General features: G+C 42.9%; 1 protein-coding gene across 1 annotated transcript; it reads left to right on the top strand.

The window, feature by feature from the left end:
• The first annotated feature begins 37,449 nt into the window (after positions 1-37,449).
• Positions 37,450-52,118, top strand: DDX18 (DEAD-box helicase 18). Its single transcript, XM_020883045.2, has 14 exons — positions 37,450-37,626; positions 39,303-39,860; positions 41,126-41,257; positions 42,663-42,798; positions 43,396-43,496; positions 43,617-43,816; positions 43,904-44,018; positions 45,853-45,992; positions 46,748-46,909; positions 47,251-47,403; positions 48,015-48,128; positions 49,443-49,499; positions 49,796-49,973; positions 50,433-52,118. The coding sequence occupies exons 1-14, from the start codon at positions 37,542-37,544 to the stop codon at positions 50,573-50,575; spliced, it is 2,274 nt and encodes a 757-aa protein (XP_020738704.2). The 5' UTR covers positions 37,450-37,541; the 3' UTR covers positions 50,576-52,118.
• The last annotated feature ends 14,921 nt before the right edge of the window (positions 52,119-67,039 follow it).

The raw sequence follows: 67,039 nt of genomic DNA on the forward strand, positions 1-67,039 counted from the left end.
CCCATTTATGATTAAAAAAAAAAAAAAAACTCTCCAGAAAGCAGGCATAGAAGGAACATACTTCAACATAATAAAAGCCATCTATGATAAATCCACACCAAACATTATCTTCGAAGGTGAAAAACTGAAAGCATTTCCCCTAAAGTCAGAAATAAGCCAGGAGTGCCCACTCTCACCACTATTGTTCAACATACTTTTGGAAGTTTTAGCCACAACAATCAGAGAAGAAAAAGAAATAAAAGGAAATAATAATTGGAAAAGAAGAAGTAAAATTCTCACTGTTTGCAGATGACGTGATCCTCTACATAGAAAACCCTAAAGACCCCACCAGAAACTTACTAGAGCTAATCAACGAATATAGTAAAGTTGCAGATATAAAATTAATACACAGAAATCCCTTGCATTCCTACATATTAACAATGAGAAAACAGAAAGAGAAATTAAGGAAACAATCCCATTCACCATTGTGACAAAAAGAATAAAATACTTAGGAATAAATTTACCTAAAGAAACAAAAGACTTGTATATAGAAAACTATAAAACACTAATGAAAGAAACCAAAGATGACACAAAGAGATGGAGAAATATACCATGTTTATGGATTGGAAGAATCAATATAGTGAAAATGAGTATATGACCCAAAGGAATCTAGATTCAATGCAATCCCTATCAAGCTGCCAACGGTATTTTTCACAGAACTAGAATAAATAATTTCACAATTTGTATGGAAATACAAAAAACCTTGAATAGCCAAAGCAATCTTGAGAAAAAAGAATGGAACTGGAGGAATGAAACTGCCTGACTTCAGACTATACTACAAAGCTACAGCTATCAAGACAGTATGGTACTGGCACAAAGACAGAAATACAGATCAATGGAACAAAACAGAAAGCCCAGAGATAAATCCATGCATCTATGGACACCTTATCTTTGATAAAGGAGGCAAGAACATACAATGGAGAAAAGACAATCTCTTTAACAAGTGGTGCTGGGAAAACTGGTCAACCAACTGTAAAGGAATGAAATTAGAACACTTTCTAATACCATACACAAAAATAAACTCAAAATGGATTAAAGATCTAAATGTAAGATCAGAAACTATAAAACTCCTGGAGGAAAACATAGACAAAACACTCTCTGACTTAAGTCACAGCAAGATCCTCTATTACCCACCTCCCAGAGTAATGGAAATAAAAGCAAAAATAAACAAATGGGACCTAATTAAATTTAAAAGCTTTTGCACAATGAAGGAAACTACAAGCAAGGTGAAAAGACAACTTTCAGAATGGGAGAAAATAATAGCAAATGAAGCAACTGACAAAGAATTAATCTCAAAAATATACAAGCAGCTCTTGTAGCTCAATACCCAAAATATAAACCCAATCAAAAAATGGGCCAAAGAACTAAATAGACATTTCTCCAAAGAATACATGCAGATGGCTAACAAACACATGAAAAGATGCTCAAAATCACTCATTATCAGAGAAATACAAATCAAAACCACAATGGGGTACCATCTCATGCCGGTCAGAATGGCTGCTATCAAAAAGTCTACAAACAATAAATGCTGGAGAGGGTGTGGAGAAAAGGGAACCCTCTTACACTGTTGGTGGGAATGCAAACTAGTACAGCCACTATGGAGAACAGTGTGGAGATTCCTTTAAAAACCGGAAATAGAACTGCCATATGACCCAGCAATCCCACTGCTGCACAAACACACCAAGGAAACCAGAATTGAAAGAGACGTATGTACCCCAATGTTCATCGCAGCACTGTTTACAATAGCCAGGACATGGAGGCAACCTAGATGCCCATTGGCAGATGAATGGATAAGAAAGCTGTGGTACATATACACAATGGAATATTACTCAGCTATTAAAAAGAACTCATTTGAATCAGTTCTAATGAGGTGGATGAAACTGGAGCCTATTATACACAGTGACGTAAGTCAGAAAGAAAAACACCTATACAGTATATTAACGCATATATATGGAATTTAGAAAGATGGTAATGATGACTCTATATGCGACACAGCAAAAAAAGGACACAGATATAAGGAACGGACTTTAGGACTCTGTGGGAAAAGGCAAGGGTGGGATGATTTGAGAGAATAGCTTTGAAACATGTATATTGCCATATATGAAATAGATGACCAGTCCAAGTTTAATGGTTGAAATAGGGTACTCAGAGTCAGTGCATTGGGACAACCCAGAGGGATAGGACTGGGAGGGAGGTGGGAGGGGGGTTTGGGATGAGGGACAGTGTATACCCATGGCTGATTCATGTCAGTGTATGGCAAAAACCACCACAATATTGTAAAGTAATTAGCCTCCAATTAAAATAAATTAATTAATTCTTTTAAATGCAGGCTTCCACCTTCTCTTTGGCTGAAATAATGAAATTATTTTTTCTTGATACACAATATAGCTTCTCCATGAAGCCTTCACAATGTACATTAATTTTTTTCAATTTTTTTCCAGTCATCTCAAGTCTTATTTACAAAATTAATTATCCCTTTAGTCACAAAAAATTACATGCTCAAAATACTAGATATTGATTTTCCTTTGAAAGATAGTTTGATGAGAAGATAATTGTAGTCTTTGAAGAGCCAAATTCTGGGGGGAAAGTATAAAGGATTAGATGGAGTTGATATAAAAAAATCAGATTGAATACGTAAAGAATGCAATGATGGATAGACAAATTACCATGTAAGATTCAGAGGGGGTTGTCTACATAATGAGGAGCTAAGTATAAACAGTAGGCCTTAGTGTATTCACCAGTCAGCTACAGCTGCTGTAACAAAATGCTACAGACTTGAGTGTCCTAAACAACAGAAATGTTTCCTTGAAGTTCAATAAGCAGGTAATCCAAGATCAAGGTGCCAAGATTGGCTTCTGGCGAGACCTCTCCTCTGGACTTGAAGACAGCTGCCTTCTTACTATGGTCTTTCCTCTGCACGTGTTGGAGAGAGAGAGAGAGATCTGGTGTCTCTTTCTCTTCTGAGAAGGATATCATTCCTATCAGATTAGCCTCTAGTACTTATACCTCATTTAACCTTAATTACCTCCTTAAAAGCCCTATCTCTAAATACAGTCACACTGTGTGTTAAAGCTTCAGCATACAAATTTTGAGAGGGCACAATGCAGTCCATAACAGAATGGGAAATTGGGAATCCTTGGGGAAAGTGGAGAAGATCTAGACAGTATTATACCTTTCCTACATGCCCCAAAATGGGTGCCCCAAAAGACCCAATAATGGTCTTTTGCCCATTATTCTTACAAATGGCAATGACAATAATAACCATCACTGACCAAAAACCAAGTACCTGATATTTCACTTTATCATGTTTGCTCCTTGAAACTACTCTATAAAATGGATTATATTTTCCTCATTCTTTGCAACTAAGGAAGCTGAGCACAATAGCTTACCCATCAGCTCATAGCTGGTGAATATCAGAAGAATTTGAACACAGGTCTGTGGGCTTTGAAGCTCCCATTTGCAATGCTAAACCAAGCCACCTATTTCTTTCATTCCTTCGTCCATTCAAAAATTATTAATTGAGTGACCATATCATCCAGTTTCTATGTTTGACCCTAGGGGTGCAAAGTCAAGCTGCCCCTTTTGAAAGAAAAAATTATTCTGACACTTGTTAAGACAGTAAGGAAGACTTTATTCAAGGAACCACTGTAATGTCGTGGGGTGCGAGGGGTCGGTTGCAATAGGAGAGAAGATCAGGATCAACCCTGAATATATCAAGGACATAGGGGTCTGCAGCAGAAGAGTAGGATAAAAAATTACTAAGAGGAAGCAATAGGGACATGAATCCTTGCTAGACCGACTCAACAGTAGTCTTGCCAAAGACAGAGCAGTGTGATAAGATGTTGAGTGTGGGGAATTTAATTAGATATGAAGGGTAGGGGATTTTTTGATAGACTGACCCAGCAGGAGTTTTGTTTTTTTTTGTTTGTTTGTTTGGTTTTTTTTTTGTTGTTTTTTTTCCATTTATTTTTATTAGTTGGAGGCTAATTACTTTACATCATTACAGTAGTTTTTGTTATACATTGAAATGAATTAGCCATGGATTTACATGTATTCCCCATCCCAGTCCCCCCTCCCACCTCCCTCTCCACCCCATCCCTCTGGGTCTTCCCAGTGCACCAGGCCCGAGCACTTGTCTCATGCACCCCAACCTGGGCTGGTGATCTGTTTCACCCTAGATAATATACATGTTTCAATGCTGTTCTCTTGAAACATCCCACCCTCGCCTTCTCCCAGAGTCCACAAGTCTGTTCTATACATCTGAGTCTCTTTTTCTGTTTTGCACATAGGGTTATCGTTTAAACTGGACTAAGTGGCCTAAGGACAGGGTCCAAATCAAAGTCCAGACCAGAAGAGGGCTCAGAGCAGCCTGACTAAAGTTGGGTCAAGGAGAGAGTCTTTGCTACCTTGCTTACAAGGAGCTTAGAGTTTAATGACAAGAAAGACGCCAGTGAGCAAATTGCAATGTGGCAAGATAAATCTGTGGATGCTATTCCGTGCGAATCACTAGACTTCCTCCAGTTCTCAGAAAGCACTCTGGTTCTGAAATTTGGCAGAGAAAAGCACAGGAGGTGCTATAGGTGCCCTTTTTGAAGCCAAGCTGGAGACGTCATGGTCAGGAGACTGGAGTCTCTTGAGAGTGATCTTGCCCACGGATCAGGTCCCACTTCTTTTTGACACTCGGTAGCTTCAGAAAACCAAGTTATCCCCAGAGGCCTCCCACACAGGTTTCCTCAGAGCAAATCAGTCATTTCTTCCTGACACAGTCTTTGTTTTTCTTCTCATCTGTTTCCTTGGGGCCACGAACCAAATTCACAATTTGTGTTCGGCCAGGCCCGACGCACAGGATGCTATGGGGCCATCCTTGCCTCTTGATTCCATTCCTGTTTTAAAATCTGGATTCCTTGGAAGGGCCAGAAGCAGCCTGCTCCTAAATTGACTGGCTTTAAGAACTCCAGCGGAATTAATGTCTCTGGTTTACCCCAGTTCCCATAGCAAACCTGGGTATACTGCCAGATTGATGGGAAATGGCCCGAATTGATTCTGAAATTGCTCCTAGAGACTGGAGGCACAGGAACATTTCCTGGGACTGGTTAATCACTGGCCAGTGTTGCCAAGAGGATCCTGAGTGAAGAAGCCTCGGGGGGTTCCTATCGCCCACGGCTCATGCCCTCTGCTTCCTCCACCACCGTTCTGTACACTTCTGTCTCTTCCAGTCTCCTCTGTGCCAGAGGCCTCCTGTCTGCCTCCAACCTGACAAGCAAAAATAGCACAGAAATTATTATATATTTTTTTAATATTTGAGACTGCTTTTTGCCCTACACTTTCCAAAACACAGCACTGTTGAAAATATTTCGATGTGCCATATAAAACAAGAAAATTGTAATAATTTGTCCCAAAGATTTTCGAAAAAGAATGTAAAACACTAGCATAATTACATAGTCTTTAGCTCAGGGTGTTATATTTCTATTATATTTTTAGTTGGACTTCCCTGATAGGTCAGCTGGTAAAGTATCCACCTGCAATGCAGGAGACCCTGATTCCATTCCTGGGTCAGGAAGATCTGCTGGAGAAGGGATAGGCTACCCTATCCCAGTATTCTTGGGCTTCCCTGGTGGGTCAGATGGTAAAGAATCCACCTGCCATGCAGGAAACCTGGATTCGATCCCTGGGTTGGGAAGATCCCCTGGAGAAAGGAATGGCTACCCACTCGAGTATTATGGCCTGGAAAATTCCATGGACTGTATAATCCATGGGGTCGCAAACAGTCAGACAGGACTAGGCAACTTTCACTTTCATATATTTAGATACAGACCTGCCTTTTCTTTTATTCCCATTGGATAAAACAGTTTGTTCTAAGTTTCCTAAGTTCTGCTTTTCTACTGGAATGTGATTGCTTTACAATGTTGTGTTAATTTCTGCTGGACAACATTGTGAGTCAGCTATATGTGTACATGATGCCCTCCATCTCGAGCTTCCTTCCCACCCACTCCCGTCCCATCCCTCTATGGCATCACAGAGCACTGAGCTGAGTTCGCTGTTCTTTGTAACAGCTGCCCACGAGCTCTCTATTTTGCACATGATAGTGTGTATCTGTCAATGCTACTCTCTCAGCTCCTCCCCCTCCATCCCCCTCTGTGTCCACACGAGTCCATTCTCTACATCTGTGCCTCTGTTCCTGCCCTGCAAACTGGTTCACCCTAGGATGTATATACTGACAGACTTGTATTTTCAAACTCCAAGGTGTTTCCAGAAGACAGTATATCTGGAGCAGCCCAGGAGTCTATGCCCTGGCTGATAAAGGATTTAGATGTCTGAGGATGTCAGGCAAAATTCCAGTGAGCAAGGAGCATGAGATGACCTAAAAGAAGGAGTCAGGATGAGAGACAGTAAGTTTGGGGGAAACTCTCTTTCCTGATAGACAACAGCAACAACTGAAATGCCCTGGGGTTCACCCTGGCAAACAGTACAAATGACCAAAATCCTCTTCTTTCCACAGATGCCAATCAGGGGATGAGTTCTCAAGGCAGGACAGGGAAGAAATCAGGTAGCTGCATAGTCAAATTGCTGAATTCTTTCAGCTGTGTAATATTGCCAGAACAAGTTGGAAGTGTTTTTAGATATTCTCAGTGATGTAAATAAACCATCAGAGTTCTGTTAGACTCTATTAGAAGAGATAGGAAAGGGGTCGTATATTCAGTGACCTCATACCTGGTCATGACCTAGAAAACATGACTAGGGCAGGTAATGCACAGAGTGAAGCTCCTCGGATGTAGCATCACTGGATGTAACATGAGCATAAGGGTAGGAGACCAACAGGACATGTCTGAGAGCTAGATTTGACCCTCAGTCAGCCTGTTTTAAGACTTCTGTGACCCAGAAGTTCTAGGATGGTAGACATACAGACTTCTATAGTGTGAGAGTGAATTTTGTGTCAACTTGATTGGGCCATGGGTGTCCAGATATTTGGTCCAACATTATTCTGGGTGTATCTGTTGCTGGAGTAGATTTGAATCAGTAGACTGAGTAAAGCAAATTGCCTTCTCAGTGTGGGTGGATCCCATCTAATCTGTTGAAGACTTGAATAGAACAGAAAGTTTGAATAACCAAGAATTTCTCTCTGCCTATCTTCAAACTGCTGTGTCAGTCTTCTCCTCCCTTCGGACTTAGACTGAAAGTGAAACTTACTCCACCTACTCTCCTGGGTTTCCAACTTGCTGACTGCAGATCTTAGGACTTGTAAGTGTTCATGATCATGTGTGCCAACCTATAGGATTATATAACTGTATGTATATTACATAATCAAACATGATCTCCCTATGTGTTCTGTTTCTCTGCAGAGCCATAACATTCTTAGTAACCTTGAGGTAGATAAATCAGCCCCTGTTCCAAAAGAGGAATCAAATGAGAGACAAAGAGATGGGCAGAGACAGAAAGACAGAAACAGATGTAAACAGGTAGAGAGCAGAGACACACAGCAGAAGCAATAGAAAGGAACAGAACAAACACACAAAACAGAAAAGCAGCAGATAGGCATGCACACAGACATATATACACAGAGGCAGAAGCACAAGGAGAGGGGAAAGATGAGAATAAATACAGCAGCTCAAGCTTTTCACTATGACTTGCTCACAGAGCCTTATTTCTCTATTTCAAGAGTACATCTGAGGGGAAAACATGCCCCTTATATCTTAACTGCTCCTCTGCCCAGTCAGAAGCAGCTGCCAAAGATGCCTGTGAGCCAACCACCTGAGCGGATTGCATAGTGTCCGGGAGGAAAGCAACAGCTCTGACACCTCACAGATACACACTAACCTGCAACCACATGCAAAGCCTGAGACCCAGTCTCACCTCTGCAGGTGACACCAGGTAAAGATCGTGCCCTGTAAATGGGCATCTCAACACAGCTCCCCATTAATCAGCTCAGACCTGACTCCCTCCTCCCCTGGGGCCAATTAAATCGGAATCTCTGGGGCTGGGTCACTGCTGCTTTTTCTAAACTCCTCGGGGGAGCCAGGAAGCAAAGAGGTCTGGGTTCTACTGCCTAGTGTCACACTCCTGGGTTGCAGAGTTCAAACCTGAGAGCAATGCAAGTCACCAGGTTCAATGACATTTCTCACCTGAGCACACGACCGTTACCACTGACATCCCACAAGGTCTGCTTTCTATGCTACTCTTTTATAATATTTATGTATTTGTTTGGCTTCCTCAAGTCTCAGTTGCGGCACATGGGATTTCTTTCAGTTGTGGCATTCGGGATCTTAGTTGCAGTATGTGGGATCTATAGTTGCGGCATGTGGGATCTAGCTCCCTGACCAGGGATCGAATCTGGGCTCTGAGCACTGGAAGCGCAGAGTGTTAGCCACTGGACCATCACGAAGTCCCTCTATGCCGCTTTCAAAGCTCAGAAGGGCAGGGACTGAAAAACCCAACCTCACATGCTCACTCCTTGGAGCCAGGTTCAGTGTTCTGCCGACGTTTCCTCCTTTAGTCTCACAGCATTCTGTCTCATGTGGATATTACCTCCGTTTCCCAGTTAAGGAAACAGGTCAGAGAGGTTAAACGGTTTGCTAAGAGCAAATACTAGAACGTGACAGAGGCGGGATTTGCAACCAGATCTTCCAGTCTGCAGCACAGAAATCACAGTGAGGAGAAGCTCTGGGTTTTCTTCCTTTCCTGTCTCATGCAATCTTCCACACAGATGGTTCTGGTAACAACCAGCATCGCCTTCTGTGCAGAAGCAGGAGGCACCCAGGGCTTCTGTCTGGGTGATTTTATTCTAGCCACGCCAAGTGCACCATACGCAGTCACTTACTTCAGCCTGGCCTGGGAAAAGACACAATTAGAGCAACAGCCCACAAGTGAGGGGGTGGAAGAGCTTAAGTTTCTTCATTGACTTTAATTAAGCTCACCAGAGAAGTAGATCACAGGGGACTCTGCAGAACTTTCTTTAGTTTTATTTATCTTATTCTTAATTCCAGTTTAACAAAAAAATATTTTTCTCAAACCTACTCCACCAGTTTAGGGCTTTCTTTATCTATTAAGAAACAGTGCCATCTACTGACACATTTTCACACTGTTCATATAAACCGTGAAAAAAAATAATTACTGTTGTTTTTACACCTTAGTTATGAACACTTTCCAAATGTCTGTTCTGCTCTTAAAACCATATATATCATTTTCTTTTATAGAGAAAGTGACAAAATGGTTTGGAATTACAGTAGGACTTTCACCAGCAGGTCTTGAAAAGTGAAACCTATAAATTAAGATTTGATGAAGTGGGGAAGCTAGATGGCCAGCTCCAGATGTGGAGCCAAGGTGCCCTGCACAAAAGTGACCACACTTGTTCGCCTGAAACTGCCTGGGAGCTACACAGCCAACCCTGGAGGGCATGAACCCAAATATCAAATCCCTAGGAGTCAATCTAAAAATGGCTGTCTGAGGAGGCCTTACAAATAGCTGTGAAAAGAAGAGATGCGAAAGGCAAAAGAGAAAAGGAAAGATATATCCATTTGAATGCAGAGTTCCAAAGAATAGCAAGGAGAGATAAGAAAGCCTTCCTCAGCAATCAATGCAAAGAAATAGACGCAAATAATAGAATGGGAAAGACTAGAGATCTTGTCAAGAAAATTAGACATACCAAGGGAATGTTTCATGCAAAGATGGGCTCAATAAAGGACAGAAATGGTATGGACCTAACAGAAGCAGAAGATATTAAGAAGAGGTGGCAAGAATACACGGAAGAACTGTACAAAAAATATCTTCATGGCCCAGATAGTCACGATGGTGTAATCACTCACACTCATCTAGAGCCAGACATCCTGGAATGCGAAGTCAAGTTGGCCTTAGGAAGCGTCACTATGAACAAAGCTAGTGGAGGTGATGGAATTCCAATTGAGCTATTTCAAATCCTAGAAGATGATGCTGTGAAAGTGCTGCACTCACTATGCCAGCAAATTTGGAAAACTCAGCAATAGCTACAAGACTGGAAAAGGTCAGTTTTCATTCCAATCCCAAAGAAAGTCAATGTCAAAGAATGCTCAAACTACTACACATTTGCACTCATCTCACATGCTAGCAAAGTAATGCTCAAAATTCTACAAGCCAGGCTTCAGCAATATGTGAACTGTGAACTTCCAGATGTTCAAGCTGGTTTTAGAAAAGGCAGAGGAACCAGAGATCAAATTGCCAACATCTGTTGGATCATCGAAAAAAAGCAAGAGAGTTCCAGAAAAACATCTATCTCTGCTTTATTGACTATGCCGAAGCCTTTGACTGAGGGGATCACAATAAACTGTGGAAAATTCTGAAAGAGATGGGAATACCAGACCACTTGCCCTGCCTCTTGAGAAACATGTATGCAGGTCAGGAAGCAACAGTTAGAACTGGACATGGAACAACAGGCTGGTTCCAAATAGGAAAAGGAGTACATCATCAAGGCTGTATACTGTCACCCTGCTTATTTAACTTATATGCAGAGTACATCATGAGAAACTCTGGGCTGGAAGAAGCACAAGCTGGAATCAAGATTGCCAGGAGAAATATCAACGTCAGATATGCAGATGACACCATCCTTATGGCAGAAAGTGAAGAAGAACTAAAGAGCCTCTTGATGAAAGTGCAAGAGGAGAGTGAAAAAGTTGGCTTAAAGCTCAACATTCAGAAAACCAAGATCATGGCATCCAGTCCCATCACTTCATGGGAAATAGATGGGGAAACAGTGGAAACAGTGGCTGACTTTATTTTGGGGGGCTCCAAAATCACTGCAGATGGTGATTGCAGCCATGAAATTAAAAGACACTTACTCCTTGGAAGGAAAGTTATGACCAACCTAAACAGCATATTAAAAAGCAGAGACATTACTTTGCCAACAAAGGTCTTTCTAGTCAAGGCTATGGTTTTTCCAGTGGTCATGTATGGATGTGAGAGTTGGACTATAAAGAAAGCTGAGCACTGAAGAATTGATGCTTTTGAACTTTCATGTTGGAGAAGACTCTTGAGAGTCCCTTGGACTGAAAGAAGATCCAACCAGTCCATCCTAAAGGAGATCAGTCCTGGGTGTTCATTGGAAGGACTGATGTTGAAGATGAAACTCCAATACTTTGACCACCTGATGTGAAGAGCTGACTCATTGGAAAAGACCCTGATGCTGGGAAAGATTGAGAGCAGGAGGGGAAGGGGATGACAGAGGATGAGATGGTTAGATGGCATCACTGACTCAATGGACATGAGTTTGGGTGGACTCTGGGAGTTGGTGATGGACAGGGAGGCCTGGCGTGCTGTGATTCCCGGGGTCACAAAGAGTTGGACACGACTGGGTGACTGAACTGAAATGAAGTGAATCTAAAAATAAGTGTGTTTGACTGCTAGACAGGAAATTAGAAACTTTATTAAGAGAAATCAAGGTGTAGCTAAATAAATGGATACCCTTACTATGGATTGGGATATGTAGTCACAACAGGAGTAAAATCTCCCCCCAAGAGAATAAAACTGGTTCAGGAGGGATGAGAAATCTCCCTGTCCTTATCTGTGTGTAAGGCACAAATATATAATATATCTGTGGCATTATCATTTCATGAAGGTAGGGGGTAACTAAGGAGGAAAAGTCTAAGGAAGATTCTTTAGGGAAATATTAGGGGAAAAGGTTGAGAAGCACCAAACTAGGAGGTTCAATAATATAAATATATCGTCTTCTAAACCAATTTATAGATTTAATTCACTTTCAATGAAAACTCCAACAGAGTGTGTATATGTGTGTGTGTGTGTGTAAACTGACAAGATGGTCGTATGCGTGCATTGAAGGGAAAGGAAGGATGAGCAGCGTCCTCTATACCGAGACTGACCAAAGTTGCAGGAACAGGCAGCTGGGACTGGCCCAGGGCGGGCGAAGAGCCCAGTAGAGACTGAAGGTCCCAGAAACAGACTCATGTACTTTTGGACACTTGGTTTACAGAAGAGTGGAGAAAGGACTATCTGGTCAGCAAATGGCACTTGGATTTCCATATGAGAGAAATGAAAACTGCTGCTTCATAACTTCTGGTGGATTATAGATATAAACACGAAAGCCAAAACAACAAAGCTTCTAGATCCGTGGTTCTTAGAGCGTAGGCCCCAGAGCAGCAGGGTCGGCACCACCGGAGCAGAGAGCAGCTGTGTGCCCAGACAGCCGGGCTCACATGAGCCCTCCACCTGACACCAGTGCACGGGAAAGTTTGCGAGCCACCGTTTCGGATGCTAATTTAGGGGAATGCTTGCATGATCAAGGTAAAAAAAAAATTTTAAAGGCTTCCCAAACAAAATATAACTATAAAGGAAAATATAGGTAAATAAAAGTGTAGCTCCTCTGTTCATCAAAAGATACTGTAAAGTTAAAAGGCAAACTATGCATGGAAGAAGAAATTTGCAACTTTAAATTGACAAAGTCTCATAGCCAGAGCTTGTAAAGAATTATCTATCAGTAAGAAAAAGACAGCCCAAAGGAAAAATGGGCAAGAGACCTCAACAGACACTCCTTAGAGGAGGACATCCAAATGGCCAGGTACACAGTGTATTTGGAAATTAGAGAAATAAAGGTTGAAATTACAGTGTGATGTATTTACAGATCTATCAGAATAGCTGAAATTAAAGAGACTGTCAACATCCAAGTGTTTGTTGGTGAGACTGTAGAACAGGAGTTGGCAAACTTTTCTTGTAAAGGGTCAATACTAAAATTTTTAGGTTGTGCAGTCAAGAGATAAAACCAAGGGTATATACACATATTTATGTATATGTGATGTTTATATACATACATGCTATGTTTTATAATTCTAGTTATATAGTTAAGAACTGTAAAATACACATATATTCATGTATATACATGTATATGTGTATGTATATATATATGTATACATATATATATATACATATATTCCATGTTTAACTCTGCTTCTTGGCACTAGATATTCAATGTACAAAATAAATGAATCAGTTACCTTTTAAAAAGTATGTTTCTCTTTAATTAACATATTAATTATATAAACAAAATAAATTGTATTTCCTCTAAAGCTGATGTCAGTCTCAATTTCCACATTTGCAAGAGAATGGATCATCAGCTTTCACTCCAAATACTTTGATAATGTATTTCGTAAAGACATTTTAAGACTTCAGGATGATACTTGAAGGCACTTTTGAGACCTGCCTTGCCAAATGTCACTTGTCTACTTGAGTTGTTCTTAGGGCTTCCCAGGTGGCACTAGTGGCAAAGAATCTGCCTGCCAATGCAGGAGACTTGGGCTCAATCCCTGGGTCAGGAAGACCCCCTGGAGGAGATTGTAAGCCACTCCAGTATTCTTGCAGGGATTTGGAGACAGTTGAACATCTGAACAATAGAAGACTGAACCCAGGAATCTATAAACACACAAAAATTCAACAAAAGAGCCACATTCAATACTGCCTTATTTATTCAGTGATGTGAGGGAAGGTAACTTTTCTGATACATTGAGTTTCTTTCTTTGCATTCAGTAATTTATCCATTCAACAAACATATCCTTAGAGCACACTGTGCCAAAACTTGTATTTTCACCATTTTAACACAAATATTTCTGAAATATTTTGTATCTTTCTCTGCCTTTTACACAAAGAAGACTGAGTATAATTTAATCTTTTCTTAATGACTCAGCCTCATTATGGAACCAAACTGTACTCTAAAATGTTGGCTATACATTTTAGCTGAGAAGCCTCACTATACAATTATATGTATAATTCATATATATATGAAATAGATAAAAAGAAAAGCTGATATGAGAAACAGGAGTGTGGCAGCTTCCTCCGCCCCACTTGGTATTCCAGGAACAACACAGAAAACCAACACTTTAGGAATCATCAATCGAAATCTCGGGTATACTCAGTCGTACCCAACTCTTTGTGACCCTATGGACTGCAGCCCACCAGGCTCCTCTCTCCATGGGACTTCCCAAACAAGAATACTGGAGTGGGCTGCCATTTCCTATTTCAAGAAACCTCCGGTACCACACAGTAACACTTTCAAAGGCTGGTGGAAGATAGAAGGCTACTCCTGTGCTCAATGACCCTAAATTACCATCCAGAATTGCTCTCCTGTTTTAAGTCTGAATGCGTTTTACAGTGTCCTTCTCAATGCTGGCAATGGCTGCTTATCAGCATGACTCCCTGCATCTGCTCTCTCTGCCCACCCACCCTCAGCACCGTGGTTTCTGCAGATGAGAAATCAGAGGAATCACAGCAGTCTTCTTAGGAGTGTGGGTGGATCAAGATTCCAGAGAGGCTCCTTCTTGAATAAATGACATGGGCTTTAGATTCTGGACCTTGAGTGATCTATTTTGAGTTACGCATCTGTTTTTCTAAACGTATCTTAGAAGATGAAGTGAAAGTGTTAGTTGCTCAGTTGTGTCTGACCCTTCACGACCCCATGGACTGCAGCCCACCCAGGCTTCTCTGTCCATGGGATTCTCCAGGCAAGAATGCTGGAGCCATTCCCTTCTCCAGGGGATCTTCCCCACCAGGGATCAACCCTGGGTCTCTCACATTGCAGGCAGATTCTTTACTGTCTGAATCACCAAGGAAGCTCAGAGTTTGGGAAATCACGTTTTAATGGCACAGAATGTAGTATGTGATTTCACATACGTATAAAATCTAAAATGTGGACAGTGTCTCAGAAGACTTCCCTACTCACCAAATCTGTGTTACTTGAAGCTCTCCTTCCAGTTCTTGCCAAGTGGTTATCTGTTTATCATTGAATATAGGGCCAGAGAACTTTCTGGATTAGTTCTTATTTATTCAAGCCTTACTAGAATCTTTTCATGTATTATTAAATATTTGTATTTAGCATATTTTAATTTTGAATTCGATGCAGGTTTCAGTAAAACTATAAAATTCTTCAAAATACTTGAGACTACTTATACCTCAGGTAAGTGATGCTAAACCTACAAAAATTAACTCAAAATATAAGCAGTATAAACAAATAATCTTTCATATCTTCCCAGTAAATAGAGCCTTACTTCCTCTATCTAATTTTAAACAGTATGAATTCCTTCTCCCCAAAAGAGATCACTTAAATAAAAAATACTAGCCTTTTTAAATGATGCATAAACTATTTATAGTTATCTGAGTGTGAGAAAATATTTCTCTAAAAATTTAAACAAATTGCTCAGATTAACTTTCTTGAAAGTTAAGGCTACAAATTTTATCCCCTTTGAGCAATTAACAGTTGCCTTGCAGGTACCACAATTAATTATTCATTTGAAAATAATTCAAGGTTCTTGACATATAACTAAGGGAAATTCAGGATAGATCTGATGCAAAGAATGGGATGTTAAGAAAACTCACCACACACTCAGAACAGACTTTGCAAATTCCCAGTTATTTTGTCTCAGTAGAACAGTAGAGGGGAAAAAGTTTTTTTCTTTTTGCTTTTAATTTAAGAAGAAGAGAACCTTTTTTCTTACCACAACAAATATCAAATTTACACAAAACCTTAGCTCATCAAATAGAAGCAAAGGCATAAAAGATTATTCAACATTACAGTAAAAAATTGTAAAACCCCATAGTACATCAAAGCCATTTCAGCAGCTGCTGCTAGATTTTAGGCAAAAGTATCCACGGGAGAAAGCCAAATGTTAAACAGGGACCAAGGCACCCCTCCAATTTGCACCGAGGACATTTTATCAGCTCTGCTCATTGAAAGAGACTATGGTCCTTGAAATCAGATAAAAACGCATTCAGGGCCCCCTGGTGGTGATTTACAGACCTTGGAAGTCAGATGAAAACGAGTATGAATCAAATAAATCAAAACAGCCAGGGCCCAAGACCAGGTTCTACAAACAAATATCTCCTCTACAGGATGCTTAACATTTTTGTGTGTATAGTTTGTCTATCTCAGCCAGAGTTGATTCAATCTCCCAACATGTAGCCTCCCACAGTAAAAGTGTTTTTTCATGCCTCTCAACTTGATACAACTTAAAAAAAAAAAAAAATGTTTAGTGCCTTGACACAAATAACTCTCTCCCTCTCCCTCTTTAGATAATTTTAACCAAAAGCATATTGTACAATACAGTGCTTAGTGTTGTACAATACAATCATAAATCTGCATGGAGTCTACTTATTTACTTATTCTCAGCCCTGGCAATCAAATTACTGTTGGCTTAAATCTTTTAAGGGTCAATATGTTGTCAGAAGTAGTGGATTTAACAGGATAGAAAGGAGTATATAATGATGTTCACCAGGACCTGCAACCCCCAAAAAAGGAAGCTAATCAATGACCTCTTAAATCTGGAATGGTCTACCTAGCCAGGTGAGATTGATCCAATAAACCACTCTTCTAGATCTGACAGAGAGGTGGATGGCCTAAGCAGAGCCTGAATTTACCAAAGGGCTTCCCATATGGCCTTCCAGGTGAGTAAAGAACCCACCTTCCAGTGAAGGAGACATGAGAGATGCAGCTTCGATCCCTGGGTTGGGAGGATCCCCTGGAGGAGGGCATGGCAACCCACTCCAGTAGTCTCGCCTGGAGAATCCCATGGACAGAAGAGCCTGGCAGACTACAGTCCATAGGGTCACAAAGAGTTTGACACGACTAAAGAAACTCAGCACGCACACATGAATTCATCAAAGAAACTGAACAACATGTTCAACACTCGGCCAAATATTATAATCAACTGAGAAGTGTTTTGTAATGAGGAAGTCAGCCTACTCCCAGAGATTCTGGTTTAATTGCTTTGAAGTGAGGCCTGAATTTCAGTACTTTATAGAAGCTCTCCAGATCATTCTTAAGGACAGTCAGGGCTGAGAAACCCTGCACTATACCCACAGGCTCCAAGCCAGGCAGTCAGTCAGGCTGCAGGCATGTCTGCTTGTGGCTGAGTCCAAACTACAAAGGGTCACTTGTCTCTTTCAAGTTGCCAACAAAATAAGGTGTTAGGTAAGAAGATAGGGATGAGCAAGGAGGGGTGACCTAGCTGAAAAGGATGCAAGCTGATCTCTAAACCCCAAACCAGACACACCCAGGGGAGCTGGCAGATATGCTACAAAGTAACTACAGAGACTTTTCCAACTCCTGAATATGTGCCCTAGGCACACAGTGGATACAAACTAACCACAGAGACTTACTCAAGTAACCTTAGGTATCTAGGAGCCCACTAAGGGCTCATAAATATATACATGATTATAACAGGCTGAATTATGGGAAGACATACACAAAGAGCCCGCTGTTATACAACTTGTAATTGTCAATTGGCTTTGAGTGATGCCCATTTGCGTCCCCCTTCATTGATTGGTGGTGGGTTCAAGCCCTATTTTACAGGGCACAAACAAAAGTAGGAGACAGGAAGTATAAAAAGGTGGAAGCCAAGAGAGGTAAGGATGATGACAGCTTTGGGATTGGGCTGCTTCCATGTCTTGGGAGTGTCTGTCTAATAAAAGATCTGTCTGCTTGAGCTGAATGGGAACAGTTACTTGTCTGTTGTCTTAAATCCTTTAACCTGTGATTCCATATTTTTATTAAAACAAGAACTGAAGCAGAGAAATAAACTCACCTGACAAAAGTGTAATCTCACCACAGTTTATATTGAAGTTACATTGTTGGAAAATTCTGTGCATGCTGCAGCTGCTGATGCTGTTAAATTGCTTCAGTCGCGTCCGACTCTGTGCGACCCCATGGACCGCAGCCCACCAGGCTCCTCTGTCCACTGGATTCTCTAGGCAAGAATATTGGAGTGGGTTGCCACTTCCTTCTCCACTGTGTGTGCTAAAAGTCATGCAAAAATACTTTGTGTTTCTATGTAAAATGGAGTTCAGTTCCAAGCTCAGATGATTAAACACATAAATATGTACAAAAGTCTTGTGTGAAATGAGACAATATCTTGTATAGAAGACTGTCCTGTGAGCTGTAGGATAACACTGTTCCTCTCCTGCTAAATGCTTCCAGTCATTTTGGGATGTAAGCAAAAATGCTCGCCCGGATTTCCAAAGATCCTCCTTGGTGACGGTACTGCCTCCATGAGAGGTGAATAACAGCAGCCTTTGACTTTAGTACTTAACACATGCGCTGTGCCCTGAGAGAACCCTGTTTTTCCTTTGTCATGACACAGCCCTGTGTAAATATTCAGTTATTGTTTGGCACCTTCATACTCAGGGCGCCAAGAGAACAGTGACTGTGTCTGTATTTTGTCACCATTGTGTTCCTAGTTCTTTGCGTGGTGCCCGCACAGCCTGGGAGCCCAGTCGGTTCTGCTGAATGAGTGACTGAACATGATTTCTCTGATGCTGAGTGCTGAAAGAGCAGACAGCTCCGTGCATAGATGTGCACTCTGGCCAGAAAATGCACCAACGGGAGCCCAGAACAGTTAACAGGACTGTCACCTTGATTAATAGAGTTCAAATGTATGTTTCCTGTTGTCTTAGATCAGGTTGCTATAACAAAATCCCATAGACCAGGTGGCATTTAAACAATGGAAGTTTATTTTTCACAGTTCTAGGGGATGAAAGTCCAAGTTCAGGTTGCCAGGATGGTGAGGACCCTCCTGTTGCTGCAGAATTGGTGTCTCATTGTATCCTTATGTGGAGACAAAAGGGGGAAATGAGCTCAGACAGTTCGCTTCAGTCACTCAGTCATGTCAGACTCTTTGCGACCCCAAGGACTGCGGCACGCCAGGCTTCCCTGTGCATCATCAACTCCCTGAGCTTGCTCAAACTCATATCTATCGAGTCAGTGATGCCATCCAACCATCTCATCCTCTGTTGTCCACTTCTCCTGCTTCCCAACATCAGGATCTTTTCCAATGAGTCAGTTCTTCGCATCAGGTGGTCAAATTACTGGAGTTTCAGTTTCAACATCAGTGCATGCAATGAATATTCAGGACTGATTTCATTTAGAATTGACTGGTTTGATCTCCTTGCAGTCCAAGGGACTCTCAAGAGTCTTCTCCAACATCACAGTTCAAAACCATCAATTCTTTGGCTCTCAGCTTTCCTTATAGTCCAACTCTCACATTCATACATGACTACTGGAAAACCATAGCTTTGACTAGATGAACCTTTGTTGGCAAATTAATGTCTCTGCTTTTTAATATACTGTCTAGGTTGATCATAGCTTTTCTTCCAAGGAGTAAGCATCTTTTAATTTCAGGGCTGCAAACACCATCTGTCATGATTTTGGAGCCCCCAAAATAGCCTCTCACTGTTTTATTGTTTTCCCATGTATTTGCCATGAAGGGATGGGACCACATACCATGATAGTTTTTAGAATGTTGAGTTTTAAACCAACTTTTTCACTCTCCTCTTTCACTTTTATCAAGAGGCTCTCTAGTTCTTCTTTGCTTTCTGCCATAAAGGTGGTATTATCTGCATATCTGAGGTTATTGATATTTCTCCCAGAAATCTTGATTACAGCTTGTGCTTCATCCATCCCAGCATTTTTCATGATGTATTCCACATATAAGTTAAACAAGCAGGTTGACAACATATAGCCTTGATGTATTCCTTTCCCAATTTGGAACCAGTCTGTTGTTCCATGTAGGGTTCTAACTGCTGCTTCTTGACCTGCATACAGATTTCTCAGGAGGCAGGTCAAGTGGTCTGGTATTCCCATCTCTAAGAATTTTCCAGGTTTTTTTTTTGTTTGTTTTTGTTTTTTTAAGAATTTTCCAGTTTGTTGTGATCCACACAGTCAAAGACTTTGGCATAGTCAATAAAGCAGATATTTTTCTGGAACTCTCTTGCTTTTTCAATGATCCAATAGATGTTGACAATTTGATCTCTGGTTCCTCTGCCTTTTCTAAAACCACCTTGAACATCTAGAAGTTCACGGTTCACATACAGTTGAGACCTGGCTTGGAGAATTTTGAGCATTACTTTGTAGCATGTGAGATGAGTGCAATTGTGCACTAGTCTGAACATTTTTTGGCTTTGCCCTTCTTTGGGATTGGAATGAAAACTGACCTTTTCCAATCCTGTGGCCACTGCTGAATACTCCAAATTTGCTGGCATATTGAGTGCCACACTTTTAACACCATCATCTTTTAGCATTTGTAATAACTCAACTGGAATTCCATCACCTCCACTAGCTTTGTTCATATTGATGCTTCCTAAGACCCCCTTGACTTTGCATTCGAGGATGTCTGGCTCTAGGTGAGTGATCACACCATTGTGGTTATCTGGGTCATGAAGATCTTTTTTGTATAGTTCTTCTGTGTATTCTTGCCACCTCTCCTAATATCTTCTGCTTCTCTTAGGTCCATTTCAGACCTTTATTGTGCCCATCTTTGCATGAAATATTCCCTTAGTATCTCTAATTTTCTTGAAGAAACCTCTAGTCTTTCCCATTCTTTTGTTTTCCTCCATTTCTTTGCATTGATTGCTGAGGAAGGCTTTCTTATCTCTCCTTGCTATTCTTTGGGACTCAGCATTCAAATGGGTATATCCTTCCTTTTCTCCTTTGCCTTTCACTTCTCTTCTTTTCTCAGCTTTTTGCAAGGTCATCTCAGACAGTCATTTTGCCTTTTTGCATTTCTTATTCATGGAAATGGTCTTGATCACTGCCTCCTGTATAGTGTCACGAACCTCTTTCCATAGTTCTTCAGACACTCTACCTATCAGATCTAATCCCTTGAATCTATTTGTCACTTTTACTGTATAATTGTAAGGGATTGATTTAGGTCATACAAGAATGGTCTAGTGGTTTTCCATACTTCCATACTTTCTTCAATTTAAATCTGAATTTTGCATTAAGAAGTTCATGATGTGAGCCACAGTCAGCTCTCAGTCTTGTTTTTGCTGACTGTATAGAGCTTCTCCATCTTTGGCTGCAATAATCAATCTAATTTCAGTATTGACCATCTGGTGATGTCCATGTGTAGAGTCTTCTCTTGTGTTGTTGGAAGAGGATGTTTGCTATGCCCAGTGAGTTCTCTTGGCAAAACTCTATTACCCTTTGCCCTGCTTCATTCTGTACTCCAAGGTCAAATTTGCCTGTTACTCCAGGTGTTTCTTGACTTTCTACTTTTTCATTCCAGTCCCCTATGATGAAAAGGACATCTTTTGGGGGTGTTAGTTCTAGAAGGTCTTGTAGGTCTTCGTAGAACCATTCAACTTCAGCTTTTTCAGCATTAATGGTTGGGGCATAACCTTGGGTTACTGTGATATTGAATGGTTTACCTTGGAAATAAACAGAGATCACTCTGTCATTTTTGAGATTGCACCCAAGTACTGCATTTTGGACTCTTTTGTTGACTAGGAGAGCTACTCCACTTCTTCTACATAGTTACAAGGGTAGATAGTTACAAGAGAACTAATCCCATTCATGAGGACCCCACCCTCATGACCTCATCTAATCTCAGCCACCTCGCAAAGGCTCCACCTCCTAATGCACTGAGGGCTGTAGAGTTTCCACATAAGAATTGGAGAGTGACACAGAGGATGGGAGGAAGGGATAGTTAGGGAGTTGGGGATTGACACAGTTAAAATAAACAGCCAACAAGGACCTACTGAATAGCACAGGGAACTCTGCTCAATGTTACACAGCAGCCTGGATGGGAAGGGAGTCTGGGGGAGAACAGATACATGTATACATATCACTGAGTCCCTTAGCTGTTCACCTAAAACTATCCCAGCATTGTTTGTTAATCAGCTACACCTCAATATAAAACAAAAAGTTTTTTAAAAAATAAAATAAAATAGCTATCCAGCAAAGATCTACAGAACCTAAGCACAGGGAATTCTGCTCAATATTACCTAACAACCTAAATGGGGAAAGAATCTGAAAAAGAATAGATACATGCACATGTATAACTGAATCACTTTGTTGCCCACCTGAAACTATCACAACATTGTTAATCAACTGTACTCCAATATAAAATAGAAAGTTTAAAAAAAGAATTAGGAGGTGGGATGCAAATATTTGGTCCATAACACTTGTTAAATTGGATTCCTTTTTCCTTAATAATTACCAAGTTAAGCTTGTGCTCTCATTTACAGTAATACCAAAGTCAGAGCCAAACCACATGGTTTGTCATAAGCCCTCAAATATAGGTGAAAGGACCAGAATACAAGGTTGTCATAAAAGCTAATCTGGAAGAGGTAGAAACAGAGAGCTTCTGGTTCTGTTTACTGTCTTCAGGTTATTCACTATTAATATGAGGGATCAGGGTAATTAAGCACCTGGAAATTATTCAGTTATTCAAGTTATCACAATTGCTTTATTTCACATGTGCATATCAAGGACAGAAAGAGTTACTCCAAAGTACAAAACCCACTGAGAACTAGCCAAACCCATTCACCATGGGCTAAAAGAGGGTTTGATCAGGCATAAGACACAGAACAGAAAAAAGGTAAATATTTTTGATATCAGATCTTAAGAGTTTCCTCATTATAAGTGACATATATCTGAGTCTCTCCTGTCAACATATTTCCTATTATTTAGAAGGAGATATCATCAGATCACATAAATCTGTCCCAGTTTATTTACATTTTTATTTTTTATTGATGTATTTCTTTTTAATTGGAGGATAATTACTTTATGATATTGCACTGGTCTCTGCCATACATCAGCATGAATCAGCCTTAGGTATACACATGTCCCCTTCCTTTTAAACCTCCTCCCCACCTCGCACCCTATCTCACACCTCTAGGTTTTCACAGAGCACTGGATTTGAGCTTCCTATGTTATACAGAAAATTGACCTTGTGTAACAAGTCCAAAGAGCAACAGACAAGACGGAAGCAATAGGATAAAGACTTCCAGAAAGAATGGTTCTGGGGGAAAAAATATAATCCCATGGTAACAAAATATTCATGATAATTACAACTTTTTAAAATTAAAACAAATAGAAAAAAAGATAGTAAATTATTTACATGAAAAACAAGACAAGTAAAATGTCTGAGAAAGGTAAAATAACATCTCTGTCAAGTCATATTTGTTTGTGAACAGTGAAGTAAGCATTACCTAATAATTAAGAACAATGGCATGACTATGTCAGAAAGGATTAAGAGGAGATCTTAATACAAGAGAAAACTCCTATCTTCATAAAAAGCCAGGAAAGCCTAAAATTTTTAGACTAACATATAGCAATATGTAAGTTTCTTAGAAACAGGATGCTGTTTACTAGAAAAGAGAGCTTAGCATGTTTAAAGAAGTTGCCACTGGGATTAAGATTGAAGTAGGGGACTTATTTTTCATTGCAAATGTCAAAATATTTTTTTTCTTTTTATTATGTACTACTATTTTCTTAATAACTTTTTGGTACTTAAGCTTCTGAGAAGGTCAGTAATCAAAGAGAATGAGCCACAGGAGCTTTTAAAGGAAATATTTATCTCATTCTGAATCTCGTCAAAAGTAGTATGATTTAGTATACTGTTTCAGTCACAAAAATCCAAAGTCTCAAGACCTTGAGTACAAGTGCAGAACTTGAGCAATTATTGCTATATTTTCTCAGACATTGCTTTAGGAGCAGACTGTGAACTGAAAACTTCAAACTCACAACCATTATGACTTAAGGCTAAACTGCACATTTCTGGGTGACATGTGGCCATGTGAACTGAAAGCAGTGAATGAAGTCTACAGGTTTAGCCCATATTTCTCTTTGCGGGTATGTGTGCATGAATCAATCTCTCATTGTGACTTCTTAAAAAAAAAAATATATATATATATATATATAGTTGAATAGGTATAAAGAACTGCAGTGCACTCTTGAAAAAAGAGAGATTGTGTTTCTTTTATCGAGAACCTTCATGTTGAAAGGAAAAAGAAGTTTGTTATAGAAAAACCCTGTTCCCTAGGGAAAATTATGATTTCAGAATGATGAGCCTGTCAGTCTGTAAGTCATGAGTTAGAAGCAACATCTGAAGCTGTGATTAATCAGCTCACTATTTAGTTGACCCTGTTGTAGCCTTCACAGCAAGTATAAAGATCTACAGTGCTAATGATGCTTCGAATAGGAACAATGGAAGTAGGTTCTTAACAACAAAATTCTTTGAAGGTTTCTAAGTAAATGTGGGGTCTGTGGAGAGGTGATCTAGTAAGCAGGACTTTGTGCATTATCATTCCAATCCTGTGCCTTTCAGAGGCTTCATTCTTCCCCTGCCCAAGGCATTTGAGCTGCACTGGAAGAGGCCATGCCAAGGACTAAAGTAGGGCTGAGAGCACATTCATTCATTCAAGTCTTTCCTACTGAGTCCTGATTACGTGCCAGGCACCACACTGTGTGCTGGAAGACAAATACAGGATGTGCCCTTGGCACCCATAACTCAGAGAACAATAAGCATATTTTTTTTCCATTTATTTTTATTAGTTGGAGGCTAATTACTTTACAACATTGCAGTGGTTTTTGTCATACATTGAAATGAATTAGCCATGGATTTACATGTATTCCCCATCCCGGTCCCCCCTCCCACCACCCTCTCTACCCAATCCCTCTGGGTCTTCCCAGTGCACCAGGCCCGAGCACTTGTCTCATGCATCCAACTTGGGCTGATGATCTGTTTCACCCTAGATAATATACATGTTTTGATGCTGTTCTCTTGAAACATCCCACCCTCACCTTCTCCCACAGAGTCCACAAGTCTGTTCTATACATCTGAGTCTCTTTTTCTGTTTTGCATATAGGGTTATAGTTACCATCTTTTTGATGAGCTCTCTGGCTACTTCCAGCCTGCATAAGGCTTCCTTTACAGACACTAAATAGCAAGCCAGAGGAACACGTTATTGTCATTGTTGTTATTGTTGTTCAGTCGATAAGTTGTCTGACTCTTTGAGACCCCATGGAAGGCAGCATACCAGGCTTCCCAGTCCCTCACGATATCCTGGAGCTTGCTCAAACTCATGTCCACTGAGTTGGTGATACCATGTAACCATTTCATCCTCTGTCACCCTCTTCTCCTCCTGCCCTCAATCTTTCCCAGCATCAGGGTCTTTTCCAATGAGTCAGCTCTTCACATCATGTGTCCAAAGCATTGGAGCTTCAGCTTTATCATCAGTCCTTCTAATGAATATTCAAGGTTGATTTCCTTTAGGATCGACTGGTTTGATCTCCCTGCAGTCCAAGGAACTCTCAAGAGTCTTCTCAGTGGTCAGCCTTCTTTATGGACCAACTCACTATATATTATTGACATTTATTAATAGGACCACATTTATTGATAGGACTGTTCCAAGCACTTGATGTGAAATTATTCATTTCATTCTCTCAACAGCCATGCTAGGTAGTTATTAGCATCATCTTCATTTTACAGATAAGAAAACAAAACACAAAATTGCAAGTATCTGACCCAGGTTTATATAGCCTGACCCTACGACTTTGAAAGTATCAGGGATACCAGTTGATTAGCTTTCTCACACAGACATAAGGCAAGCCAAGTAGAAGGGTGGAGGAGAATCAAGAGACATTCTTATTTCACAGCTGCAGTGAATTTCCCCAAGTAGAGGGGAGGGTCAGCACCAGTACAGCTGCCTAGATGGGCACTGAGCTAACACAATGTACTCATGTGAGCCTTCCTTTGTCCACACCTGTCCTGTTGCCTCAGGAAGTCACATGCTTGTGAATTCACAGCCAACTACTTGCAAAAATGAGCCCATGAGAGTGTAGCCCTAAGTGTAAGACGTGTGCATCTCAAGTTGAGCAGAGAAGATTTAAAGAAAGAGGGGCAGAGGGGAGGGGAGGTGGGGAAAAGCAAGAGAAAATGACTAACTGTGTATACTGTTCTAGCACCTTTAGCTCCACTGCACCTGGAGACGTCTACTGCATGGGACAATGGGGCATGCACGTGGCAGGAAGATACACGCAGCTGCCCCTTAGGAGTCAACTTGAACACACAGGTGCATCACAGAAGGACTAGCAACGCCTACAGGAAAGTCCTAGAAAGTTCTTTGTCCATGGAAACTTCTGGGGCTGTTTGCCTCCCCCTGTTCAAGCCATATAGCAGTGAGCTCAGTAAGGGACGGTGACTGGAAAAATAGGCAGAGTAACCTCCCCATTGCCAATATGTGATTCTTTGCCTAAAAAGAAAGTACTTTCAACCAAAGACAAGCAGAAAAAGAACCAGGCTTCTCTGGTAGCTCCGTGGGAAAGAAGCCGCCTGTCACTGCAGGAGACATGGGTTCCATCCTGGATTCAGGAAGACCCCGCGTGCCTTGGAGCACCTGAGCCCATGTGCCACAAGAGAAACCACCATAATGAGAATCCCGGGCACCAAAACCAGACACTAGCTCCCACTCACCGCAACTAGGGACGAGCCCGCACATGCAAAGACCCAAAACTAAATAAATAAATCAAACTAGTTTTTTTAAAGGAGAAGAACCAATGCACCATGAAAAATCTAGAAGGCAAACGACCCTGCATTTTTTCCTCCCCCTTCTCACTGTAACACACATGGAACAAGCGCAAGAAAGAAGAGCGAAGACGAAAAGTTGCAGGCAGCTACCTCACCTCTCCCCTTCCGATCTTTGGAGAGGAACACCTAGACTGCCCTAGAGGGAAAAGGGAGATGTGAACTGAATAAGAGGCTGACATGCTCAATAGGGAGATTTCTTTTTTAATAAGTAAAGATGAAAAGTTAGAGAATCAAGCTGAAATATGTCTAAGGAGCTTCACAATACAGCAGATACAAGGATCTGACCGGTAAAGTCAAGGTCTAAAATGTTTGCGGCTCAGCAAGCCTGAGATCCTCAGTCAAACCAGTTTCTGCTCATGCTCACTCAGTCGTGTCTGACTCTGTGACCCCACTGACTGTAGCCTGCCAGGCTCCTCTGCCCATGGAATTTTCCAGGCAAGAAGACTGGAGCGGGTTGCCTTTCCTTCTTCCAGGGATCTTCCTGATCCAGGGATCAAACCCATGTCTTCTGTGTCTCCTGTATTGACAGGCAGATTCTTTACCACTGAATCACCTGGGAGGCCCATTGAACCAGTAATAGGCTGAAAAAAACATTCAATTAATGTGAAAATAATTTCAAGATATATCTTAAACTACAAAGTCCAAAATATGAGACATTTTTGTATTATCCTACACTGAATAATTCAAGTTTGAGGCTAATTCAATGGCTAATTATAAATGACCTAACACCATCAATGAATACTTGATATGAAACACGAAGTTTATTTTAAAAATTAATAAATATCGAGTATAAAATATATCATGTGTACTGGACAGAGATAAACAATTAATGCCTACAAGACAGATGAGATTAGCACTAAATATCAAAAATTCTAAAGAAATAACTGATTTTCCTTTGGATTTGTGCCTGAATCCCTAGCCAGACTGTCCACTGAGCCATCATCAGTATTTGGTATTTCTCAGCTCATATGTTTCACAGAGTGGTTAAGAAATAACTTTTAAACGGTGAATAGACTGATAAATCATCCCAAGGAAATGTACCTTCTTGTTTCTTTTTTGCCTCAAAAAAATATTTTATCCTGAAGTACAGGCTAAAGTCGGGTTTTCCTGGGGGCTCGGGGGTAGAGTCCGCCTACAATGCAGGAGATGCAGGAGAAGCCGTGGCTTGATCCCTGAGTCGGGAAGATTCCAGGAGAAGGAAGTGGCAAGTCACTTCAGTACTCTTGCCTGGGAAACCCCGTGGACAGAGGAGCCTGGAGGAGCTACAGTGGTCGCTAAAGAGTCAGACATGACTTAGCGACTAAACAACATGCAGGCTAAGGTCAGGCCTCCCAGGACAGTGTGGGGATCCCACCAATGTTGGGCCTCATTCTCCCTTCTTGATGCTGGGGCCACGTGGCCCCTGTGTTTGGCAGAATTGTTTTCCTTGTCTGAAACCAGAGTATGTGATTCCCATGTCAGAGTGACCACAGAGTCCAAGTGTTGAAATGGAAGACCCCATACGAGGCATCAAAGATTCCATGTGCTGTGACTAAGACCCTACACAGCCAAATAAGTAAATAATTTAAAAAAAAAAAAAAGAATACACAGTCAAATTTCTCATCAATCAGCAAGCCTAGTGTTTATGTCAGAGGGGACCCAGCTGCACCTTCTTCCAAGAGAAAAGTCGTCACAGTTCCCCCTGAGCCTCTATATAGGAAGCTGGTATCTCAACATTGCTTCCAGCTCTGGCATTCCATGAATCTTTCCAGACACAATATCTCTGCCTCCCCCAGCCCAGATTGGGCCCCCAGACCCCTGTCTGGAAAAGAAGTCAGATGCTCTGGCAAAAAGGATGAGTGAACCTGTGCACAATTTCACATTAACCCAAGTGAGGAAACCTTTGGAAGTTTGCAGCAGACTGTTCTCTGTAATAGGCTGGAGAATCAAGCCAGCTATTCATAAATTTCATATTTTTAGTATAATGTTCAATTAAGGTGTATGAAGATACACTCCTTTCAGGTTTTCAATAACCATAATTTTCCCTGTACTCTAAAAATGGATAAGCAGCATCAGTTTTCAATGTGGGGCTTCAAGAGAATATCATTTCCATAATCATAACCCTCCACCCAGGGCAAATGCCTCCTCTTTCTTTTGATGAAAAAAGGTGACCCAGATACAGATATTCCTTCCAATCAGCCACATGAATGTAGTTAGAATTTCAACTCACTTTTCCGGTATGAAATACAGAAATTCTTCCACCAGATGTTTTGATGGGTTCAGTTTAATTAGACTTACTCAAAAACGATGACGTGAATATGTGAGGGATTCATTTCCCTTGCCTCTCATGTTCTCACCTTAGTAGAGATGCCAGTCCTCAGCTCTAGGTCTTAACAGTTTTTGGTCTTGACTGGTTGTCCCTATTCCTACTGAACTCCCTTTTAATTCTGCTCCATGTTCATGAATAATAGCTGATGATGTCCTGCAGTTTCTAGGGGTATTGTAAGTGTTACCCCAGGATGGATTGGAAGCATTTTATAGAAACTAGATAGGGCTTCCCTGGTGGCGCAGTGGTAAAGACTCCACCTGCCAAGCAGAAGATGCAGGAGACGCGGGTGTGATCCCTGGGTCGGGAAGGTCCCCTGGAGGAGGAAAAGGCAACCCACTCCGGTGTTCTTGCCTGGAAAATTCCACGGACAGAGGAACCAGGCGGGCTACAATCCATGGGGCTCCAAAGAGTTAGACATGAGTGAGCACACACACAAACACATGTGTTATATTACATGTCATTTACATATTTATACATTATAAATTGTTACATATTTATACACACATGATGCTGTTAGAGACTGATGTAGTACTCCCGTAATAGCTTACCACCCCACTGTACCCTCAGTGAACACCCTCTGTAGGAACACCCTCTATAGGAACACGCTCTATAGGAACACCCTCTATAGGTAACACCCTCTATAGGTAACACCCTCTATAGGAACACCCTCTATAGGAACACGCTCTATAGGTAACACCCTCTATAGGAACACCCTCTATAGGTATACCCTCTATAGGAACACCCTCTATAGGTATACCCTCTATAGGAACACCCTCTATAGGTATACCCTCTATAGGAACACTCTCTATAGGTATACCCTCTATAGGAACACCCTCTATAGGTATACCCTCTATAGGAACACTCTCTATAGGTATACCCTCTATAGGAACACCCTCTATAGGTATACCCTCTATAGGGAACGGCTCTCCTTTTGATTATATAATGAGTAAATCTCAACAGTTTTATCCTCCAAATTTACCCTTGATTCGTACTTTTCTTTCCATTTTCCCTGTCATTACTTTATCTAAATAATTTAAATCAATTTACCGAGTGCCTACTATGAACGAGGCAAGGGTTCCGGAACCCCAGGACAGTATTTCCGTCTCTAAGTGGCTCACAGGGTTTAGAAAGAAAGAGAGTGAAGAGAACAAAATCCACCCAGTGTGGAAGAAGCACCAGCAGAGACACAACACGCGCGCAGTCTCGAGGAGGGAGTCAGCAGCCCGGCCCCTGAGGTTTGGGGGAGCTCCGCAGAGGGGGCCGCACTGGAGCTGAGTCTTGAAGGATGAGGAGAAGGAAGCTGATGTGTGGGCAAAGTGAAGCAGGGGCAGGGAAGGAGGGGAGGGCATGCCATGCAACAGAGACCCCGTGGGGGCCTGAAACCAGCACCGTGAAACCCCATCACTTCAGTCCTGAATAGCAAAACAGCCACGAGCTAATAATCTGACTGCCATGCAGGGGACACGGGTTCGATCCCTGGTCTGGGGAGGTCCCACGTGCTGAGGGGCAACTAAGCCCATACACCACAAGTACTGAGCCTGCACCCTTTGCTCCACAAGAGAAGCCGCTGCAGTGAAAAGCCTGCACACCGCAACTGGAGAAAGTAGCCAAAAGTAGATAAATAAATATTCTTAAAAAGTTCTCTCCCTTATCCAATTCCTCCTGAACATTGCTGACCAGAAAAAAAAAAAAAAATCCTCCAAAAGCATAACTTTGGTCACCCTCCCCCGCAACCCTGTCCTTCCCAAGAGCCTATATTGTAATAAATTATGCCTTAAGCCTCTTACTTAAGGACCTTAATGGTCTATACCCACATTTTTTATCTTCCCTATAACTCACTCAACTGCCCTCAAAAATTTCTAATGACTCTGCCTACTGCCTTGCTGATAGGGGGTTAAGTTTAAGCACACCCCACACATCTGTTACATTATTCCACAACCAAACCTATAGACACTTAGGCCAAGTGTTACTGCCCCTCTTTTACCTGCCCCAGCTGCCAAAACCACTGGGCAATTGACATCACAGGCTAAGAATTTTACACAGCAAAATCATTTGCCTCATTGAGTCTATCTTCTCCATCTGCCCATAGGTACTCAAGCATCAATCCATCCCTACCTTCACTCATTTAAAAGGTACCTGTGGGCCATCTATTATGCGTTGTCTTGTTTAGACTCTCAGTCATGTCCGACTCTTTTGCTACTGCATGGACTGTAGCCCACAAGGCTCCTCTGTCCATGGGATTTCCCAGGCAAGAATTCTGGAGTGGGTTGCCATTTCCTCCTCTAAGGGATCTTTCTGGATCAGGGATCAAAACCTTGTCTCCTGCATTGGCAGGTGGATTTTTTTTTTTACCACTGAGCCACCTGGGAAGCACCTATATTACATATGCTTCTTCTTAAACTGAATGTTCCTATTAAACCTATTTTCCCTTTCCCCTTTCTCCTCTCCACCACTGCCCTCCAAGCTTTCTTTCTCTTCCTGTGTTCTATACTGCACAGCTCAAGCTGGAGATTTCAGAAGCATCCTCTCTGCTCTTCCCTCGCTCTTAACTGCCTCATCCAACTGTTCACCCAGTTATGTTCATTCTTTCTCAGAAAATATATTCAAACTCCCCTTGTTCCAGTCCGTGACCTTCACAGCATCCCTACTGAACCATTGCAACAGCCACCATTGATCTCTTGCCTCTATCCTCTTCACTGTGTCAGAGAGGTATTCTTGAAGCAGGGAGTCAAACATTTATTGTGGGCCTCCATAACTCCAGGTACTGTGCTGGCATGGGAAATCCAAATAGGAAGGAAGACATCTCTGACTTTCACCAGAAGTGTGGAAGCTTTGGCCAATTTAACTTTATATTACTACCAACACCTAGCCAATTACCTGTCACTTATTCATTGATCAATAGATACTTGTTGGAAAGAATTAGTGAATACATGAAAAGTTCTAAGCATTCATAGTCTCTAAAGATGAATGAAATAACATTCCTGTCTTCAAGAAGAAAAATTAGCTGTGAAGTAAAGACCCAAACAATAGGTGCAACACAGGTAGATATCTCATAACTTGCTTAAAACCAGGCAGTGAAGAGTCAGACTTCTCACAGTTTTCACTGTAGTAAAACAGATGGCTGGAGGGAGCAGTTGCTTCTCTAAAATTCTCTGAAAGTGGTCCATTTCCCAAATATTTTAGGAAAATACGTGGACCTGGTGGCTGTTGAAATTATTATGAAAAAAAAAATACTATCACATGAATCGCAACACAGCCCTCAGAAAGATGGGGTAAATGAGCATGATGAAAGGGGGGATCTTGGATTGCACTCCCATAAAATAAAAAACCAGTAAAAATGACATGTTGGGAAATAAGATGTAGAACTTACCACTGCTGGCTGGTAGCCACTACACTCATTTATTCACATGGATTACTTAGAAAATGGCAAAAATCCTGGGACAGAAAACAGACATTAATGGAAAAAACTGGTAAAATCTGAATAAACCTATAATTTAGTTAATAGTAATTTACCAATGTTAATGTCTTAATTTTGACAAATGTCTTTAAAGTAAATCCCAATTCTGATCTCTTATTTCCACTAGGTACTGGATAAGCAAGCACGTGTCTACGATTCAATCAACAGACGGGATCAGTGGTCAGACTGGAAGGCTCAGAGGCAGGTAGTCAAAGGAAAGTCTTTTTGAAGTCCTCACTTCCTTCCCGCCCACACCCCTGACCCCTACTCAAGCCTCGCTCCCTAAGCCTGGCCCCAGGGCTGGACTCATCTCTACTCCTCTGCTCTTCCTATCCTGTACAGTTATTTAATGAAATATTAAGGCTGTCTTTGCCAGCCTTTTCCCTGACCTTGGATCTCTACATGACTGACTTTGGCTCCACAAAAACATCTCCCACCCTGAGCAGCAAACTGCCCTGGCCCCCCACCCATCTCTCACTATTATATTACATCATCTTGTGTTAACGTCTCTCCAGCATTTAGCTGCCTGTAAAATGACTGTGTTCATTCACCTAATTGCCTGATTAATATCTGTCTCCCCTCTCTGGGCAGTAAGCTCCCTGGAAACAAAGACATTGCCTGTCTTATTCACTGCAATTCTCAGGGCCCAGCGCAGCACCTGGCACAGAGTAGTTTTTTTTTAATTATTAATCTTTGGCTGTGCTGGGTCTTTGTTGCTACACGTGGACTTTCTCCAGTTGCAGGGAAGGGGGCGACTGCCTAGCTGCGGTGCCCAGGTTTCTCATTGCAGGGTCTTCTCTTGTTGCCGAGCAAGGGCTCTCAGGCTCACAGGCTTCAGTACTTGGGGCCCACAGGCTCTAGAGTGTGGGATCAGTAGGTGTGGTGCACTGCCTTAGTTGCCCAAAGCATGTGGGATCCTCCCAGACCAGGGATGAAAGTCGTGTCCCCTGCACTGGCAGGGGAATTCTAAACCACTGGACCACCAGCAAAGCCCTATTTTTTTTTTTCAGGAGCAAATGAATACACTTACTGAGGGAAAGTTTTGTTATATGCTTTATACCCACTCCAGTCCCTAGAATTAGCTATATTAATCATACATGTCAATAATCAGTAATGACTTGGAATTGTACAATGCTCCCTAAAATGCCCTCTCATTTTCCCGTCTGTCAGTTCACTGAAGAAGACATTTCTCAAGCATCTGCCATCTGTTTAGGACACTATGGAAATAAGGAGAACCAGGGTCAAGCCAATTGGAGGATGCAACACCCTGCTTATTTATAGTAATATAACACTTTCCTATATATTATAGGTGGTTAACCTTACAGAGAGTAGCATCTAAAATTTCCTAGAAATTTATTTCAAGCATCCAAATGCAGTGATTAGAGAGTGAGTCACTTATTTTGGGCTAAATTCTAAGGGGTTTGTGAAATAGACTAATTTCTTTTCTCAGTAAAGTGAGGTTGTTTTTATTTGAATCAGAAGAAATTTTGTACACACAAATCTGCTTTTTATTTTACAAACATTTGTCTAAGGCTTAAGGATCTCAAATGAAATTCAAAGAACGGTAGGGGGAAGGCACGATCCACATTACATTTAAATATTTTTAGAAGGCAAATAAAAGGCAGCATCTCTCATCCCTGTTCTTCCTGCCTCTAGCCCAATGCACATGCACAGTGGGCATTAAATGAAGAAATTAAGTCTATTCCCAACCCCACTCCCAGACCCGTCACGTGCTTCCCTTCTCACTGTGCAGTTTATCACAGTTGTTTTGCATGTAAGATATGTAAGCTCCACAAAGGCAAGCCACATCAATCTTATCCACAATTCTACTCCCAGAACTTAGCACTCATCAATCACATATTCCTGGCACAAATATGCTCAGAAAATAATTGCAAAATAAGTTAACTGAGAAATGAATATATTCTGGGGAGAAAGATACTTGAGATGAGGAACACAGGCAAAAAGTTTTAATGACTTAAAAATATATACTAAATAGATACTAAGATAGGCTCTAGCAGTGAGTGACCAAAGAATTTTCAGAGAGACATGTTTTTAATTGCCACCTCCCCATATCTCACAGATTATTTTCTGAAGTCCAATTCAGTGATGCTCATTTGTTTACAAGATCTGGTCTTGGAAATTCACTCTATTAAAACATCCACCTCTAATTTTGAAGGTTGATGCAAGGTTATCATCTCTCATGCTTTCATAATAATCTAGAAAAAATGGCATCAATAGCCTTACATGTGACTCCTGAAAGGTTGTCAATCCCTAAAATTGAGCATTTCCATGCACTTGAAGGGAAGATGAAAGCTATATTAGTTGTTGCATCAACTAACAAGGGAGGGATTTGAAAATCCCTCAAGTGATTTTTAGAGTCACAGACCCAATACTCAGGTGTGTAATCACCTGAGTATATGTGTGTGTGTGTGTGTGTATAGACAGAAACAGATACGTATGTATATAGATTCTGTGCTCTTTTATGTCATGGTCAGATTCAACCACAAGAGGAGACACAGGAGAGGGTCAAGAAAACAAACGTTATTGTACTCATTGGTACTAGAATCAGGAGGCACGCCATCCCATGCAGGGCCACACAGGAAAGCACCAGCGCCCCACACAGGCAGAAGCAGCAGAAGAAACAAAGGGAGGGTGTTGGCCACAGTCTTTACTGGCTGTTCTTCAGGAAAAGCCTGGCAAGGCAAAATAAACAGTTTGCAGTTGACTGGTTTGGATAATTTAATTGGATGTAAACTGTAGCAGGGGCTTCCCAGCTGGCCCAACAGCAAAGAATCTGCCTGCAATGCAGGAGACACGAGTTCAATCCCAAGGTCGGGAAGATTCCTGGAGAAGAAAATGGCAACCCACCCCAGTATTCTTGCCTGGAGAAATCCATGGACAGAAGAGCCTGGTGGGCTATAGGCCATGGGGTTGCAAAGAGTCGACACAACTGACTGGCTGAGCATGCACACTATCAATGGGAGTGGCCTCTAGTTGCTTGGAGCCTGGCTCTGGATGGTTAAGGTAGAGAAATATTGCCTCCAGGGGGTACACAAGCCAGATAGAAGAAGTAGAGCTCTGCACTAGTTAGTTTGCATGTTATAGGCATGCTCTTGGCTAAGTCCTTTGCTATATCTCTAAAAATTGGCTAGTCCCCAAAGGAGCAATCTTTCCAGTCAGAAAAGGTTTTTTTAATATGTCAAAACTTTATAATATACAAAAATTAAATATAAACAGTATTATATATATATATATGAATATATTTAAACTAATATACATCTGTATAAACTTCCATATGTAGGGTAAGGGAGTCAGAGAAGGCGAGGTTCGGAGAAAGAAAAAGCCCAGCACTTTACAGGACCAGATCACCTTTAACGAGGCCAGAAGGGGCAGCATTAGTGAGCTGATGCACTAACCCAAGAAGAAAGTATATATAGGCATATATGTGGAAATCCACTGTCTTAAGGGGGCCCGTTCTTCTCCAAGGTTGTTTGGATTAGTTCTCTCTCAAATGGCTGGGGCAAGGAATTCTGGAGATCCGCCAGAGGCTGGACCAGCTTGGAGCTGGGCGTAATCAACCTTAATGTCCATTTTTTTCTTCAGGTGAGAGAGTTCGTTGTTTTGCACAGAATGGTGGGGAGGACCGGGAGGGGGTTATTTTGAGCTGTGTAACTTTCCTTCACTATATATATATATATATATATATATATATATATATATATATAAACTGAGAGATATGTGTGTATATATCTGTGTGTGTGTGTGCCAGTTTAAATTTCTGACTCATTCCTTAACCTGCTTAATTAGTAACAACTTAAACACATCATGGGTTGCCTCTGTTTTCTAGTCCAATTCAATCTGATTTCTCAATTTATTTACATTCTGTTTGAACTCCCTCCCAAGTTTTCTTCCTCTCCCTTCTTCCCTATAACTATGTCTAAACCCTACTAGGTCAGGTCCTGCCACTCCACCAAACAAATGATTCTAGTTTTCATTCAGTTCAGTTCAGTCGCTCAGTCATGTCTGACTCTTTGCGACGCCATGAATCGCAGCACGCCAGGCCTCCCTGTCCATCACCAATTCCCGGAGTTTACTCAAACTCATACCCATGGAGTCGGTGATGCCATCCAACCATCTCATCCTCTGTCGTCCCCTTCTCCTCCTGCCCCCAATCCCTCCCAGCATCAGGGTCTTTTCCAATGAGTCAACTCTTCACATGAGGTGGCCAGAGTATTGGAGTTTCAGCTTCAGCATCAGTCCTTCCAATGAACACCCAGGACTGATCTCCTTTAGGATGGGCTGGTTGGATCTCCTTGCAGTCCAAGGGACTCTCAAGAGTCTTCTCCAAAACCACAGTTCAAAAGCATCAATTTTTCTGCGCTCAGCTTTCTTCACAATCCAACTCTCACATCTATACACGACCACTGGAAAAACCATAGCCTTGACCAGACGGACCTTTGTTGGCTTTCATTAACTCTTCCAATTATTGTTCAGCTCAAACTGATAATTGCCAAGAGGAATTTGAGCCCATTAAGATCAATTTTTAAAGAAAAAATATGAATTTCTCCATGAATTAGCCCAAATGTTTAATGTTAGTAACCTTTTGTTTTTAAATGTACCCTCCTACACACACACACACACACACACACACACACACACAGGTCTACTAGCCAATCGGATTGTAATTTCTGTTCAGCACTTCTAAAGGGTCTGTGCTGTAAGCTTTGGGGGTTTTTAAACCTGAACTTTTCAAACTGCAGCTAATCAATTAGTAGAGCAGTAGAATCAATTTTAATGCACACTAATCCGAATATTTAATGGACTCAGAATTTAGGATGGGATGAATGGTATCAAAGGAAAAGCATGAAAGTGAAACGAGTTAGATTGCTTTGAGAAATGTTATGTGTACATTGCTGGGTAGCAAGTGACATAGAAAGTGAATGTACTTCCTACTAAGGAGAGTGGTCAACAAGTTTGGAAACATATGTGTGAGACTTAGGTATTACTCGACTTAAATCGTCCAGAATCCGAAAAGAATAGGAACAGAATGGAGAATGTAGACTCCCTGTGGCCTTGATTCTTCACTCTTCGCCCAGGGAAGCGAAAACAAAGCCAAGTAGCCGGGGTGCGCGCTACTGGCTCGAATACAATGGGAATCCCGTGCCGGGCCGCGCCTCCTTTCCCCGAGAGGGCGCCACACAGAATCCTTTTTCCACAAGTGTAGGACGGCGCGCGCGCCGGGAAGCATTTCCACCCGGGACCCATTTCGTCTGCGCACCAGGGGTGCTCCCATGACGCATTTCCGGCTGGCCGCACTGCGCACGTGTGACTAGAGAGGAACTAACGTCAGTTGGGAGAGCCGAAAAGCTGGGCTGTGGCGCCCTGTTGAAGGCACTTTACCGACAACATGTCTCATTTACCGATGAAACTTTTACGCAGGAAGATCGAGAAGCGGAACCTCAAATTGCGACAACGAAACCTGAAGCTCCAGGGTGAGATGCGCTGAACCTCTCGGCGGCCCGGGTTGCGGAGGGAGCCGGCACGTGGGCCGAGGCGCGGCACGGAAGCGAGCGGCGCTGGTGACTAGGGCCCCGGTGTGGCGCTGGCAGCTTCCCCCAGAGCACGCTGCTTGGGGAGCGGGGACAGGCAGCCCGGGGCAGCCTCCGTGCGGGCCCAGCGCAGGTGCCGACGCCGCGTTGCCCCAGATCTGCCCCTGACCTTTCAACTGCAGTTTCTCCTTTCAGAACGCGGATAGGCCCCCGGTTGATTTTCTTTCCAGCTGTGCTTCCAGCTGAACAAGGCTTCCCCACTTCCACCCTCCCTATTCCGACTCCTCGACCTCTAGGGTCCACCTCATCCCCAACCCCCATCTCCCAGTAGACACGTGGAACTTTCTCATCCCCGCGCATCTTCCTTTTACATCATCTATCTCGTGTGTGTATCGTTTCAAAACAAGCTGGGTGTCACTCATTTCATGGACATACTTGATACCCTTGTTTTCGCCTACCTACCTGCACTCTGTCTCGACTCCTGCAGAAGTTCATCTCCTAAGGTGTCTCATGCACGGTCATAGGCGTGATGCATTTGCTCGTGCCCTGTCTTCCCGTCTTCCCTAACTTTAAGTTATACATTTCTTAGGAGCTTCTGCGTATTTGTGTCCAGAACAAAGACTATTGAAAAGCATTTTACCTGAATGTCACTTTTCTTTAACTACCTCGGTTGCAGTCCTAACTTTCTTACGGTGGAGCAGACATCCTGAAGTTAGTTATGTTAGCCTTTTTAGGTCCTATAGAACAGCCGTCCCTAACCTTTTTGGCACCAGGGACTGGTTTCATGAGAGACAATTTTTCACGGTGAGGAGTGGGGGCGGGGGGGGGGGGGGGTTGGAGAGGCGGGCGGTGCGGATGATTCAAGTCCGAATTAAATTTATTGTGCACTTTATTTCTGTTATTGTTATATCAGCTCCCACCTCACATCATCAGGCATTAGATCCCAGAGGTTGGGGACCTCTGCCCTGATAGACTTAAGACCCCCTAGGGCAATGTTGGAGGCATACTGCCTTACACTAGTTGGTTTTCTACAGAGATTAGTTGATTGAAAGAAATCCTGGAGGAGGGAACAAGTGTGTGAATTTTAGGAATGTTTTTGAAGTTCCCTAGTGTTTACATTTCCTATGGAATAACAAAGCATTACTGACTTCTTGGTAGTTTAAGGTAACAAAAGATGGTACTTTGTCAATGTATAAACAGAAACTTGTAAAACATTGTTAGGCATTTATATACAATAAATATCAAGGCAAATAAGTAGTTTCATCAACAGAATTTTCAATTCACTGACATCTAAGAAAGTAGACTTATCAAATACCTAATATTGTATGTTTTGTAAGTACCATTGTTTGGCCCCATAGGTTTCTTGTTTAAGACTTTTAACTCCTTATGAACAGAGAGGTGGTTTTTTGAAGTTAAAAAATCAATGCTGCATTCTCTCCCTGTTTTTAATTTACTTGTCCTGCAGTGAAACACTGTAAAATTGGAACTCATTTTAATGTTCATAACAGGGAAGTAAAAGCTAGACCATTTCAGTACTGGAAGCCACGGCATTTTGTTAGGGATTCCAGGGTTTCTAAGCAAGCCTCTCCTTTGTCACAATGTTTTCTGTTTTTAAACAGGTGCCTCAGCTGTGAGCCTGTCGGAAATTCAAAATGGAGATGTGTCTGAAGAAACAGTGGGAGATGGAAAAGTTAAAAAGTCCATAAAGCAGTCTGTGAATGTGGGCTTGTCAGAAGCCCAAAATGGAGATATAGCTAAACAAACAGTAGGAAGCAGAAAAGTTAAAAAATCCCTGAAACAACCTATGAGTGCTGGGTTGTCAGAAGCCCAAAATGGAGACATATCTGAAGAAGCAAGAGTAGGTGGAAAAGTAAAAAAGTCCCGAAAACAGTCTATGAATGCAAACTTGTCAGAAGCCAACAATGGAGACCTATCTAAGGAAGCCATGGAAAATGTCAAAGTTAAAAAATCTGTGAAAGAGTCTGTAAATACAGGCATGTCAGAAACCCCAAATGGAGATGTATCTAAAGAAACAGGGGAAAATGTCAAAGTTAAGAAAGCCTCCAAGAAATCTACCATGTTGACCAGTGGAGAAGCAGCAATGCAGTGTCCCAATTCAGAATCAAAAAAGAAGAAGAAGAAGAAAAAGAGAAAAATAGTGGATGATGTGGGGCCTGGTATGTACTTTTTTTTTTTTTTAACTTAAGCTATTAAGTTTTTCAAGTTATCATTCTCCCTTTCTTCTCTGAATAAATGGAACATTAATTCCCTCGTGAGGAGAATGTCCAGGATGGGGGAAGAGGGGTATTTTCATTTAGAAGATCATTGGACTGAATAAGTTTAGTGAAAGAAGAGGCATTTTAGTTGAACTGTGAGCAGGCAGAGATTTCAGGGGAGGGTTGGACTGTTCAGCCTTCTGCCCATTTCTGCAGTAAAGCTTAACTGGAGTGCTGTGATGCCCATGTGTTTACTTGACCTTTGTGATGACAGAGACCATGCAGCCTGCAAAACCTGAAGTGTTTACAAATCTGGTTCTTTATAGATAACATTTGCTGACACCTGCGTTAGCATGTCCTATTCACCTTTTGTCTGAAATAAAGTTTTCATCTAGAAAAATGCATTGGATTTTCCAAACATGCGTGGCTCTCTTTTTATTGCCTGCAGACTCTAATGCATTTGTAAGTTATGAGAAACTGCTTAAACAAAAAGTGAAACAAGACAGAGACTAAAGCATGAGGATTAGACATTACAATTTTGATTTAAAGCAATTGTAATCCTGTTCTAAAATTGTAAGTGCCTTTAGGATTCTTGTTCTGAGTATGCTGGAGGAAGTGATAGTTCTACTCTCAAGCACTGCATCACAGGACTGGAAATTTAAATCCTATTGATAACCTTTAAGAATTGTTTTAACAAAAAGAGAAGTCGTAAGCCTTGATAGTATTCATGGCCTTTGAATGTGTGGGTCCTGCAGAGTTGACCATTTCCCACAGAGGTGGGCATAAGATCCAAAAAGAGACCAGTCCTGGGTTACAGAGTCCTGAGTTCTGGTTTAGGTCAATTCTATTCTAACTAGCATCACTAACTGCCATGAATTTTTAAAAGCCCAGCATGGAATTAACCTATTTGGCCCAAAGTAGAACATTTAAGAGCATGATGGGAGGTAGGACTGGGAAGGTAGTTTAAGGGACTCTTTTGAAAGTTGTGAATACATGCTGAGAATGAAGAGCTAGGAAACCTTCCCTCTCTCCTCCTACCACTTACATTCAAGGAACCAGCCAGCCAGTTTCTGTCACCCAGAAATTAAAACTGAAAATGTGTTAAGCTTTTGAAAATATGTTTTGTTTTGATTTTTTTTTTTTGCATCACACATCTTTTATTTTATGATCTCATTTGGTATTCTTGTTTTTAAAAAATTGGGGGGTATTTGTCCTTTAAACCAAAGATTCCAAAAAAGCAAAAGCTGAGTACACCGCTGAAGATGGTGCCCAGGCTCCTGAAGAAACAGAAAACAGTGTGGAGAAGCCAGACGAGGATGAGGACAGCGAAGTGCCCACCCTGCCCCTGGGACTGACAGGTAATTATCAGTGTTTTTCCAGATAGATTTCTAAAATGTCACACCTCCCTGGATTATAGGATTTGAAGGTTCAGTTGTAGCGTTTAATTTAGCTGGAAAAAAATATATTAATAAGTACTGACAAGAAATGGTTTTGTATCTAAATGCTGCTTTTTATCTTCCACGTTGTGTGCTTCAGTTCTTAGCTCTTTGTCTGTTTTTCCTTTCTCTGTATCCCTAACATTAAATATTTGCCATGCACGCAAACAGCTCTTGGGTTCGCTGTCTCTCTTTGGTTTGACACTTTCCATGTTACAGTAGGAAAATCGTCGGCATGGAAGTCTGCAGCCCAGAGGTTTAATGCTGGCTCCATTACTAACAGGAGGATGGAGTTAACATTATTGAGGGGCTTGTGCCACAGTCACCTCTGACCTCTGTTTCTTTATCTGTAAAGTCAAGAGTTTAGAATCAATTGCTCCTAACTAGAAACATCTAGCAGTTAATTAAGTTGTTTGGTTTGGGGTTTTTGTTTATTAAAATAGTGAAGCCCACAACCCAACCTGTATAATCCGAATTGCAAAGGTTATTACGGCAGTGGTTCTCAAGCAGGGTAATTTTACCTCCTAGGTAGGGGGACCCGTCCCAGTTTTCCCATTCAAAGTCCTGCACCCCTTAAGCCTCCTCTGTCCCAGTAAACCAGGGACCAGGTGACAAGTGTCCAGCGGGTAGAGGTCAGAGATGCTGCAGGGCCTCCTGTAATGCATAGGACAGCCTCTCACAGCAGAGAGTTACCCATCCCAGGACGGCAGTGGTGCCCGGGTTGCCAGCCCCTGGGTTATAGCTGGGGCGTATGTTGAGCCGGGAGCTCCCGGGTGGCCTGACGCCTTCCCCTGCGGGAGAACCGCCGCACACCTGACGCATGGGCACATTCTCACCATCCCGGGCGTGTCCGGCTCTTCTCAGTTGTCCTTTTGGAGTGAGAGTTACTATTTTGATGACTTCATACTGTTTTTATACTGAGTGTTTTCTGCCTTTATTTCAGATTTCTTAAACATTTCATTTCTCTCTGAATTTGCCCCTGCCAACCTCACACCACCACCTCTCCCCCAGTGCACCCCCACCTTGGCACTTTTTATTTTACATAAGTCCCTTGATTGTACCACCTCTCCAACTCTATGTTATTTTGTTACAGTATAGGCTTTAGATTACACAGCCATTAGCAGTGGAGAAACTTGCAACAAGTATAAGGCCTTTTTCTTGTTACATAGGAATGTTTGGTGTTTAGTCTTTTCTTATTGGAAGAAGCTCTTCTAAGCTTGACACCAACCCAGTAATGTTTTCAATCAGCAAAACTAATTTAGGAAACTAGCAATATTAACTATTCAGAGAAAGTAAATTTGCTAATGATAAACTATCTTCTGCTTAGGAGCTTTTGAGGATACTTCATTTGATTCTCTGACTAATCTTGTCAATGAGAACACTCTGAAGGCAATAAAAGAAATGGGCTTTACAAACATGACTGAAATTCAACATAAAAGTGTCAGACCACTTCTGGAAGGCAGGTATGGTTAACGCTGAGGTTTGGGCATTAGTACTGGGCTTCCCAAGTGGCGCTAGTGGTAAGGAATTCACCTATCAATGCAGGAGATGGAAGAGATGCGGGTTTGATCCCTGAGTTGGGAAGATCCCTTGGAGAGGGAAATGGCAACCTAAGGCTAGTATTCTTGCCTGGGAAATCCCATGGATAAAGGAGCCTGGTGGGCTCCAGTCTGTGGGGTCGCAAAGAGGTGGACATGACCGAGCCCACACACATACACACACTCAATGTCTCTGTTTTTGGTGCCAGTAGTTTGGGGAAAAAAAATACTAGTATGGTCTATCGATCTCACATTGTGTTGGATAATATATCTAACCTTCATTAAAGGCTTTAGGTTATTTATTGATGTTTGGAGAAAACTGTTCACTTCTGTTTTTAGCACAATTGTTATTTCTAAGTGTTTAACCCACCTGATTGATTTTGGTGATAGAGAAAGTGGGGACTGTTTTCTTGTTATGATCTAGCCTCAGTGCCTGAAACACGTATGATAGTCCGTGGTAGGTATTTCGTAAATATTTGTTGAATGAGTAGAGCAAATATGTTTCTCCTTTTTATTGTTTAGGGATCTCCTAGCAGCTGCAAAAACAGGCAGTGGCAAAACCCTGGCATTTCTCATCCCTGCAGTTGAACTCATTGTTAAGTTAAAGTTCATGCCCAGGAATGGTAAGCCTGTGAGCCCACTGTCTCTGTCAGAATCTCACTAGAAGTCTGTCATGCCTGTGGCTGGACTCCTGGTGGTAACTACAGCTTGACTTTGACCATATACCCTGTTTCGCTTTTTAGGAACAGGAGTCCTTATTCTCTCACCGACTAGGGAACTGGCCATGCAGACTTTCGGCGTTCTTAAGGAGCTGATGACCCACCATGTTCACACGTACGGGGTGATAATGGGTGGCAGTAACAGGTCTGCTGAAGCGCAGAAGCTTGCCAATGGGGTCAACATCATCGTGGCCACGCCAGGCCGTCTCCTGGACCACATGCAGGTGAGAGGACGCTGTTTGCCGCCCCGTCCTCTGTCTGAGAGACTCACTCGGCAGCTGACAGTCCCTTTCTGTCCTTTGTCTTGTCAGAATACCCCCGGGTTCATGTATAAAAACCTCCAGTGTCTGGTTATTGATGAGGCTGATCGTATCTTGGATGTTGGGTTTGAAGAGGAATTAAAGCAAATCATTAAACTTCTGCCAAGTAAGTGGGTTGCATCTTCATGTGGTTTGCAGAGTAGCTGTTGGAAGTAGCTGAGAATTTTTCCTGTACGAAAACTATTAATGTCAGCATTGTAATTTAACCAAGTGAAGTAGTTGTGCCGGTCAGCCTTAGAGGTAGTTTGCAATATATACATCGATCTTACTGGTAACTTAATACAGTGGTTTTGCCATTTGAAGCTTATTTAAGTGCACGTTAAACAGTTTTAACATATGTCTCATTCCTGTTCATCCCTGCCACCCCATCTGTCATCTTCCACTAGTCATCAACTTGTTGCCTTGTGTGTTATGTTTAAGTTATATGTACCTTGGTTATAGTACTTGAAACATTTATAAACTGCTCATATCTATAATAACACTATGGTTCAGTGCCTTACAGGATTTGTTTCTCACTGCTTCATCGAGATATAATTAACATAATAATCTTTACATGTAAAAACATGTAAAGACTATTATGTTTTAAGTATATGATTTGATGCATTTTGTCCTGTTTACACCTTGAAGCCATCACCACAGTCAATACAGTGAATATTCTCGTAACTCTCAAAGGTTACTTTATGCACCTTTGTGATCGCTCCCTCTCTCCCTCAGTAGCAACAACCCTCCCCTGCTTACAACAGCTGCGCGCAGGTCTCCTCTCTCACAGGCGGCGTTGGCCTGCTTTCCGCCAGTGTAGATCAGTTTGCATTTCTCGGGTTCGTATGAATGGAGTCATACGGTATCCCTGTCTCTTTTCTGTTCTTGTGCTCAGCGAATTCTGTGACTTGTCTGTGCCGTTCCATTCTCAGTGGTTCCTCGCTTTTCCTCCCTGGCATTCTGTTGAATAAATATGCCCCAACTTGTTGTCCATTTAACTGTTGATGGGCGACTGTGTTGTTAACAGGTTTGGTCTGTTACATATAAGGTTGCTATGAACATCCACCTACAACTCTTTTTATGGGCGTATATCACCTTTTCTGTTGTGTGATTATCTAAGAATCTATAGGATTATTTGTATCATTTTACATCCCCATCAGCAGAGTATGGAGGTCCCAGTCCCTCCTGTTAAGTCCTGAAATTAGGTAGTGTTAATCCTCCAGCTTTGTTAATTTGTTTTGTCTGTTCTCATCCTTTGCATTTCTGTATGAATGTGAGAATATTTGTCAGTCTCTGTGATCTTGGGATTGTACTGAATATCAGTCATTGGTGGAAGATAAAGTTGGGTCCTTCAGCACATGAATGAGGTGGATCTCCGTTTATCAGCTCCCTGATCTCTCTCAGAAGTGTTTCAGAGTTTTCACTGTACAGGTTTTTTCATATCTTGTAAAATTTTTCACTTAATTGTTTTCATGTCTGATTGCACTGACCAGACCCTCCAGTGTACTCCTGAGTAGAACTGGCTAAAGAACACATCTCTATCTCACTCGTGGCCTTAGGTGGGAAAGCATTTGGTCTCCCAGCACTAAGTGTGGTGTAGATGCCACACGTCTAGATGCCCTGTATAGGGGGACCCCTTTCGTTCCTAGTCTGCTGTTTCTTAAAGCAGAAATAAATGTTAACTTCTGATAGATGCTTATATTTCTGAATTCACTTTGCTAAAATTCTGTAAAAGATGAGTTGGAAAGTAAGCTGTCTTAAGTGAGCTTTAGCAGAAATTGTCCACTTCCACTTAGCTGTCAAAGCTGTGAACATAGAGTTGTCCTGGCTGCCCCTCTTAGTGTCTGCACTGATACCGTGTTTCTCTTTTCTGAAAGTTCTACTTAGAGTGCTTTTAGTTATGAAGCAATTCTAAAAATTCCCTGAAAGATCTGGGTTACTTTTATATGGATATGTTTCAGCACGCAGACAGACCATGCTCTTCTCTGCCACACAAACTCGAAAAGTTGAAGACCTGGCAAGGATTTCTCTGAAAAAGGAGCCTTTGTATGTTGGTGTTGATGATGATAAAGCCAATGCAACTGTAGACGGTCTTGAGCAGGTACTTTTTGTCAATACCTTCCATTTTAAGGATCTCCTTTGGTGTTTCCCTGCAAGTTTTTGGAGGATCCTCTGAAAAGCAAATGGGTTAATGAACTTAATAATAATACCACCAATTTTATATGAGGAAAAAGGGGTTTTGTTGTTCAGTAATATCTTGGGCTAAAATGTGAGGTGAGTTAGAAGGTGGAGAGGCTGGTTTCAAGCATGTAACTGAGGTGACAAAGATCCAAAACAGGTTGATTAAAAATAGAACTTTAAGATTGAGTCTTTTGATGAGTAAAATATTTCTTTCCTGTAACAATTTAGCTTAAAAACCTTTCATTGGTCATTTAGTTTTTAAAAATATATTCACCTAGCTTTGTGATGTTGTTTAGGATAGTGCACTTCAGCTGTGGTTATTTGAGATGTTGCTGTTAAGGACCTTCTAAAAATGAATCACTGATATGCTTAGAAGGTTCCAATTAATAGAAGTATTGGTATACTATGATTACAAGAACTTGATAACCAGTAGTCTCAGAAATATGGAAAATATTTAGTATCCAGTGATTGTAGCCAATAAAAGGAATCAAAAGATTTAAAATCAGTCTTATTTTAGGACTGCATTATTATAATGAAGATAGTAATTTTGCTATAGGTGAGGCTTAACAGTGTATATGCCATGTTGGTCTGTTCTCTCCATCAAATTACATTGGTTCATGAAGCTGAAAGTATCCATTTGGTTATTTTATGTCTGTTCACTTGAACCTCTTCTAGGGATATGTTGTCTGTCCTTCTGAAAAGAGATTCCTCCTGCTCTTTACATTCCTTAAGAAGAACCGGAAGAAGAAACTAATGGTCTTCTTTTCATCCTGTAAGTCCGTGAAATACCACTATGAGTTGCTGAACTACATCGATTTGCCTGTCCTGGCCATTCATGTAAGTGGTTATGATAAGTTTATTAAAAACAGCTTACACTTACCAAGTTAAGTAGGTTGTGGAGATTGAGGTATTGCTCTCACCTTCAGACATAGTTCTGAGTAGTTTGGACAATAACAGTTGATGGGTCCTGTGTGGAGGGAACTTTGCTGGGGGGAGGGGGGGTGGGCGGGAAGTGGGAACCTGAAAGGAGGAACAGATGCCATCGCTTAGGGAAATAAGCCAGGTAGTGAGCTTGAAATAAAGCAGGTAGCAGGTCCACAGTTTAGGGGTTCTACATCAAGACATCCCACAAATGCTCTCAAATTTCCTCTTCCAATGGATGTTTGTTTTGGTTCTAGGGAAGGCAGAAACAAAATAAGCGTACGACCACGTTCTTCCAGTTCTGCAATGCAGATTCAGGGATCTTGTTGTGTACAGACGTGGCAGCTAGAGGGCTGGATATTCCTGAAGTGGACTGGATTGTTCAGTATGACCCTCCAGATGACCCCAAGGTAACTGGCATCCTTGGGTTATCGCCCCAGGTTCCCTGAGAAGTACCCCATCCCACAGACTGTTCCTCAAGTTGTTCCCAGTCCCACTTTGGCATACAGCCACACAGCAACTCTGCAGTATCTCGGTGATGCTCACAGTGTTTAAGGCTTTCACAGGACCCAGAGAGGGTGTGTGCAAGGAGATTTGAGAGGCATCAGTGGGACTTAACTTAGGAATGTTGCCTGCTTGGGGCAGTCTATTAAGATCAGTAGATGTCAGAAGAAGAAAATGTGCTTATGGAGATAGATGCCATTCTTTAGTATATGTAGTAAAATAAGTTTTTTTAGGTATTTTCAACAAAAGGTAGATTATATAAGTTGTCAGCCATTTGAATGTTTCCAAAAACCCTTATGAAGTTGAAGCCCACTTGCTGGTCATTTCATGGATGATAGAATTAAGGTGAACGTCCTGTCCGGCTCTCCTTGGCCTCGGTACGTCTCTGTGGGGATGGAGCCTGCAGAAGGGATGGGGGCCCACTATCTTCGGGGAGCATGGTGATAGGCTGTGTGGCAGCCACCAAGGTTGCCATGCAAACCAGTGTATTGCCTCAGGTTTTCTCTCTCCACCAAAGGAATACATTCACCGCGTGGGCAGAACAGCCAGAGGCCTGAATGGAAGAGGGCACGCCTTGCTCATTTTGCGCCCTGAAGAATTGGGTTTCCTTCGCTACCTGAAGCAATCCAAGGTAAGGATCTTCACTTGGAAAACCTTACACTGGGGACAGATTCCTCTCCAGAGGAATTGTTTGCCGGTGCACACGGCCTCAAGGACCGTTTCTAGGTGTGTCCAAGGGGTTCCAACTTGTCGCCATTCTGTTAGGATAATTGGTGCAGGGGGTTAGCAAATGAGGTTTCTGTGGGTCTCATCCAGGAAAGAGGAGCCAAAAGCTACCCACAAAGCGCTGTGCTTGAGCCTGTGTCCCTCGGGGCGTCCCTGTCCCCAGTCTGCCCACGGCCCTGTGAATCCTCCTCTGCTCCTGCGCCCCTCCTGTCTTCCCCTCACCCACAGCTGCAGGGAGCCCATCCCCTCCTACCCCCTCCTGTTCCGGGCCCCAGTCCTTGCCTGGGGCCTGCCTCGCTCTTTACCGTCTGTAACCTCTGACCAGAAAGGTAACTTCAGCCCTGAATCCACTCTTGTCACAAGCTCCAGCGTGGCTGCTGCACATCACCTTCCTCGGTCTGCAGTTTTGGAAAGTGGGTTCTGTTTCAGCTCCTCTGATTCTGGTCTCGGTCCACCTCACCTGACTCCGGCCTGTCTGTTACCAACTCTTGTCTGTTACAAGTGAACGCTTGTCCGGCCTTGTCTTTCCCGACGTTTGCCTCATTGGCACATGTTGCTGGTGTATTTTCCCTCACCCCAGGTAGAAGCAGTTCCTAGAAATTGCCATCCGGCCTTTGCAGTTTTTCTCTAGCTGCCTGGTTCCTGGTTCCTCTGGGAGGGCGTCGCTGATCTCATCCCTCCTTCATGTGCCCCCACCCCAGGTGCTTATCAGGTTGTCAGCCCACTCACGTGTCTCCCTCCAGGGCCGCAGGGCCCGGGACTCGGGTGGCTGTTCTTTTTCCCCAGCGCCTGCATGGGCACTTTTCCAGTTGTCTCATAAGAGACGACTGGTAAGAAATCCCTGCCGTGGGAGCTGGTGGTCACAAACCCCAGTCACAGGGCAGCATGATGCCGGGGCAGCCTTCCCAACCCTGAGAGAAGAGCTGGTGGCTCTGTAAGCGAGAAGCTGAAGGCTGCTTCACCACGTTGCGTCTGCAGAGAAGAGGCTTCCGTGCATCGCCGCCCCTCTCAGCTTCACACCTTTCCTTTGAGGAGGGTCCCGTCAGTGTGCGTTGGGACAGGCAAGGTGCACCTCGCCCCTTGGCATTGGGAGACAGGGAAACAGGCCTCTGGCCCGTGAAATTGAATTCCACAAGCCTTTTCCCTTCCATCTCATCAGTGACTGATGAGCTGCATCAGACCAGCCTGGTTTACTAACCTGCATGCTTTTGTTTTCTAGGTTCCATTAAGTGAATTCGAGTTTTCCTGGTCCAAAATTTCTGACATTCAGTCTCAGGTATGTGGGGGATGGAGGGTGGGGGGCATCCCAGCCCTGTCTCTGTAGTGTCTCATCGCCACTCACTCTCCTCCAAGCCGCCCTTACTATAAAGTGGGAAGTCTGGACTTGAATGGTCATCACATTCGCGTATAGTCTACCTGGTTTCAGTCTGTACCTTAACGTGAATTTTGTCATTATTCTCACTGCACCCTGATTTTGCAGATATTACAAAGCTTGGAGCAAGTGTTTTGGAACAGACGTTATAGATGAATTGTGCTTGCTTGCATTAAAGTCAGTATTTCTTTCTGTTTCAGCTTGAAAAACTGATTGAAAAGAACTACTTCCTCCATAAGTCAGCCCAGGAAGCATATAAGTCGTACATTCGAGCCTATGATTCCCACTCCCTGAAACAGATCTTCAATGTTAATAACTTAAATTTGCCTCAGGTTGCTCTGTCATTTGGCTTCAAGGTGCCTCCTTTTGTTGATTTGAGTATCCTTTTCTCTGTGGTTATGAATCTGTCCAGGAACTGTGGGCCAGCAGCCTGACCGGGGGCTTTGGGGCTTGGCACTCAGGTTGGCTTGTGCTCTGGCTGAGGCCTGGGGCCCAGGTGGTCAGATCAGTCACTGACCTCGCGTCAGCGCTCGCGTGGGATAGTCAGGGTGGAGACACAGAGACGAGACAGTTTATGGCGTTGAAAAAGGACAGTGGAATTTGAGTGGCAGAGAGAGCCAGGGAAGTGGTCATAGGTTAAGTATGAACTGGATCTAAAAATCCTGCCTGCTGGTTTCAGCCCCCAGTCACGTGGCCACTCCTGGTTCGAGTGGGGGAGGGCGGTGGCGGGGGGGGGGGGGGGGGTGGGCCCTGGTACACCGCTGGCCGCTTCTCCCTGGGTGGTGGTCTGGAGCTGGCTGTCTTTGTGTTGCTGGATTTCCTTAATGTCCCCTTTAGATGTGAACAGCAATGACGGCAAAGTTAGAAAGCGAGGTGGTGGCGGTGGATTTGGCTACCAGAAAGCCAAGAAAGTCGAGAAGTCCAAGATCTTCAAACACATAAGCAGGAAGCCGTCTGACGGCAGGCAGTTCTCTCACTGAAGATACACCTTTGTCCTGAAATGGATTTTCTTTTTCTCGCTGTAAGAAAGGAATTTGTGTTAATTTAGGATTTGGACTCATCTAACTAGTGTGAATTAACTTGGGTCGCCAGCACTGAGGTTTCCAGTGAGTCTCCTTTTTGGAGATATGAAACAGGTCGTGATGTCTTGATTGCCCAAGAGCACAGCAAGGCATCTTTCTAGTTTTTGTGATGATAGGATATTTCTAAGTGTAAATTTTTTTTTTCCCCCAAACTTGTTACTGTTTTAACATAATTCTTTTGGTACCTTGCCTTCCTAGTGTCTGAAGCCTTTTGTGACTTGGATTGCTGTGTCAGCCTGCCAGAAAGGGCAGGTGACCGGACACTGGACAGGTGGTGGTGGTGCAGAAAATTGTCTCAATTGTTTTTGGTTTCAGTTTTTTCTTGGACCTTAACAGTGTTTTGAGCCCTGCTGAAAATGTTGCTGTGTCAAAGGGCAGAGAGCTTTGGGAAATCCCTAAGAAGCACCTTCAGTTAAGAGAACACTGGGCTTTTATATGCCAGACTTTAAAACAAGGAGCCTTTTTCTATTTTACTTTTTCAGGAGTAAGAAATATGCCTTGTCATTGTTACTTGAATAAAGCACCCCTAGCAGTCCTGACATTGAGGGTAGGTTGGGGGAAATCCCAGATTTTGTCTCTGCTCTTCTCCATTTGGTAACTTAGCAGACTAAGGCACAAAGAACGGTGACACCCCTCAGTCAAACTTGTTTCTTTGAAGTGGTTTCAATATTGGCGAGTCCTTCCAACTCAAAATACTTCCAACAATATTTTGAAGGCAAAAGCATCTTTTTGAGAAAAACTGCCTCTTCCAGATCCATGAAACGAAAATTGATTTATGGTGAAAACTGAAAATGAGCACACAACAGAATACCAAAGTCAGTGGTTTAGTCACATGGGGTTTTTTGTTGTAATAATTTTTGATTTCTGGTGTGTTTGATGTTTTATTTCTAGTGTGTTTTATAACTACAAAATGGTTATTACATTTTGTAGTAATTTAAAACCAAAGTTGCTAGCATCATTTTGCTGTTGTACCAGTTAATATTCATGGATTCCTATTAAATGTGCTAAGAATATTAAATGTTGAAGAAAGAGTCTGGTAAACAGCATTCCAGTAGGAAAAGAAGGATGCTGTCCCACATCTGGGCTTGACCACTGTCCCCCTTGCTGGACATGTGCTGGGCTGCAGACCTTGATTGCTGGACTCCTGACCTTAATTGCTGGACTCCTGGCATCTAATAACTGTTTCTCTTTACAGTGACTTTTCTTTGTTTCAGAAATAATCATGTTTTAAAAAGTACACAAAAGCAGAGAAGAATATTTAATCACTGGAACAGAAGTAAATACTGTTAATATTTTGATACTTAATCTTCCAGTGTTTTGTATACATACTTTTAAATTTTTTTTATCAAAAGTGAAGTAAATAATCCTCTACCCAGTATTTGTAACCGTCTTGTTTCATAATGTTATTTTCCTGTGTCATTAAACAATTACATCAACTTTGTATCATTTATTACTGCTTTCACCTTGCTTGGTCCGCTTGGACTTGAGTCCTGGATGCCAGGAGTGGCATCCTTGATACAGGATCCTTGTTACAGCCAGAACCCAGACTGGCTCTCCTTGTTACATTGTGTCTGGTGTCCACTGGTCTTGCCATTTGTGAGAAAAGCATATAAACAGAACTATTCGTCCTCCTATAATGGCTAACCTCAGGACTTGGTGGGAGTCCTACATGAGACGATGCTAACAAGGCCAGTCCAGCCTAGGGACATCCAGACAACCAGACCTCACCTGCCTGGCCAGGATTCACATGGGAGGGAGCCGGTCACCAGAATCTCAAGGCCCATTTGCACACAGAGAAGACCCCTTAAGCCCCTGTGCTAAGGGCAAAGCTGCAGGTGGCATGTGTGGGGCCATTAATTTGACAAATAGGATTGAGTGGCCTCTTTAGCCAGCGAAGCCCGGCAGCACAGGCCGGGAGCCAAGCAGATCACTGCTTCCAAGTAGGAAACTGGGTCCTCCAGGCTGTGGGTAATGTTGTCTTTGGAATTTCTAGATTTCTTTTGGTCTTAACTGCCCAGGTGCAAGCTGAATTCAAATAAACTAAAAAAGGATCTTGTTTATTCAGAAATGCATAGTGGTTAAAAACAAGTCTGGAACCAGAATGCCTGGATTCCAATTCCCGTTCTGTCTCATTCCTGGGCCTATTAAATGAGTAGAACAAAGTACCAAAACCTACTTTGTAAGGTGGTACAAATTGAATGCAGTAACATGTAAGGTACTAGGATGGTGTCCGGTATAAAGCACTCAGTACCTGTTGGCTGTCTATCAGTACATAAATCCTACACGAAAGGCCTGCTGCCCAACGGCAGTAGGTACAAGGACTCGGAAAAGCCTGAACCAGCTTGGGCCTTTTGGAGAATAGACCGAGGATTTTGACAGTCCAGGTCCCCTGGAATTCTGATCAGACCTAGGTTTGGGGACGTGCTCCAGTCCTGTCATACCTTCTTAAGACAACCATCAGGTAGATTCATGCAGTTTTCAAGGCTACTCTTCAGATGGGTGTTCTGGTAGAACAATGACTTCATAAACCATAAATCTTTATGAATTAAGAGCCTGCTAGGTACCAGAACCTGTGGAGGACACAGATGCATGTGGCTGAGATCTTAGGAGCCTTGGAGGTCTAGAGAAGTTGTCATACTGTAACATTGTTTTCCAAGTCATGTGACAGATGCAGATCCATAGAGATACCCCAGCTATTTCTAAGCCTGGAAATTCTGCATCCTTGGGTTCTGGTGGACTTCAGCTGAAAAAGAGGTGTTGGAACATTCTCCACCTATGGACGACAGACTTTTGTTCTGGGACATGAGTTCCCAAATGCCACACAAGAAATGTACCACACAAAAAACCTTGAGGATTTGAAGATTTTTCTTGCCCTGTGCCCAGGAGATTTAGCAGAGCAGAGGAGTCGGTGATTCTCAGCACACTGGGTGTGGGAACATCCAGTCTAGAATACAAACACATACACGATCTTGCTGAACCTTGTAATGCTATCATCTTGCAAAATAAAAAAGCCCAAGAAAGGAAATGGTGTCAGTGTTTAGCCATCCACAAAGCAGGGTGGCGGAGGAGACACCTAAGCCTTCCTGGTAAGAAGCCGTGGTGCCTCTGTTCGAATGCCTCGTGGGAAAGCACAGCGGGCGGTAGCAGAGCAGCCTTGGCCGCGTGCCTCCCCCAGCCAGGCAGTCTCAAGGTCCCCCGACGGCGCTCCATTCAGCTGGGACCCAGTCGGTCGGTGTTCACACAGGAGATGTCACATGGAGACGGCCATTCTCCCCTCCGGGACCCAGCATCTTCATTTGTTTGAGGGGCCGGCTGTCGTCTGATCTCCTGCCTGTATACAGAGAGCATGCATGTCCTGTGGGTTGTCAGGATCACTTCCCATTGGAAAGCAGAAAAGCCTCGCCTATAGTGAGAAGGGCTATGATTTATGCATGAACCGGAAGGCTTCCCAAGTGCGGCTAGTGGTCAAGAACCCACCTGCCAATGCAGGAAACAGCGTGGGTTCAATCCCTGAACTGAGAACAACAGAAAAGGGATCGGATAGGTCGGAAACAAAACAATGTCTTCTCGGACTTTCCTGCTTTCCTACACCCTGTCCCTAGGATGAAAACGTCATGTTTTCGGATGCTTTGGGCCAGTGAAGCTAAGGTGTCCTACAATTCCTGCGAGTCCGCATCTCGCCAGCAGGGAGCGCCTTCAGCCGGCCGACCCCTCTGCGCCGGATCCCGGGATCGATCGTCCTCAATTTGTTGGCAGAAGAAGGCGATAGGGAGGTCCCTGCCGCTACCCCGGGAGAGAGTGGGGACGGCCACTCGCCAGGCTCCATCCTGCTCAGGGTAGGCGCGAGTGTCCCTAGATGCAGATGGGACACAGCAGCGAGCCTGCGCCCTTGATCCCCGACAGAGCGGGCGCTGCTGGCGGATGGCACAGGAGGCGTGGCTCGCAGCCCTGCTCCTAACCAGGGCCGTCTTGCCTAGAAAATCCCCATGGACAGAGGAGCCTGGCTGGCCGCAGTCCGTGGAGTCAGAAAGAGTCAAACGCGACTTTAGCGATTGAGCACGCAGGGTGATAGAGGAAAATTTTTAAAGATCAGAAACCACACGAGCAGTGGTCTCAACTTTGTTCAGATAACCTGTATTTGAGCATCTAATAAGGGTAAACCAGGTAATAACTAGACCAGGTAGCTCAGCTGGTAAAGAATCTGCCTACAATGCAGGAGACCCTGGTTCCATTCCCGGACTGGGAAGATCGTCTAGAGAAGGGATAGGCTACCCACTCCAGTGTTCCTGGGCTTCCCCGGTGGCTCAGCTGGTAAAGAATCCACATGCAATGTGGGTTCAATCCCTGGGTAGGGAAGATCCTGGAGAAGGGAAGGCTACCCACTCCAGTATTGTGGCCTGGAGAATTCCATGGACTACAGTCCACGGGGTTGCAAAGAGTCAGACATGACGGAGTGACTTTCACTTTATGACTTGCCTGGTGGCTCAGACTGTAAAGAGTCTGCATGCAGACTCTGGTCCATGAGGTCGCAAAGAGTCAGACATGACTGAGCAACTTCACTTTCACTTCACTTTTTTAAGGGTAGAACTCCAGGAGTATAGGGGTGATGCTGATGTCCTTCTAGAAGCTTACTGTGAGAGGGATATGAGATAAATACCAGGACAATGTACTATACAGAGAAAATAACCATCTCCAAGGGTTAAGTGATCCAGAGCAGCTTTGGGAAGGTGTGACATCAGAGTTGAGTCTTGAATGAGGATTTACCTAGAGCGAAAGGGGTGAAGGAAGGGGGAATCCAGATGTCCAGGTAACGTGAATGCATAAGCAAAGGCAAAGAGGAAGCAGCTTAGGGTATTTGTAAAACAAGAACACACCATCCCCTTTATTGGGCATCTGTCCTTCCCAGGTGGCGCTAGTGGTAAACAACCACTGCCAATGCAGGAGACAGAAGACAGGAAGGTTAGATCCCTGGGTCGGGAAGATCCCCTGAGGAGGGCATGGCAAGCCACTCCAGTATCCTTGCCTGGAGAATTCCATGAACAGAGGAGCCTGGTGGGCTGGGATCCATAGATTCACGAAGAGTCAGACATTAAAGCAACTTAGCGTGCACACACACAAGGATTCAATGAACCAATATGATAAGCCTTTCAGAAATGTTCACTGCCATTAGCCGAACAGGACACGTACTTTAGGAGGCAGTGAAAGTCCAGGCGGGGAACCTGGGCAGAAGTCAGAGAAAGGAGGCTGGAAACCAAGCCGTGAAGTTTGGATTTGGATTTGGTTTGCCATGGAGAGCAAGCAGGTGCTACACCAAACTGTGTATTAGGATTCGTGTGTTTAGGGTGGAGACATTGTTTCCTTGTGGCTTAGTTGCTGAGTCATGTCTGACCCCTGGACTGTACCCAGGCTCCTCTGTCCACGGGCTTCTCCAGACAAGAATACTGGAGCAGGTTGCCATTTCCTCCGGCAGGGGGTCTTCCTGACGCAGGGATCAAACCCACGTCTCCTGCACTACAGACAGATTCATATCATGGAGCCCCCAGGGTGGCTTAGGATGGGGAGGACCAGGGTGAGACTGGAGGTGGGGAAAGGTGGGAATTAGGGAAGAAGCACAGACATGAGACACTGTCGTCTGCAGTCCTCCAGACAGACACCAATGGAGGCGGGGGTGAAACCGGAGTGGCTCGAAAAAGACCGTGTGCTGACCACAAAGACAGGGTGGCAGAGAGAAAGTGGAGCCATTAGCAAGTACAGAGGCACCTATGTCTCCTCGTGCCTGGGACCTGCCTCATTGGCTCACTCTCCTCCTCTGCCTAGTGAAAAACCACCCCTGCCTTGCAGGACTGTTGTAAGAGTGAAATAAATCAACAAATGCAAAGCAGCTTCCGACACAGCAAGGACTGAACATGTTTCAACCCTCTCCTCTCCCGTTATGAAAACGCTGTCTTGTGTTGCCCTGTGATTATTTCATGTGGCAACTTTTTATCTTCTGGGCCAGTTCATCAGCATACATACAAATATTTTCCAAGTCTCCAATTTTCTTACTGATCATTTTTGTACTTTGTGCTTACACCTACCTCATATGGAAATTTTTTCTTTCTGTTTCTTGATGTCTCTGCATCTAGACCAGTGGTTTTCAACGAAGATGAGTTTGTCTCACAGGGGGCATTTGACAAAGTCTGCAGACAGTTTTGGTCATCATGATTGGGAGGAGGATGCTGCCAGAACTTGGTGGGTAGGAGCCAGAGATGGCACTCAACATCCCAGACTGCCCAGGGCAAGCCCCCAGACAGAGAATTATCCAGCCCCAAATGTCAGGAGCATCAAGAATAGGAAGCCCTGATCTAGACCCTCCTTGAGGGAATGACTGGATCCTATTTATCTTTGTACCCCTTGGATCTAGCACACAATGTGGGCTTAATAAATAGGGATCAAATAGAAAAGAAATTAGGAGATTTATGATTTACAGGCAAGAAGAGGGACTTCATTTGGAGCAAGTCAATGTTGAGAATTCAGCAGGATCCCAGGGGAAGAGGCATGGAGGAGCAGAAGTCAAAAGAGAATTTGGAGCAGGACACTTGGAGCCATTCCACCACCCAGGAGAATGGTGTTGAGTAACTGCTTTGAATGAGGCGCTGTGCTAGATGCTGTGGCATCAGAGGTGAGCATCCCCATCCTTGCTTGTAAAGAATTCATGGTCCACGGGAGGTAGAGACACACAAAAGTAAATCCAATAGGAGGAGAACTTGTGGGAGCCCTGAGGATGGGCCACTAACGCTGCCTGGGGATTCATGGATAACGTGAACGTTGGCCAGAGACAGGAGGGGCCGGGAGAGATCTCCTGGGTGAAGAAGAAGAGAGACACCGGAGGACATTCCAGGCAATGGGAATTGTTCTTGCCGAGAGAATGGTGGTGACTCCTGGCTAAGCTGCATGAAAAGATGGTGAGGAGTGAGTCCTTTCTGCTGTAGGGGATAAAGTGGGGGGAAAGCGCGCTTCCTTTTGTGGTTGCCGCTCATCTTTATTTGCAAGCATTCTCCAGGATCCGTGTCAGGTCCTAGCACAGACCTTCTCAAAGAGTTTTGGGGACTTCCTGGTGGTCCAGTAGCTAGGACTCCCCACTCCCAATGCAAGGAGTCTGGGTTCGATCCCTGGTCAGGGAACTAGATCCCACATGACACGGCTAAAGAACCAGCATGCCTCAATGATGAGCGAAGATCCTGCATGCTGCAACTGAGACCTTGTGCAGCCAAATAAATATTTTAAAACAAAATAAAATAAACAATTTTTAAAAATTAAAAAAAAAAAGATGGTGAGGAGTGAGGTGTGTGGTGGGGAATAGCATGTATTTAGAAAAGGGTGAAGCGTTTGTCGGTGGGCAGGAGGAGGGTGGTAAAGAGTTTTGATGTGGTATCCTGTGTAGTGAGCCCTGATTTCCTGTTAAACAAAAGGGTTCTTGAACTGCCACCTTGTCTAAGTCAAGAGCTGCTGTAGTGTCCTGGGAAGGCAGTGCTGCTTACTTTCTTAGGATAGAGAAGGCTTAACCATATCCTTGGGCAAAGGAGAGAGAGATTGAAGATAGAAAAGAGAAAGTGAGGGTAGTTGACAAAGAAGTTTGGCAGAGAAGGCTGGCAAGTGAGTAGTTGATTTAAGTAGGGCACTTTGCTGTTGGATGTCTTCCTCACTCTAAGTAAAGTTAAGAAGTGTTTGTTTCCTAAGAGCATCCCACAGCATACTTGGCTTTGAGGTGTAAGGTGGCATTTTAGCTCCCCTGGCACCAGGGCCTGGAGGATTTTCCACTCCATAGGAATCCAGGTGAAAAGACCAGGTTCTGGTTAGGACAGGCGTACCTAAGATATGTTGTGATCTATGGCAGCCAAAATAATGCCCCCACCCAAAAAATGCCCACATCCTAATTCCCAGAAACCATGAACATTACCTTATGTGGGAAAAGAAGTTTTGTGGGTGTGATTAAGTGATGATCTTGAGATGCAATGTTATCCTGAATTATCCAGGATGGGCCCACTGTCATCACAGGGGTGCTTAAAAGAGGAAGACAAGAGGGTCAGAGAAGGTGAGGACAGAAGCAGAGATCAGGGGTTGGGGAGAGGGTTGAAGGTACTGCGCAGCCAACTCTGAAGATGGAGGAAGGGCTGTTAGCCAGGGAGTGTAGACAGATGCTGGAAGCTGGAAAAGGCAAGGAAACCTTCTCCCTGGAGCCTCCAAAATGCTCTGCTGACACCTTGATTTTAGTCCAGGGAGGCCCACTTTGGACTTCTGATTCCTGCAGGATAAATGTATGCTATTTTACACCATGAAGTGTATGGTCATTCATTACAGAAGCCACATGAAACTAATACAGCATCTTTCCCCCATTTCCAGTGGAAAGACTTCTTTGCACTTGTGCACATTTCGCGGGATTCTTGGCAACCATTTAGAAGACAGAATCTGTAAAACCCTGGACTTCTCCGTTCAACCTTGGAGCAGGTTTCACAGCTGTGGAAACTGGAGTTTAACCCTTAATAGAACTCCACAGGAATTGAAGACGCTTTAAAACAAGCTATATTTTGACCTCAAATTAGGCATCTGGCAGTCTCATTACAGACTCTCCTGCAGACCCCAGTGTGGCAAGGAATTAAATTCACCAGCATTCTCTGCTTCAGAGGAGTGTCCTCTCAGAATTGCAGCTGGACTGAACCTTCTTCATCTGTGATGGACAGAGTCCAGCAACATACCCAACGCGTTGGTTTCCCTTAATCCTTTCACGTGCCTGTGGGGAGTAAACAGTAGCGCAGTGGTTGAAGTCTTCAGTTTTTTAGCCCACCTTCATTTTCTTCAGCTCTAAGTAACTGCTTTACATGCCAGAACAGGTTACCATAGCAATATTTTCTGAGCAATAGGTGGGCTGGATTGCACTGTTGAAGACTCACAGGAGAAAATATGAAATAACAACCTGAGGAAGTCCAGCCGAGCTGCAGACTATTAAGACAAGGGGCTCGATGGGTTCCCTTCTGATCGATCAGAAAAGCGGTAGCCCCCAGCTCGAATCAAGTGCCGTGTGGGCAACTGTCAGTCACCCCAAAATCCCCACCTCCTCATCTCCAAGTCACCCATCCACAAAGCTCCAATGCTAAAAACAAATGAGGAGAGGGGAAATCTTTGAAATTCATATCCACAAGCGGTACTTGACAAAGCTCTCCTATGGGAATCCTGGAAAGGTGGTGGTCATCGTGCCAGGATAATTGTTGGATCTTTCTGTATACCCATGTAAAAAGAGAGCAACCAGAGGGCAAAAAAATCCACAGGGAAAAAAAAGAAAAAGAAAAAGCCACAGGCAATAATTACAACAGAAAGTAGGTTACAGAGAATCCTGTCGAATCCCACAGCACAAGTGGGTGGGACACAGCGGCCAGCAGCCACAGACCCGTTTATTATTGGCGAAATGCAGGAGGAAATGATGGGAAATCGTGCAGTAGCCAATGAACCTAAGAACAGGAGCAGCCCCAAAATTACCGACAAGGGGGCAATTTGAGACCGGCTGCTGAAACTGGGGGTTTTCCCACTCTGTCGTGAGTAAGGGCAAAGTCAGAAGGACTGGAGGAATCTAGTCCCTTTGAACTCTTTTTGATAGCTCTATTGAGATATAATATACAGGTATATTGGGCTTCCTAGGTGGTGCTAATGGTAAAGAATCTTGCTGCTAATGCAGGAGATGTAAGAGACTCAGATTTGATCCCTGGGTCAGGAAGATCCCCTGGAGGAGGGCTTGGCAACCCACTCCAGTATTCTTGCCTGGAGCATCCCCATGGACAGAGGAGCCTGGTGGGCCAGAGTCCATAGGGTCACAAAGAGTCAGACACAACTGAAGCACCTTAGCATAGAGGTATATTACTATATAATTCTAGTACCATACAATTTCACCCCCTGAAAGTACTTTTCATGAATTCAAGAAGTTGTGCAACTATCACCACAATCAATTTTAGAACACTGTCACCACTTCAGAAAGCAAACCTGTACCCATTAGCAGCTTCCTTATTCCCCCTGCCTCTGGTCACTGACAATCACTGATATACTTTCTGTTTTTATAAATGTACCTATCCTATATCTTTCTTGTAAATAGAATCATACAACATGAGGCCTTTTGTGCCTGGCTTCTTTCACGTAGCATGTTTTCAAGGTTTATCTTGGTTGCCACATGAGCTTTTCAGGGCTTCCCAGGTGGCTTCGTGGCAAAGAATCTGCCTCCCAGTGCACAAGATGCAAGAGACCCAGGTTTGATCCCTGGGTTGGGAAGATCCTCTGGGGGAGGAAACAGCAACCCACTCCAGTATTCTTGCCTGGAAAATTCCAAGGACAGAGCAACCTGGCAGGCACAGTCTGTGCCTTTACAAAGAGCTGGACACGACAGAGTGACTGAGCACCCTCACATGAGCTACACTCCCTTTCAAGGCCAAATAATAATCCACTGTGTGATTATACCAAATTTTATTTACACATTTGACCATTGATTGACATTTGGCTTGTTTCTGTATTGGGGTTTTATAAAGAATGCTGTCATGAACATCTGTGTACAAGTACTTATGTGGACACAAATTTTCATCTCTCTTGGAGTAGAATTGCTGAGTCAAATAGTAACTCATGATTAATTTATTTTGTGGAACTGCCAGGCTCTTTTCCAAAGTGTCTGCCCCATTTACATTTTTAACAGCATCGTATGAAGGTTCTGATTTCTTCACATTCTTGACGACACTGGTTACCGTTCAACTATTGATGGTAGCCATCTTTACGTGATGTCTCATTGTGGTTTTGATTTCTATTTCTTTGTTAACTAATGATGTCATGAAGATTTTCCTCCATGTTATCTTCTAAAAATTGCAAAGTTGTAGCTCTTAAATTTTGGTCTTTGATCTATTTTAGTTAATTTTTGTATATGGTGTGAAGTAAGGATCTAACATCATTCTTTCACATGTTGATATCCAGCTGTTTCAGCACCATTTTTTGAAGAGGATGTTCTTTCCCCCATTGGATGGTCTTGGCATCGGTGTCAAAAGCCAACTGGCCATAAATATATGGGGCTATTTTTGGACTCTCTATTCCAGAGGTCTGTTTTATCTCTCCTTATGCCAGTACCACACTATTTTGATTATTCTTACTTTATAGTAACTTTTAAACTTGGGGAGTATGAGTCCTACAACTCTACTTTTCTTTTACAAAATTATTTTGGCTATTTGGGGGGGTCCCTTAAGATTCTGTATAAATTTTAGGATCACATTTTTTATTCTGTGAGAAAGTCATTGTGATTTTGATAGGGATTATATTCAATTTGTAGATCACACTGGGAAATATTTCTGTCTTAACAATATTGTCTTCCAATGCATGGGCATAAGATGTCTCCCTATTTATTCAAGTCTTCTAAATTTTTTTTCAGCAATATTTTGTAGTTTTAATTTACAAGTCTTGAACCTTTTTGGTTGGTTTTATTCCTAAATATTTTATTCTTTTTAATGATACTGTAAATGAAATTTAAAATTTCCTTTTTGGATTACTTGTTGCTTGGGTATGGAAATATAATTTATTTTTTCATGATGATCTTATTGCCTGCAACTCTGATGAATTTGCTTATTAGTTCTCATAGTTTTTTGTAAATTCTTGAGTGTTTTCTTCATATAACATCATGTCATCTGTGATATGTCTTAGTTCTTTCTTTCGGGTTTAGATGCCTTTATATATTTTCTTGTCTAATTGCTATGGCTTAAACTATGGTGAACAGAAGTATTGAAAGTGGGCATCCTTGTTTTGTCCCTAATCTTAGGGGGAAAGCTTTTAGACTTTCATCATTGAATGTGATGTTAGCTATGGGTTTCTCATATATATCCTTTTTTATGTTAACAAAGTTCTCTTCTAGTCCTAGTTTATGCATTGTTTTATCTTGGAAGGGTGATAGATTCCTCAAATGCCTTTTTTCCCCTGCATGCATAATTTTTTTAAAGATTTGGGAACAACACTCAAAGATTACCCTATATTTATTCTCTATTTCATGTTTAAAACATACCAAAAAAAGAAAGTTTTATTTTTCATTGTGATTGACTGCTATTAGCCTTTCTTATTGGAGAAGGCAATGGCAACCCACTCCAGTGTTCTTGCCTGGAGAATTCCAGGGACGGGGGAACCTGGTGGGTGCCGTCTCTGGGGTCGCACAGAGTCGGACACGACGGAAGCGACTTAGCAGCAGCAGCCTTTTTTAAAGTCAGTAAGGAAACTAACGGCTAGTATTTGGCTGGGGAAGTTTTTAAACAAAGACAGTCTGAGGATTTCCAGAATTTGTCATGGAATTAATCATGGCAGGGAAAGGGGTGGGTCTGGCTGTAGTGACTTCCTCATTCCTGTATCATTTCACCCTCAATAAAGAACACTATGATACTGGTAGCTTCATATCTTGCCAACAGAATATAAATGTCACTCAAAAGAGACAATAAGGACTAGCAGCTCTTTTGACTAGATGAATTCAACTGTCAAATTACTGAGGGAACAGAAAAATCTCCACTGGACCGTATAGGCATAACACAAGAGACTTGAGAAAGAAAAACAGAGAAAATCCTCCATGACAAGATCATCGGGGAAGTGAAAAGCAATTTGAGTGGAGAGTTTTATAACACAATGTGAGCTCCTTTAAGGCAGCTTAAGTCAAATTTATCTATTTCTTTAAAAGATTTGCAATAAAAATCAATAGAGAGCTAGTTTATTAAAATTGTTGCAAAGAAGGGGAGAAGAAATATACACATATTTATACAATTAAGAATGAAATATGAACCACAATGAGTTACCACTTCACACCTGCTAGGATGTGTATAGTTTTAAAACAACAAGTGCTGGTGAGGATGTGGAGAAATTGTAACTCTCACACTTTGCTGGGTAGAATGTAAAATGGTGCAGTTGCTGTGGAAAGCCGTTTCCATCCTAGTGTCCTGTGTTTTTCTTTCTTCTTTTCAAATCCTGCCCATTGAAAAATCCTAATACAACACCTCCTCCAGGAAGCCCCTCCTCACTGCTCTCAACCCACTGAAGTTATCTCCGGTGTTTTTTTGAATGGTAACTTACGACTCTTTGTTAGACATCATCTTGTATTGCTCGCAACCTATTTAAAGTGCCCTTTTTCATCCATCAAATTGTGTCTTCACCATCCTACCTCATCTCAGATATTGCAGGTGCGGTTCCCTGGGACACAGATGCTAGGATGGAAACTGATGTGCAGGGAGTTTATTGGGTTGTGACTCAGAGGAAAACATCACTTTCTGGGGCTGAGGGAGAAGCTGGGCTGAGATGCAGTTGCCAAAAAGTCACAGTTAAGCCCCTTGGTTCTGAAGCTGAGATGACCCATCTGAGTCTCAGGTTGGGAAATGTGGGCTGAGACTTTATACCGCGCGTTCATCTTGGCTGAAGGGGCCTGGCAGGGGCTGCATCCTGGGCTGGGAACTTCTTCAGTGAAGGCAACTCCAGAGGATCTCGGGGGTATAGAGGGCTATGGGCAGCAGCTTCCCCAGCAGCCAGGGCACCAAGTCCTTCTATCCTGAAAGTGGAACTGGGTTTCAACTCTGAGGGCTAAAAGTAAGTCAGGAAAGAAAAGGGGAGACAGATGGAAAAGAGGAAAAAGGGGAGGGGTCCATCGGGTCACCTTGGGTCTTGTTTGGCGCCAGATGTAATAAGGTAGTCACTCCCTTATTAGGGCGACACACTGCAAGGAGGCGAGAGGACCACCATGCAGGGTGGTGAAGTGTCCTGTCTAAGGGACTCTGCTGGTCGCTGGCTGAGCCAGGATCTGTGCCCACGAGTGTCAGGCTCAGCCTGAGTCCCCCTTCACTGTCCTGGTTGGCACACGGAGCCTCCGGTAACAGTAACATCATCATTTGGAAAGTACTTGGAGATGCTGAAGGAAAAGTCGGCGCAAAACCAAGAAAGAAAATTTTGCAAATCCTCTGCTTTCTCTAAATCCTCTCTAAATCCTTAGAGACTGAAAGAAAAAGTTCACAGAAGGAAAATAATTCTGTGCATGATAGAGGTATTTTTGAAAGGTAAACGTGGCCTAAAATGAGCATATCCAGAGACCAGACTTTCTGTAAAGCTTAGAAAAGAATTCAAAGTTTTGGAGATATGAAGAGTGGCCTGGAATATGCTGGAAATCTAAAATAACAAACATCAAAGAAAGTCCATGGCAGAGGCATGATAACAACTCCCTCTGACCACCCGCAGAAGATCAAATTCCTTTGAAGAGAAAGATCCAAAGGACAAGGCAGGGAGGACGAAGTGGGAGGCAGAGGTGAGCCCAGCTGGCATGATTTGGGCAACTTGAAAGTATTGTTCCAGCTTCCAACTTCCAAAGCTCATTTAGCGGTCAGTTATCACACCAGGGGAACAGGGACCATGGAGGCCATTCCTGCAGCTCAAGAATCTGAATTTATCTCAGAACACCACTCCTCTCTCCTGCTTCCCCCCACACTGGGAAGGAATTAAAGTCCAAGGCTTCTAGAAATCATAATACCTTCTTCCCCCAAGGATCTTGGGCAGAATTGGGGTTTTTATCCAAGAGTGTGAGGCAGGACAGTGAGTGAGGGATTTTTCCTAGAATCGGTACTTAAATCCATGCCTTTTTCAAAATATTTCATGCTTTTCTCTCACACCTTGCAGTTAAAATTCACCAGCAAGCTAGAGATTGGTAGGATATTTCTTTATGGCTCTCTGTATTCATCCTGTAAAGCTATACATTAAATTTACCAAATATCATCTGATCTTGATCTATTTCTCTAACCTGTACTTCTCTCCATGGGGTGTTTCCTGGCTCACCTTTCTGAAGGAAGAGACTCAGAGACCTTTGATTTATTTTGTTTTCTAAGCACGGCTTTCTTTTGCTCCTCTGGGGTTAGAAATGGCAACCGTGGGTCATTCCAGGACCGATGGCTCAGTTATAGGTGTGTGTGCTCAGTCACTCAGCTGTGTCCGACTCTTTGCAACCCCATGGACTGTAGCCCACCAGGTTCTTCTGTCGGTGCAATTTTTCCAGGCAAGAATTCTGGAGCAGGTTGCTATTTCCTCCTCCAGGGGATCGAACTCATGTCTCCTGCGTCTCCTGTATTGGCAAGCTGGTTCTTTACCACTGAGCCACCTGGGAAGATCCAGAGTTAAATCCACTGGTCCTTGAAGCTCAGATAGGGTGCAGGATAAAAATCAGCCTGCAGGGGGGAAGGTGAGTAATTCCAGGTCTCATTACAGCCCTCCTTCTCAATTTTGCCTTTCTGCTTAAAATGTAGAAGTCCACCTAGACAACCCCTCTCTTCCATGCTCCTCCTTGTTTTCCTTTTTATTCTGCTTTAACTTCTTCCCATGCTGGGCGGTAGCCTATGGGAAGATGAGCCAGAGGGCAGAGCTCTCAGTTCAGTGGGGCCAGCTGGGGATGTGACCTACTGATGCAGAGTCCGGGTGGTAGTCTTTATTACCATCATTGACACTGGAGAGCTTTCAGCTGTAGGCCGAGAATCTTTGCTAGAAGTCCTTGCCTTAGTAAGAAAGGAAGGATTTTCAAGGGTTGAGGTTTGAATGCGGAAAAAACATTACCTTGTTTATCAGGGAAAAGAAAGTAGCTAGGGGGAAAATGGAGCCCACCTGCTAATTAAAACTCTTAAGAGTTGGAGGAGGAGCAATTACCGTAAGGCACTCTCTCTCCCACGTTCTAGCAAACAAATTAGCTTCAACACCCACATGGTGGAAAAACAAACACCAATTATGCTTGGATGTTTCCTTGAACAAGCTTTCTCTTCCCTATCACCATCTGATCGTTAATGTTACTTTGATAGTGGGTTGCAGATAAGAAAAATTATTTTTACGCACTTTTATTCTAAAGCAAAGCCACTGGCAGTGGGGAGAGTGGGATCAACTCAAACCCAGATTAACTTCTCCTTGTGTGTGAGGTGAGAAAAGAACCTTTTCAACTCCAGATAGAACACAAATCTCTGGGTGGCTGAGAACCAGTGATAAGTCATTCATAGCATAGGAGAGGAATATGCTTTTAATTGTTAGATTTCAATGTAAAATAAATATGCCTTAAAATAGTTTTATAAAACCAGATGGCATTATAGCATATGTTAATGTACAGAGGATGTGTTTCTAGGTGCATTTCTAACTACAGATATGATGGGGTACCTGGTTGAGACTAGCCCCCATGCCTTCTGAAACCCTGATAAAGACCAGCAGTGGGTGTGAAGAGGAGAGATGGGTATTTTAAGGTCGCAGGCAGTTATTGCTTTCTCTGGAGGAGCAGGCCTGAATTTCACCTTTGCTGGCAGGCAGTTCCTCTGAGCATTTTGGTTATGC

This window comes from Odocoileus virginianus, chromosome 13, assembly GCF_023699985.2.
Source record: "Odocoileus virginianus isolate 20LAN1187 ecotype Illinois chromosome 13, Ovbor_1.2, whole genome shotgun sequence".
NCBI lineage: Eukaryota > Metazoa > Chordata > Mammalia > Artiodactyla > Cervidae > Odocoileus > Odocoileus virginianus.

Coding starts and splice junctions, on each gene's coding strand:
- DDX18 (XM_020883045.2), top strand. CDS start 37,542: ATGTCTCATTTACCGATGAAACTTTTACGCAGGAAGATCGAGAAGCGG. Junction 37,627..39,302: donor ACGAAACCTGAAGCTCCAGG/GTGAGATGCGCT, acceptor GTTTTTAAACAG/GTGCCTCAGCTGTGAGCCTG. Junction 39,861..41,125: donor AGTGGATGATGTGGGGCCTG/GTATGTACTTTT, acceptor TTTAAACCAAAG/ATTCCAAAAAAGCAAAAGCT.